Source organism: Nuphar pumila, chromosome 17, assembly GCF_984573655.1.
Source record: "Nuphar pumila chromosome 17, dmNupPumi1.hap1.1, whole genome shotgun sequence".
In the NCBI taxonomy this organism is placed as follows: Eukaryota; Viridiplantae; Streptophyta; class Magnoliopsida; order Nymphaeales; family Nymphaeaceae; genus Nuphar; species Nuphar pumila.
The window spans coordinates 72,764,062-72,836,150 of record NC_143265.1 but is presented as its reverse complement, the minus strand read 5'-3'; the positions used below and the strand labels follow the sequence as shown (position 1 = coordinate 72,836,150).

Here is a 72,089-nt window from a genome sequence, read left to right as displayed (position 1 = left end):
TCTTGCAACTCGAGCGGGTGTGGCATAAGCTTGTTTATACTCGATGGCCAATAAGTCCATTCTGATAACTAGCGAAATAGAACAAGTAGGGTGGAGAAGGAAATATATGTATTACCTGAAGTTGGGATTCAAGGAAGCTTAAGATGGTCCCTGGAATGATCCCTCTGACTCCACCTCCATCTATGCTTAGAATGGTGATCAAATTACCATAAGTTGGTGGCTGGATTTGAGGCACGGTTGATGCAGCTGCCATGTCTCTCTCTGCTCAAGAGGACGTCCTAGAGAGAGAGAGGGTATGGGTTTAAAGATTATATTGTATAGAAGAGAGAGAGAGAGAGAGAGAGAGAGAGAGAGAGAGAGAGGGTATGGGTAGAAGACCTTATGCTGTGAAAGGGGAATAGGTTCTGCGAATTGTATTAGAACTATGGCAGCCTTTGTGTGGGAAGTGATGATTTGTACACAAGCAATGTGATAGTATTTATAGAGAGCGCGCGAAGATGGGAGATCTTTTTTTTTTTTTTAATGAGTCCGCCACCTGCAAGGTAAACCCCGGTTGGAGTCACCGATACCCACCCAGTTAAAGGCATCTGCACACCCGGTGGGAGTCCAAGCATTTGGGATGACTTGCTCAGTGGGTCATCGAGACCCAATCAATTCAATTCAAGCATGCGCGGCTTGGTCAAAAAGTTACTTTGCTGATATTTTATGGCTAAGAACACAAGTCGTCTTCTTTGGAAACTTATCCCTTATTGCACTCCACCAACTCTTAGTTTCATAACGACAAAAAATTTTAATTCCTTTTTGTGATTGTAAAGAAACCATCCGGACTAGTTCCGAAAAATCCTATGGGTCCTATTACCTGTTCAAGTCCCTACAAGGCGTGTGTGTGTGAAGGTGGGGTAGCAGGGGCGGCTGCGCGTGTTACGAGGTCAATGGCATAAAATTTAAAGCAGATTTTATATCCCAAGTATGATATGCACGTCTTGTGGGAGCTAAGGGTGTCAACGGCCCTGGTTTATACGGAGACCCCAACTAAACTCGAGTTCAGACCTGAAAGTCTTATTAATACATGGACCCAGGTATAGTTTGTGAAATTTTATACTAAACCCAGACCCAACCCGAGTTTCGATTAAGACCCCACAATTTTTTAATGTAAAAATGATAAAAAATATGGTTTACCGGTTTTGGTTCGAGTCTGGTTCATGTAGTCCTTAGCAGGTCTGGTATGGTTTTTCTTATAGTGGACCCAATTAGACTCGGGTCTGGATGCCCGATACCATACCCAAAAACCGGGTCTAAGTTTGGTACCACCTAGGTCAGAACCAAACCCAACCCATTGACACCCATAGTTGGAGTCATCCATTGGCTTAATCATCAAAACCCCCTTTTGCCTAGGGATGGCAGTGGACCAGGGCTAGGGATAAGGTCTCCACCCCCACCCCGTCTAAAAATTTTGCCTTTCATTCTTGCATGGGTTTTGATTTTAACATCCATCCCTTGTCCATTCTCCATTTCATGTCTTTCATCCCTGGTTCAAACGAGCGAGGCAGGGCGGGACTCTGTTGTCTTGATCCTTTCATCGTGGCTGCCTTCAGTAATTAGAGGAATGAGAGAAGAAAAATGAGAGCTCGTGTAGCTTGTTGGAGGAATGATAGATGAGAGATTAGAGAAAGAGTTTTATGTTAGAGTTAAAGAATATATATATATATAGAGAGAGAGAGAGAGAGTTTTATAATATGCATAAAGGTATAATAGTAATTTTGTTAACAAGGCCTTCATCCTCACACAAGTTTTGATTTTAACATCCATCCTCAGTACATTATGCGTTTCATGTCCTCCATCCCCGGTACAAACGGGGCGGGGCGAGGCTAGGGCCCATTTTCCCCTGGTCCACTGTCATCCCTTCTCTTGCTCACCCAAGTATGATAGGACATGTACATCATGTTTCGAATTTGTGATGTCCCGTCTACTTCATAACATTAGGAGCTTCCTCTTGCCAAATGAACTAGGGGTAACCGGTCAAATCTGTTTTGGATCCAGTGGGACCAAACCCGGATATGATTTAAGATGCAGGCACTCGGTCCTATTTTGGGTTCAATCGAGCCTACTTTAAGAGAAACCATATCCGGGTCTTATAAGGATTACATGAACCAGTCCCGGACCATACTCCATGAAATAATGTATATATTTTATTCAATAAAAAATTATAGATCTTAATTGAAACTCTGGTTAATTAGGCCTTGGCCTCGTATAAAATTTCACAAACAATACCTGGATCCACATAGTAATCCGATCCTTTGAGTCCTAATTGAACCTCCTTCTTTATCACCAAACCCTAACTTTATAGGGTTTGGTAGGAGTTGGGTCTGGGTCAAACCTGACCCATTGACACCCCTAAAATGAGCAGACTTCATAATTAAAAGGAAAAGATTTTTTTTTTAAAGGCAAACTAGGGTTAGGCGGACCCCTACCAGAACAACAGCCACACCATGTGGCAGAGGGATTCATATATCCTTGGCCTTAAGCTTGAGACAGGACCCGCTTACCGCATGGGATACCACATCAATAGTAAAAAAGAAAAAAGAAATTGCATGTAATAAGTTCTAAAGTTCCTACACTTTGTTGAACAATGATTATCATAGATAACATTTTTTAAAGGCGAGCTGCATGGGTTTACCCCACTAGTTATTATTCACGTACCATTGGGGTTTTGAACCTGCAACGTCCAACCACAGGGAGACGTGCTCTGACAGCTCCAAACTTTTAAGAAAACCATGAGGTCGCCAATAACTCGACTTCTAATTTTGTGCACGTCCTTCATCCACTTACCTCTCTTTTACACATGTATTAATTTTATTTAATTTTAAAAAAAATATATAAATTAGGCATTAATTATTGTATGCTATGTCTCCCTATATTTTAAACTCTATATGCTCCTTGATACTTCAAATAATATTTGCTATCCTCACGGGGTAAAAGGAACCCTCTAGTTGGAACTCATAAGGGCAGGCTATTTTTTCCAAAATTTAACCCTATTAGATATGCCCATTTAGATATGACAGGTCCAAGTGACGTTGGACAAAAAAGCATCTAAGTCCCTTGTGAGGTGGTGTGTGTTCTCCCCCCAAGATGGACTCTTTGCTATAGTGCATGTTCGGGGTCTCAATGAGCACCACGTATGTAAGCACATGGGGATCGTATTTCTGTTTGTGTTGCATCACTTAGCATTGGAATCTGGTGCAGTTGCAAAGACTTAAGTATCATTTCTTGCTATTTTTGCCATGAAACGATGGTTCACGAAAATGACAAAAATATTCTCCATTCAAAAAAGGGGAAACAATGGTTTGAAAAAAGGACAAAAATATCTTTCATCCAGAAAGTCAAGGATGATGTTAACTCTTCAAAGTCCAAACATTGAAACAAACATGAAACGCTCTCTTTCTTTTTCGTTTGAACTTGTCGTTGTCATCTTCTTCGTCTTCCTTCTCTGTGAAACACTTTAAAACCCTCTCTCTCTCTAGAGAAGAAATTAAGGGATGCAAAGAGTTGGCGATACGATGGTGATCGTTGTCCTCTTTCTACTAGCAGTGGTCAGAATGCTGCCCTCGTCTAGCGAGCAACCGACTGCGGCAGCCCCTCTGCCGCCTTCGAGGGACACCTACAACGGAATCTTTCTCCAGTACACCTACAACGGAGTCTTTCAATGTACAATCCATCTACCCCTATGTCGGCAATACTTCTGATCAAGGCTATGCCTTCCCGACCACCCTGACGCTACTCAACACGGGCGTTCGCACCCTCAAGTCTTGGCTAGCATTCATCGGGTTTTGGCACCGCGAGGTCCTCATCTCGACCTCCGGAGTTGCGCTCTCCGACAGGACCCACCTCCCTACCAACATCAGGAATGGCATATTCCTCTCCGGCTTTCCCATCACGGACCTCAAGACTATTGTCGGGACGACTCGCGACTACAGCCTAATCACGGCGAAGATCATGCTCAAGGGGGCGATGTTCGGCATCGCAATTTACATACAGTAGCGATTTATGAAAATCACGTAGCGTAAAAAAATGGTAAATCGCAAAATCGAGTAGCGATTTATGAAAATCACATAGCAAAAAAAAATAATAAATGGCAAATCGCTATGCGATTTTTGTAAATCACTATATCGAGTAGCGATTTATATACGAAGATCGCGTAGCAAAAAAATGGCAAATTGGTAAATCGAGTAGTGATTTACGAAAATCGCATAGCAAAAAAAAATTGAAAAATTGCTAAATCGAGTAGCGATTTACGAAAATCGCGTAGCAAAAAAATAGAAAACCATAAAAAGGGTGTTACGAAAACCTCAAGCAAGAAACAACCGAAGGAAACATATGAGCGTCATGATTAAACAAAACACTTTATTGCGCCTTTTTGACAGTTAAAAGAAGAAAAGAAAAGAAAAAATTTATACAAGGACCCGCGCCTGGGGGAGCTCCCAGACCCCTCTTCTATAAGGGCAAAAACTATGAATCAGGCTCCACAACTCATCAAGTTAAACCATGCTACAGTCAGTGTGCAGGTCAGTCGGTGCTTGATAGAGCAGTGTAGGATCGTCTGCTAGATGTGCACAGAGACAGAAAGAGAAGAGAGAGAAAGAGAGAGAGGGTTGATGTTCATGGCCTTCTTTAGGGGGGATTCCTTTCTCAGATAATCCTGCAGTGCAGGGACTGGGTCTTAAATAACCATCTTCGAGGTGCTTAGGTCTTTGCAACTGCTTCTTTTCTAGAATCGTCATTTTATGGCACCAATGGAGGAAAGGGTACTTAAGTCTTTGCAATTGCACCAAACTCTGATGCTAACTGATGCTGACAAACATGGGGATACGAGACACACGTGCTTACATATGTGGCATTCGGGGGGGCATATAACCTGCTTCGAAGTCCCTTGCATGTAGTTGATCACCAAGATAAAGGGCAGCCAAAAATCCATCTAACAAAGAGCACTTGATCAAATATGAGAAATCCATTTGCAACCTTTGACGCCATTCAACTAGATGATGAACGGCACTGAAAAGTTTTGTGGGACCCACCTAGATGGAGACCTTTTATTTGTGGGGTTTTTTGGGGTTTCATTGATCTTGGCGATGAACGACATCCAAGGCTTGGACATTCTTCTGTCCAAGATCCAAACCTTTGGATCTATCCTCTCTTTTTTAATATACAGATATTCTTATCTCAACATATTATATAATTGATGGTTGTTGTCTAACTCATATTTTGGCTAACCTTTGGATTTGGTCTCTTCCTCCTTCATTCCATTCTTCTTTATCTTGTTTTTTTCCATGTTGACGCAGCCTGTCGAAAACCCCAAAATATCTGGGTCTAGGTCAAAAGACCCCTTTACGTTTGTTAAAAGTTTCAAAAGGTATCCTTACACTGACCATTTTAGCTTTAAAAAAAACTGTTGTTATAGCTATAATATCGTGATAATACCACGATATATATGCTGATATTTTATTTTTAATATCATTTTCTTATTTTATAGCTTTAATATCATGATATTTTAAAAAATATCGGCAATATCTGTGACTGGTTTAGATAAGCGCAGCACAGCTGATAAAGATTGTAGCAAAGCTGGAAACGATAATTTTCATGCACCATTTAGACACTTTTCTATATCAAATTGGTTCAAGTCATCCCCTAACTCGCACCCTTTCATCATAAAACGCTTGTGATCTCATTGTTACAAAATTGCTTTCATCAGATCTCACCCTGTAGATGTGATCTACATGATTCATTCACTGAAGATCAGAATTTGGTTCACCAGAATCCGATACACGTGCAAGATTTTCTGACGATTCTCTGTTTGGAAACTGGTAGTCGATGAGAGATTATGCATTTGGAAAAGTGGTAGCTGCCAAATCCACTCTTTAATAATGCAAATATAAAAAGGGGAGAGTCTCACTTCCTCTCCCAAAGCCATAAATTTCCATCCCAGATACCAGTTTCCAAACACCAATCACTAAGATAGTCTGACCATGTATCTACCAAATGCTTAAACTCCCATCCTAGTTTCCAAACAGAGTAGAATAATTTGAATTGTTGGAATCTGGCCTGGTGACTCGGAAAAAAAACAGCAGTAAAATCACCACTTTCCTCAAAAAAGCAGGATCAAAGAGTCAATTAATTCCTATCAAATCGACCAAAATGAATCCATCTCCAGAGATATTGTTGGTCATTTCTTAATGCACAAAAGAAAATTAATTAAATGACAAGATAGGAGATTTTGCTTAGGTACACCTTCACCTTATGAGCAGATTAGACCATGTTGCCAAGAGTATAAAGTAGCAAGAGTAAATCTAAATTGGGTTTTATCTTTAAAGGCTAGGGTCTAGGGCTCTACGACGTTCAGATTTTTGCAAAATGTATGTCCAAGTTAAACCTACTTGCTGGACAAGTTCCAAGTAGGAGGTAGGCCGGTGGAACATAGGTTTAAAACTACAAAATTTTCACGATCTAGACTCCACATCGGATGAATTTTAGTCAGTTGGACCCTCTTGATTCAAACACATGCGAGAAAGAAAGGTCATCCAATCGGGATCTAAATGGTTTGGATTCGGAACGGATGTGGCTAATACCATATTTGACTAATCAGATGGTGGTTAAACTGACTCGGATTCAGATGGGTGAAAAACTCATATCGGATCTACCTTTTTACATGTAAATGGATTCAAATATCGGTCAAATTCTGATATTCGTTGGATTTGGTAGCAAAAAATCAAAACATATCCGCATCCAATCATAATCTGATATAGTTTTGGCTTACCAAATGTAGGGGTGGCAAAACCTGACACGACCCGCCAACCCGCCTCTTAGGCGGGTTTGGGTTTGGCTTAACTAACCCGTTTAATAAACGGGTGGACCCACCTAACCCGTTTATTAAACGGGTCGGATTCGTGTTAGGGGTATGCCAACCCGCCAACCCGTTTAATAAACGGGTTAGGCGAGCGGGTCAACCCGTTTACCCGACCCGACCCGCCAACCCGCCCGCTAACCCGCCAACCTGTTTACCCGACCCAACTCGTTTATTAAACGGGTTGACGGGTTGTGTCGGGTTACCCGTTTAATAAATGGGTCGGGTTCGTGTTTGACACAGCCGACCCGTTTATTAAACGGATCGGGTTCGGGTTGAGGTATGCTGACCCACCAACCAGCCGGGTCGACCTGCCAACCCGACCCGATTGCCACCCCTAACCAAATGCAATTGAACATAATCAAATTATGTCATGAAACACTTTGTGTGTTTGATGATATATATATATATATATATATATATATATATATATATATATATATATAGAGAGAGAGAGAGAGAGAGAGAGAGAGAGAGAGAGAGAGAGAGAGATATGCTTGTGGATGTAAGGCTGACCTCTACACTGTAATCTATCTATTAATGATTCCTACTCAAACGACCTTTCTTTCACTTTTTTTGTTATTTCTTTTTCTCTACAGGGTGTTTGTTTTGTGCCATTTTCTACGAAGGAGGCCTAATGAGAAATATGTAGTGAGAGGTCCACATAATAAATGCGAAAAAAGCATCTTTCCTATTATAATAAGTTCACACCTTCACTTAAAATTACTTTCCCACCAGAGTGCTCCTTTCAAAGGAAGGTGGCCGCCTTTGGTTGAGGGTGTAACAAATGAGAGAATTAGGCAGGTGCATTCGTCCTTTCTTAGGAATACTTGACTGCAGTTTCAAAAAAAAAAAGAATTGTCAAAAGCATACTCATTCACATTTCAACAAACGGAAAACCTACTCTTGAGGATTTACGAGCTTGGACTGAAAAATCAAAGACACAACATTGGTCATAGCAACCCACTCCAATTAAGCTGATTTCTGTCTTGAGGCAAGCTTGAACACTTCAAGCTCATCTCATTCGGCTGGTTTAGCAGCTCTAGTCCCTAGCTATAGGTGGAGTAGGATCCTGTCTATTCATGGTAGATCTGATTTGAATTATAATCCGAACAATGAGCAGAAAGGCAGAATTGGAGCCCAAAGTCAAATCCAATCCAGATCAGATGTAGTAGAGTTGAAACCAGATCCAAAATGGATCTGATAAAAGGAGGTTAAAAACAAAGGTTTTAGGATAGTACCACCCAAGAAAAGGAGGTCGATAATCACAAGTGCAAGTAGGTTGGAATTTATCTCCAATTGGATGTAGATTCAACAGAAAGTGCTTATCTGAATCCTAAAAGGTCAAATGTGTTTTTTTATTCGAGTTTGACAAGTTAGCGTCATGCATTTATGGATGTTTTGGCCTTCGCGTAGATATTATGTGAACCTCTTTTAACTAAAAATCACATAAAGTTAGGATGTCTGCAGATGTATCGCACCACTTTCGCAAATATTGTATGTGAACCTCATGTTAATGCAATATCAATGTATTTTAACATGTGAATGGCATAATTTTAACTAGAGAATGTCATTTTGTGAATGTTATTACCTACACATACTTTCTTATTCATATAAAGTCATTCTGTTTTGACAATTCTTCTATCATTTTTTTGTTTTCCTTTAGAACTTTAACCATTTTTCATTTATAACCCTAACCCTTTTTTCTTTCTTCTTATAGTAATTTCTTTACATTTTAATAAGGTTGCGATAACTTTCTGGTCAACCTTTTCCATCTTCTGGCCCCAAAACTTAAGATAAAAAGTAAGTTTTATATGTTATCTTTCGTCCTTAATATTTTAAGTTATAGAGTAATGGGTTGGTGCTAAACCCATTTGGTGTTAAATGGCGTGCAAAATAGGTTTTTTTAGATTTTTTAATTTTATTTTTAAATTTTGACCGTACAGATGTGATCTATGTACTTGATTTTATAGGGATCAACTCTTGAAGCGTTTGCTTCCAACACATGGTTGGGTTTTTATAAAGTTCATAAAATCAACGATCCAAAATCTTTATAAATTTCCAACTCTCCAAACATCATTTTTTTCATCGAAAACACGTGATCTAGGTGTGAATTCTTAGTAAATCGACCATGCCCACATAAAAAGAACTGGAGAAGCTGAAAAACCCATTTAGCACCAAATGAGATGAACCACTTACTTGTACCGAGAAAGCTAAGACCTAGTATACCTTCAACATGGATCTAGTTCCAGCTCCAGAACCGTGTTCAAGATTGCAATCCTACTAATCAAAATACTATGGACTTGCCTACGAGGTCAAATGTCCAAAATCCTATGCACATAATATGGTTACCAATAAATCGAAACTGGTTGAACCTCTAATATGGATTTAAAACATTATGATAATATATATTAATCTTGAAATAAGATCCAGTCGGATTCAAGCTTTTGTATTTGACTTTTTAGGATTCAGATAGGCACTTTCTGTTTGATCTACATCCAATTCGAGAGAAATTCCAACCTACTTGCACTTGTAATTCTCGACCTCCTTTTCTTGGGTGGTACTATCCTAAAACCTTTGCTTCCAACCTCCTTCTATCATATCCATTTTGTATCTAGTTTAAACCCTGCTACATCTGATCTAGATTGGATTTGTCTTTGTACTCGGATTATGCCTTTCTCCGTATTGTTTGGATTATGATTCAGAACAGATCTACCATGAATAGACTGGATCCTACTCCACCTGTAGCTAGGGGTTAGGCTACTAAATGAGCTGAATGAGATGAACTTGAAGTGTTCAAGCTTGAAGGCAAGGCAACATCTCATCAATGTTGCTAAAATCGACTCACTAAGTGAATAGGGTTCTTAAAAAATGAAAAAATCAGCCCCTTGTACAATAAGATGACATGTGCTATTAAAAAATAAAAAATATTAAAAAATTTAATCCCTTTAAAATATTAATAAAATAAATTGAATACACTTTTAATCGGCACCTTTTGGCACTACAATGATGACAGTCAACAGTGATGACTCTTTTCTAGCGAGAAAAAATCTTGCCGCTATTGATAAAGCAATAACAACGAGATCTTTGTCCTCCACGCTATTAGCTTCATCAATAACGGTGAGTCATGAATCTCGTTGTTATTACTCTAATAAGGCCACGATTCTCGCCGCTATTAGCTTCATTAGTATCTATCGGCCAGAAAATCTCATTGTTATAGGTCAATAACGGCGAGATATGGCTCTCACCGTTATAGGGTTTTACTCTATAGCGACGATAGTTATGTTGTCGTTATAGAGTGGCATTTATAAAAAAAGGTTTGATGAACCATTTATCTCTCTCTCTCTCTCTCTCTCTCTCTCTCTCTCTCTCTCTCTCTCTCTAGGAATGGTTCCTTTCTTCACACGCTATCAGATTTTGCCAGCAAAGATCAGACGTTGAAAGTTCAAGTTTCTTCTTTTTCTCCTTCATGAACTTTGGTTCATCTATAATGGTACCTCTCTCTCTCTCTCTCTCTCTCTCTCTCTCTCTCTCTCTCTCTCTCTCTCTCTCTCTCTCTCTCTCCAGAGCAATCGATGTTACCTTATAGAATCATCATTCTTGTCTCACCAAATATGTCGCCTCTGCTCTAACCCTCTCGTTTCACCACTGGCACCTCTGCTCCACCTCTCTGAATGGCAAAAGCATTCAGGTGGTAACATCGATTGCATCTCTCGCTTTGTGTATGTGTGTGAAAGGTGCAGATTGAGGTAGATCTACATTTTGATGGGGTTTTCATGTAAAACGAGAATAACATGTTTTGAGGGTTTTTGTATTTTTTAGGGTGTTGATTTTTTATTTGCCTTTAGGATTTTTGATTTAGGCATGAGTGATAAGGCTTTATAACTATCAAATTATTTGTTTTGGGGTTTTTTGTATTTTTTAAGGTTTCTTTTTAACCTTAATTGAACCCTTTTTAAAGGGTATTATGGTAAATAAGCCATGTAAAAGGGAAAGTTGAAACCTAATTCGACTCTCTTTCTCCCTCGAGTTTTTGACGAGCTTCATCTTTTTTCAATGACGATGAGGCTATAATACCCGTGGTTTTTTTTTTAACATAAATAATCAAAATATTATGTATGATTGGATCTAGGAGCGATGCAGACCTAAGATTTTTGTCCAAATGAGTTTTGGACCAATACAAACACCAAAAAACTAATTTGAAGGGAATTGGGTCATATATGTATAAATGAGTTTGGATCTTAATCCAAGTAACTCATACTCAAATGACATTAAAAAATAATGAAAAAAGAAGGGTTTAAAAGAAATAAAAAAGAAAAAGCAAAAGAGAGAAGGGCAAAGGGTAAATCCCCCATGGAGGGGACACCTACCGAGCCTCTCTCTCTCTCTCTCTCTCTCTCTCTCTCTCTCTCTCTCTCTCTCTCTCTCTCTCTCTCTCTCATACATTACATACACATATGAAATAAAAAATAAGATCAAACAACCTCATTCTCTATTATATACACAATTCATTCTCCTTTTATATCAATAATTCATTCTACTCAAAAAACAAAAATCAAACAACTTTATTCCTATTATATATATACAATTCATTCTCTTCAAAAACAAAAATCTAACAACTTTATTTTTCATTGCCGCAAATGTAATGGTTGCCTTCATCAGCTTTCATCCACAAGCGCAAGTGCATCCTTTAGCTTAGACTCTTTATTGCCCCAAACTAGAATGAATCTGATCTGAATATGCATCTGGATCTTATTTCAAGATTAATATATATTATCATAATGTGTTGGATCCATATTAGAGGTTCAACCAGTTTTGATTTATTGGTAACCATATTATGTGCATAGGATTTTGGACATTTGACCTTGTAGGCAAGTCCAGTGTATTTTGATTAGTAGGATTGCAATCTTGAACACGATTCTGGAGTTGGATCCATGTTGAAGGTAAACCAGAAAAAGCCCTAGCTTAGCTTTTTAGGTACAAGTATAACCAGATTTGATTTAATCAAACTTTGTTATTCAGATCAGGTCCATATATGATAAGATCCAAACCAAAATAAATGGGTCAACCACAATGATTTTGGTGATTTGAAAAACAAAAAATGGTTGTATTGTCCTTAAAAAATGGTGTATTTTTTTAAATGCCTACTAATTTGCCAAAATCCTCTCCATGCCCAAAATTATTGATTCTCAATTTTTTAGGACAGTTTTACCTTTCGCACAAGTGAATATGACTATTTTAAATCTCAATGCAAGAGATTCACATATGAAACATGTGGATCTTTTGATATTCATAAGTCTGGTGCAAACATTTTTAGAATTCAAAAGTTTGAACTCGGCATATTCGTGTCATACATTTGAGGATGTCTTGACTTTTTCATAGATGACATGTGAACCTTCTTTAACTAAAAACTTACATAATGTTAAGATGTTTGCAAATGTATGTCGTGACCTTCACAAATGTATGTTGCAAATGTCCTACTCATGCACCAACTTGCCCTTGTGGCCATTCGCTAATGAACTAGACAAATAGTGTCTGAATTATGATTGAATATGAATGTACAATTGTTTATTAATGTTGTCATTGAAATAAGTGACATGTGCATGTTAATGTGAATGGTTGGATGCATCTAGTTGTTAAAATCATTGCTTCATGTCAAATGTATGCTCAAGTCAAAACAAAAGAAAAAAATTATGCAATGATACTTGAAATATGTGTTTAAAAATGTGCATCCATGGGCCCGAAAGAGGTTGAATCCCTGAGTTGGATTCATAAGTGAGTGTTGAATGGAGGTAATTAATTTAAAAAGTTTAACCATGTAATACTAAAAATCGATGCTTGTAAGAAGAGGGCAAACAATACTTTTGGCTTTGTGGGCATTATTTTGAACACAGAAGATTGCTCATCCTCAACCACAAAGATAGGATAAACCTTTGCACTATACTGTAGCATAGAGGATACAAACTCATAAGTGAAAAATTGATGCATCGGGATGACGATGTTGGTAGCGCTCTTTCAATACGCTTGTCCCTCACCTATAGATTGTTGAAAGGTGTCTGACTAGGTCAAAGCTACAATTGTATAAAAACACTGTATGTGTCATGTCCCGAATCCAGGTTTAAGCATGTGTTAGTATCCACATGACTAAGAACTAGAACCAAAAGTAAGCACATTCAGATAAGTTTGGCATGCATCATCTAGAAAGAAAACCTAAATAAAGATAAAAAGTCACTCATGCATATAGTTCAACTTCTGCAATGGTAAGTAAATGCATTTTTAACTGCTCATGCATATTTAATTATTTATAGTTAAGTGAATGCTTTTGATTGAGAGAATTTTGTAAATGTATGTTTGAATATCCTATAAAGAATTTTACTTGTATATTTTTTGGTGTGCTTAATCATGTTTGGGCGTACGAAAACCAGATTAATTATTGTTTACTTATTTTAATTTATATGTATTGAATAGCTCTGCCGTACTGAAAACTTAATTTTTTTATCCTATTATAATTAAATGTTTTCAAGTAGCGGATGAGGGGCCAAGTGATGGTGAGAGATTGCTATAGGATTTGACCCAAGCCTTTCCCAATTTTTGAACTTATTTTAGATTACGAGCATTTACAAGTGCTCAAGACTCGGATATTGATTTAATTTGAAAGACTATATTATTATTTAAATTCAAAGTGTTATGGACATTTAATTAATTATAGATGTTTAATTTTAAATTTGTAGTGTATTTGAAACGGATATGCGAGAACTATAATACGCCAAAAATTTTTTCTTGTTTTAATTTTTGCTACAAGAAGAATATAATGAATGCAATGTGTAAGCGACTTTACTTTGTGAAAAATAAAATGAATGTAATGTATGTGCGACTTTATATCAAACAAAATAACAACACAGCCCCCCTTGCCTCCTTTAAAAGGACCCTCTTTCTCTCTCTTCTATCATTTTTTCCTAACTCTCTCTCTCTCCTCTCACCCTCCCTCACCCGATGCCCTACCTCCCTTGGTTGACTGAGGGGAGGTCACCCTTTGACTCTTTATGAATATTGGCCTTATCTGGCCCGTTGGGGTGGAGTCTGTCCAGTTGCAGGCAAAATCTCATTATTGTAGTGCGAAATCCGTTGTTTACGACGAAGATCCGATGAATCCAGGTGCAACACTCTTCTAACTTCATTCATCGAGACTGGGAATAACAAGAGATCATTCTTCAATTCAGAGACCATCAGTCCTTCCATAATGTCAAACATGTTCTCATTCACCCCTTCTTTGAAAACTAATTTCCGATAGAATCTTAAACAAGCATCTTGAATTTTGTCAAATTCTTCAATTGTCATACCATCCACGAAAAGAGACTGAATCGAGTGATGAGTTGTGGAGCCTGATTCAGAGTTTTTGTCCTTGCAGTAGGGAGGGATTTGGGGGCTCCCCCCAGCACGGGTCCTAGTGTCTTATGGACCAGACCCAATTTGTTTAGGTTTAGGGTTGTCGCATTTGCCTTGTATAAATTCTTTCTTTTCTTTCTCTTTTGTATCTATCGAGAAAGAGAAATAAAGTTTTTTTCTCTGGGCACCATGTTTTTTTTTTACTCCCTCTCAGATTTGAGAAGAAGTTTTTCCACGTAAATTTGTGTGTTCTTGCTATGTTTTGTTTCCTTCGGTTGTTTCTTGCTTGTGGTTTTCGTAACAACTGATATCAGAGTAAGGTTCAATTTTTTTTTCTTATGAAAAACACTCCTCAACAGTAGAACATGATTTTCTGCCATTCTGTAGCTTTGAGTCGAAGTGGTCTGTGAGTACGTGAATATCGATTATGTTGTAATCTCACAAAAACAGAGAGAAATTCATTGAAGCAAGAATGGAAGAGGGAAAGATAAAGATCGATCAGTTCGACGGCAAGGATTGCAGTTTCTATAAGATGCAAATCAAGGATTTGCTGTATCAGAAAAAACTGTATCAGCCCTTATAAAAAAAGGAACAAAAAACGATGGGGGAAGATGAATGGGAGTTGTTGGATTGGCAAGCCCTAGGTGTGATTCACCTCACACTGTCTCGCAATGTTGCATTTAACATTGTAAATGAGAGAACGATGGCGGGTTTGATGGCAGCCCTATCAAACATGTATGGGAAGTCATCCGCCTCTAACAAAGTGTATCTGATGTGGTGGTTGTTCAATCTGAAGATGGCTGAGGGTGCTTCTGTGATCGATCATATCAATGAGTTTAACACCATCACAAGTCAGTTGAGTTTGGTGAGCATCGATTTTGATGATGACGTAAAAGCCCTCATTCTACTCTCCTTTTTACCCAAGAGTTGGGGTGCAACGATAACTGCGGTGAGCAGTTCATCTGGCAAGAAGAAGTTGAAACTTTTGAAAATCCGAGATACAATTCTCTGTGAGGATATTCGAAGAAAGGAGTTGGGAGAATCCTCCGGCACTGTTTTGAGTTTTGAAAGCAGAGGGAGGAACTTCTAACAGGACCAAAGTTCAAACCTCAGCAAGTCAAGGTCAAAGGGAAGTAGTAAGTCAAGATCTCGTGGTGACCTTGTGTGTTGGAACTGCGATAAGAAGGGCCATCTAAAGCGAGGTTGCAAAGCCCCTAAGAAGAAGAGGAACCAGGACAACGATCAGTCCATGAATACGATAGTTGAAAAAATCACATATTTTGAGGACACTCTGATCTTGAGCATGGATTATCTGATTGAGTCATGGATCCTAGACTCAGGCGCCTCTTTCCACTCTACTTCATGCAAAGAGCTTATGCATAATTTTATGGCCGAAAAGCTCGATAAGATTTATCTAGCTAATGATGAGCAGTTAGATATCATGGGGAGGGGTGACGTGCATATTAGGACTGCTAGTATGTCCAAATGGATGTTGCATAATGTTCGTTATATACCCTGCCTAAAGAGAAATCTAATTTCAATAGGTCAGTTAAATAGTACCAGGTATAAAACGATATTTGGACATGGTTCCTGAAAAATTATGGAAAAAAATCTTAGTTGTTGCACAGGGAAGAAAATTGGGAACCTTGTACATGACTGATAACAACCGAGATATTGTTGATTCGGTGAGATCGAAAGTAGATGCTAAGTTATGGCATTGTAGACTCGGGTACATAAGAGAGAAAGGGATGAAGGTGTTAGCATCAAAGGGACTATTGCCAGATTTGAAGTTTGTACACACTGGTTTATGTAAGGATTGCATGCTAGACAAATAAAAATGGGTCAGTTTCTCAAAGATCGAAAGAGAATTGAGGGCAGAAAAATTAGAATTGGTGCATATTGATGTTTGGGGACCAGTCTCTGTTTATTCTATTGGAGGCTCACGATACTATGTGACCTTCATTGATGATTCCACTAGAAAGGTATGGGTTTATTTTTTTAAGAATAAATCTGATGTTTTTGCCACTTTTAAGAAGTAGAAAATAGAGGTGGAAAATGAGATCAGGCTGAAAGTGAAAGGTCTACGGTCTAACAATGAAGGGGAGTATGATAGTGCAGAGTTCAAAGCATTTTGTGTGGAGAACAAAATTATAATGAGTCAGACTGTTCCAAATCGACCACAACAGAATGAAGTTGCTGAGAGGATGAATAGAACTCTCAATGAGCCTGCGAGAAGCATGAGACTCCACACGGGTTTGCCCAAGGCATTTTGGCCAGATGCTATCAATACTGCAACCTATCTGATCGACCGAGGTCCCTCAGTCCCGTTGGATCTAAAACTGCCAGAAGAAGAATGGACGAGAAAGAAGGTAAATCTATATCATTTAAGAATTTTTTGTTGCGTTTCTTATGTACACATTGATTCTGAGAATAGGGATAAGCTAGATGCTTAGGCCCAAAATGTTATTTCATTGGATATGGTTTTAATTACTTTGGTTATCGTTTCTGGGATGAACAAAACCAAAAAGTAATAAGAACTAATAATGTAATGTTTAATGAGAATGTGTTTTACAAAGATAGGTCTAGTGTAGAATCAGAGAGGATAGAAAAATAGGGAGATATGATGAGAGAGATTGACTTGGAGGAAATCTCAATAAATATCCCTGTTGAGAATTCTAAGACAATCGAGGTAGACTCTAACACAGAGTCAATCACTCCTGCACCTGAGTTGAGGAGATCTGTTAGACTACCTAAACCTTTGATTCAGTATTCTCTATCTTTACACTATTTACTGTTGACTGACTCTAGGGAGCCAGAACATTTTTCTGAGGCAATGCAGGTGAAAGATTCAGTTAAGTGGGAGTTAGTTTTGCAAGATGAAATCAAGTCTTTGCAAAAGAATGAGACTTAGGTGCTAACCAAATTATCGAAGGAGAAGAAAGCATTGTTGAACAAATGGGTGTACAGAGTGAAAGATGAGCCTGATGGCAGCAAAAGGTACAAGGTAAGATTGGTAGTTAAGGGATTCTTGCAAAAGAAGGAGATTGACTACACTGAGATATTCTCTCCCATGGTAAAGGTAACTACCATCAGGACAATTCTTGGTATTGTGGCTGCAGAAAACTTGTACCTAGAGCAGTTGGATGTGAAAATTGCTTTTCTTTATAGGGACTTGGAGGAGAAAATCTATATGGTACAGCCAGAAGGGTTCATGGCTCCGAAGAAAGAAGACTTGGTATGCAAACTAAAGAAGAATTTATATGGTCTAAAATAAGCTCCTAGGCAATGGTATAAGAATTTTGATACATTCATGTGTAACTGTGGGTTCACCAGATCCGAGTTGGACCATTGTTGTTACTACAAGAACTTTGGTGAGTCTTATATTATTTTGCTTTTGTATGTAGATGACATGTTTGTTGCAGGTACTAGCATGCAGAAAATAAACATACTTAAGCGGCAATTGTCAAAAGAGTTTGAGATAAAGGACTTGAGCCCATCGAACCAGATTCTTAAGATGTGGATCATTCGGGATAGACAGAAGGGAACTCTAAACCTATCATACGAAAAATACATTGAAAAGAAGGTTTAGAGTTCAAGATGCAAAGTCTAGAAGCATTCCGTTGGGAAGTCACTTCAAACTCTCGAATGAGCAGTCACCAAAGACAGACGAGGAGCGAGAAAAAATGGCTAAGGTCTCATATGCCTTAGTTGTTGGCAGTCTCATGTATGTCATGGTGTGCACCAGACTGGACATTGCTCATGCAGTGGGAGTTGTGAGCCGTTATATGACGGATCTCGGACCAGAGCATTGGGAAGCTGTGAAGTGGCTATTGAGATATCTGAAGGAGACATCAAGTATAACACTTTGTTTCAGTGGGAGAAGTGCAAACTTGCAAGGTTTTGTAGATGCAAACCTTGGTGGAGACGTGGATGAACGAAAGAGCACTTCTGAATATGTGTTTACACTTGGTAACACCGCAATCAACTGGATGTCAAGACTTCAGAAATGTGTTGCCCTTTCAACCACAAAAGTTGAATATATTGCTATTTCTGAGGTCACAGTCTCTTATGGATCAGACCTGATTTGTTTAGGTTTAGAGTTGTCACCCTTGCCTTGTATAAATTCTTTCTTTTCTTTCTTTCTTGTATCTGTCGAGAAAGAGCAATAAAGTTTTTTTCTTTGAGCGGTTGTGTTGTATCTCTCGGATTTGAGAGGTTTTTTCATGTAAATCTATGTGTTCTTGTTGTGTTTTGTTTCCTTCGGTTGTTTCTTGCTTGCGATTTTCATAACATCGAGTTCATATGAGAAAAAGCAATGTTAGAATCCCCCTCTTGAAGCCACTTGATCCTAGATATTTGCCTCCAAAAGAGTTCATCTTCTAGAGCTTGACAAAGTCAACTTTGAGGTTATGCTCCAATGCAAAAGCCAAATCACGTCCAACATCACCTTTTTATTGAACAATTTCAAGTTGGTTGTGAAGGACTGCAATGCACCCAGGTAACCTCCTCATCACATTTTGTTCCATAGTTTGAGATTAAATTGAAGAAGTTGTAACATAGGGCATCCTCAAAAAGTACACAATAGCCTCTAAAAGATAAAGGAAGGGAAGAAATGCCCTCTGTAATCATCATAGAATCAATGATAAACACAATTTCAGGCCTAGGAATCTGAATGAGATGGGTCAAGTTAAGTTTGTTCGCTCCACACGCTAGACCCCTCGTGTTCCAACAAAGAATCTTCATATCTGAGGAATGGGAGAGTTAGATCACAAGAGCACCAATTGCTCTTCCACACACTGATCACCATTCTTTTTAATCTCTATTGTACTAATCAATCCTTCCTTTCCCAAGGTAGAACCCACCAAAGATCCCAATGTCACAGGAAACTTCCTTTTGGTTCTCACATGCGCCTCCCTCAGAGTTAAGTGACTCTAACTTTCACCTTTTATGGTGGAAGGAGCAAAATCCATCTCCCTCCCATCTAACTGAGACAAAGCACTCTCATCCTTAAGGGTATGTTTGATGGCTTGTTCAGGGTTGGACGAAATGAACAAAAGAGACGAAACTGAACATTGGTTATGTTGGTTCCGTAACAACTGTCCCAAGTCCAACGTTTGTATGGACTGTACTCAGATGCTATGTTTCAAATCTCAGTTGTTTGATAATGATGTACTCAGATGTTATGTTACAAATTGCAACAAAAATTGCAAAAATTTACAGGCTCATGATCTAGCAATGTTTTGGCAGGAATGGGCACAAGTTTAGATGCAAAAGAGTAAACTTTTACCTTCAATTGATGAATATTTATGATACAGAAAACATATATAAAAAAAACTAACACAAAAATAAGTTCATAGAAACCACAAATCCCTGTATAAGTTCATAAAAATCACAAAAATAATATATTTATCAATGCAAGTCATCGAAAACTAACACAGAGTATTTGGCATATGCCTCTATCATAAATCATGTTATCAAACAACCAATAGAAGACAAAGTGCCACTTCTGTGGTTGCTGATAAACTCTGATTCTGAATGCCTCATAAAAAATCATGACCAAGAAATGAATAACAAACAATTTAGATGGGATAATTCCAAAAGCTTTCTAGATGGCGTAAACTCATGGTGCATCCCTTCCCTCGACAGAGTCGCCTTGCTTTGACACAAGAAAAAGGCATAATACCCCTTGCCTATTCTTATATTCAAAGGGTTGACGCTCATGAGAATGAAAGCTTGACCACCTGTTTATCCTCAAGGCCCCCGTCTCACTACGCCAAATCCCTTAAGGCTAAGGGAAGGTTTGGTTTGACTGACCAATTCTTCAAAGAAGCTCTCTGAGTCACATCGAGTTAGTGACTAAGTGGTCCATTAGGATGTCTTGATTTGATGGGTTGATTGTGGCTTGTGTGAGTTGCCAAATGTAAGAATACGACTTTAGGAAAGGCTGATGAGTCGAGCCATGGTCACTGATCTCGCTTATAGGAAATGTTCATAACTTATGATGTTTTTTATTTTTTTTAAATAAGTTTTTCAAAAAAAAGGTTGATATATAGATATTGTAGCCAGCATCGTCAAAGGTAAAACCATGTCACAAATTTTTTTCTTTTTAACACCATTAAGCGGTAGTCAAGAACTACTAAAAGCTCATTTTTTAAATTTTTTTGATGTATGGTGCGCAGTTGTGCGGCAGACCCTTGTTCGACGAACCCATTCGATGATATGGGATTTTGCATATATATATATATATATATATATATATATATATATATATATATATATATATATATATATATATATATATATATATAGTGAGGGGTAGATGCCTAACGATATAGGTGCTTAATTGAATGGACGCTCAATGCGTGTTTAGGTTTAAAAAAACTTTTAGTGATGCTTTTGAAGCACTGCTAAAAGTCTGTGCAGAAAATACACTTATCAGTGCTTCAAAACTGTTGCTAAAAAGTGATTTACACATGTTAAAGATCTTTAGTGGCACTTCAAAGTGTCGTTAAAGGTCTGGCAAAAAGTCTTTAGCAGCACTTCAAAAATGTTGCTGATGGCTATTTTTTAAACGTGAACGTGTGTTTAGCATCCCTTCGATTGGTCACCTATGTCGTTAGGCATCCCTTCGATTGGGCGTGCACACACACACACACACACACACACACATATATATATATATATATATATATATATATATATATATATATATATATATATATATATATATATATATATATATATATATATATATATATATAGAGAGAGAGAGAGAGAGAGAGAGAGAAGGAAGGGAGTAGCTGCCTATGCCTGTATGTGCCGAAAGAAGATCAACATTACCACTCATGAAGATCAACAAAATGTTGAACCCATGAACAGAACAATATAGAGAACAAAACAAAAAATAACTAAAGAAAAAGAAACTATGGACAGATAACAACCGACAACAAAGCCAAGCTCAACCAGGTTCCGTTGGATTAGAAGAAACCACCGATGAGTGAACGTTGTTAAGAGGGAATGAGAGGTCTCTACAACACACTAGTGCCACTCATCGCAATTGATGGGCAACATGCAAGCGATAAAAAAGGCTTTAGCCTAGTTCTTTAGTGGTGGATGTCACCGCTGCCAAAGGTCCTTTTAGCTTAAAAAATGCACGATGTTCATTGCATGCATGCATTGGTTATTGTATGCACCTAAGGGAGTATGCAACTACACCTCTCTCTCTCTCTCTCTCTCTCTCTCTCTCTCTCTCTCTCTCTCTATATATATATATATATATATATATATATATATATATATATATATATATATATATATATATAATCTAATATAAAAAGCTTCACATAAGTGTTTTTATATTGTTCGTTCTCTTAGAAAAAAGGTGTTTTTATCTTGTTAATATCATCTTATATTTTTTAAACCACTGTATCTTCAAAATAGGCAGCATTTTGAAATTCTCACATCATTTTTTATATTTATATGAAGAAACCAACCCCAGGATTAGAGACCTAGCTGCGCTGGCTATGCCTGCCATACTTAAGATAATTGTCCTAACAATGTAAAACTCTGTGGGCTTACCACTAGCTCCCAAGTAGTTGCCACATTTCTTTGAAAATATCTTAATAAGTCATAATATTTCAATGATAATATTCATGACTATGATGCCATTGTAAGTTTCTGGATAGTGGTGTGCGTGGGCAGAGAACCATAGAGGAGAGAGGCTAAAAGGATGGAAGATTTTCCGCAAAAGGCCTACCTCAAGGGACATATCGCACTTGAGAAAAGCAAGCAGTTAAATTAAAAATTCAAGAAAAACATGAGTGCAAATCAAAATGTACAACAATAGTGGTTCAACCTACTACTGCACAGTTGCTTTGGGTTCATTCCATCAAAACTCAACCTAAACAGTTCAAAAATCACATATAATCTATTATACTTATCGCATTATCCACTTAGGAGTCGACTCTTCTTAGCAAATGAGTTGACTCTGAGCTAAACATAACATAAACAATGCCCAGAAGTCGACCCTCTAGATAAACTATACTTAAAAAGCGTGTTTGAGTTAGCTAACCTAGTTCTATGAGTTGACTCTCTCACTAAAAGAGTCAACTCACAGCTCGATGAGTCGACTCTCAATGGTACAAGAGTCAACTCTTTCTCTCTCTACAACATTGTACAAAGCACAAGTTGGAAGAATCAACCCATGATTTGCTGGAGTCGACCCTCAAGTTAACAGAATATGCTGTTTTCACATGAGTCGACCTTGAGTTTGAGCTTTGGTATGGATGAAAATGTACACATATAGTTTAATGGGTTCAAATATGATTAGTTCAGGTTTTGGCTCAGGTCTTGATATGACTGATATATTTTAAACCTAATTACCTGTTAATAAAAAGTATGTAAATTGATTGAATTAGTTATTCTTTAAGAAGATTCTATGCTAATTAAATAAGAAGTTTTTTAATTATTCTAAATAATGCCAACGTCTAACTATAAAAAGAATATCAAGATACCAACCAATCAATAAACAGACATCAATGACATATGGTATTCAAATGTATAGGGTCCGTTCATGTACAAAAGGGGTTAGGGTACAAATAGGATTCGGTTTCTGTCTTTAAAGAATAGAACAGGTTCGGGTCAGTTCTATTTTGCATTATTGGGAATCATTTTGGTCGGATAAAAAAGCAGGTTGAGTCTTCATTTACAATATCCAAGATTCGACTTATTTTCATTATGGGTATATATTTTGGACTCGATTTGAACTCGATTTGAACTCATGGCTCCACTAATTAATGTCAGGCCGGGTCTGGTATATTTGACCCAGTTATACCCTTACTTGTAGCCAAGCTAAGAGAACCATGCTTGAGTTGTTCAAACATCCCCTTTTTTTTAGTCAAAGTTGAGCTGGAGCTATCATGTTTACAAAACAAATAAGAAAAAAACATTGTTATAAAGCTTGAAGTAATATAATTTTCCCTCTAGGCGTATTGAGCCGAGCTTCTCTCCTTTAGGAAAAAATACATCGTCTCAAAGTTCTTGAAAGCAATAAGATTTGAACTATATAGGCTATTGTTAAAAGCCAACGGCTTCAATTATTTATTCTATACAGTATTATATCATATGAAATATCTAAAATATATTTATAACTACTTCATGTTTGGCTTGTTGAGCCCATTTTTACAAGTTTGAATAACCTCTTTACAAGCCGAGTATGAGCAGAATATTAGTCTCAGTTTCTCAGCCTACTCATTTGTGTTTGATTAGAAAGCATAGAGAAATGTTGAAGGGCCTTTCGATTTAGATTTTAAGGCAATATGTTCAAAGTGGGAGGCTGGATGCTCGAACTCAGATAAGACTTGCTCCATTAGGATTCAAACCCAAGGTTCTTGGGTTAGGATAGTGAGACCTGACCAACTGGTTCAGTTAATTAATCTTGGGGGTGCTCTTATGTTTGATTGGAAAAAAAGAAGTCATACCAAACATAAGGCGTTCAAGTTTGGTTTATTCTTGTGGCGAGCCGAGCCGAGCCGAACCGAACTCGAGCTGACCCATTTATCAAAAACAAAATGCATTTAATAGAATTTGTACTCTAAAGAAACTAACCCAAGCTTAAACTAGCTCAACTACAAAACAAAAAAGCTGTAAGCAATAAAACAATTGCAAGCCAAAGACTTGCACCGTTTACATTATATAACATAAAACATATATAAGCCGTATCTATTATTATTAATGAGCTTATAATGTTCAGCTTGCTGAGCTAGTTTCGCGAGTTTGAGAGGGCGCTTTCTAAGCTAAAACAAAGGGGTGGACATCAGGCCGGATGCCTGACGAGCAGTCGAGTACCTGGCCTGTATCGGGTCAGGCTTGGTTTACATTTTGCAGCCTAGGTCCGAATCAAGTCGGGCCGGGCTCATATGCAAAATTGGCAGGGCCAGCCAAGCCTGACTCATACACAAAAAGGACAAGGCCTGATAGGCCTGGCCCTGGCCCAACCTGAACCCGAATATAATTGAATTGGGCTGGAGCTTGGGCCTGTCGGACCCTGAGCCACCCCTAGCTAAACATAACCAAAATTATGAGTGACCCATCTCTTTTCTCAGTTCTAGGAGTGATGACAAAGGGCTAAGTGGCAAAGATACGTGGACGCAAAAAACAAGAGACAGCTCTCTCACACGAAAATACAAAATAAGATACCAAGGTGGTATCCCATGTGGTAAGAGGGGTCCTCTGCCAATCTGAAGGCCCAGGTTCGAAGCCCTCTGCCACATGGTCTTAAGAGATATCTGGTAGTGGTCTCTGCCTAACCCAGGCTTGCCTTTAAAAAATATATATATATATATATATATATATATATATATATATATATAATAAGGCATGAGAATACAAAATTTTTTAATTTTTAATCACTAAAAATGATTTTTTAATATTTTATTACTTAAAATATATTTTTATTGAAATATTACCTTAAAATATTATAAAATACTAAAATATTATTCATACATGTTAGTGGTGTGTTGGATTTTAACTCTATCGAAAAATTAAAAAGATCGATATACATATTCACGCTAAATCGTTGAAAACTAAAACACAAACATAATCTTAATACGAAAGCATACATGAATTCATTGGTGCTCCGATAAATCGTTGACGAGTATGATCTTTCAGAACCTGTATATGTGGTCATTTTTTTATAAGAACTATTTTCTCTTATTGATGATAATGGGGAGCCTCAAAGAGAAGGTCGCTATATAAGGTTTGGGGACCATAACTTAATTTAAATTCAATTGAGAGTCTATCTCCAATTCAGCCCATCAAAGAGTTGGAAGCAGACAGAACATGTCTCTTCACATAATAATTAGACCATATCATATGAGATATTATATGGCCCAACCTAATCAGATCATATAAACTAAGCCTGAACCACAGACAACCTATAACGTGTGATTGCATATATATGTAGGCCCACATAATTTTTTTCAACAATCTCTCACTTAGGCCATATATGTAACCTTATAATCACACATTATAACCTTATGAGCTCAAAAACAATGTTTTATCAATTGATATCTTTACCAATCTGGTTCATTGATCATGTCAACATAGAACCAAAGTGCTTTTCATTACAAATAATGTAAGTATACTCATCAATGATCACATATATCGACATAATCAAATGACATGGATCAAGTATGGATGTGAAACATGAAAATTACATGCAATGTGAACAAACATGCCTATTTTCAACTGGTCTTTCATTAAACTTTAGTGAAATCACAACAAAATGAGTACATAATTAAATTAAAATATTAACTTTATTCTGAAAAACTTTATTATATTATAGAACATCCAAATATAAACTTCTATTAAATCAGCATATCATAAAATGATAAAATACTCATTCGAGCAGTATGCTCGTGAAAGACTTTGGGTAGCAAACTTTTAGTAAGCGAATCTGTAATCATGAAGTTTGTGCCAATATGTTCTATCGATATCTGACCATTCTACACTCTTTTTTTAACAACAAGGAACTTAATGTTAATATGTTTTGACTTCGAGGAACTCCTATTGTTATTGAAATATAGCATTGTTGGATTATTTTCACAAAATAACTTTAGCAGTCTTTTAACATTATCTAAAATCTCCAGCCCTATGACAAAATTATGTAGCCATATTATATGATTGAATTTCTCATAACAAGCTACAAATTTTGGTACCATAGTGAAAGAAGCAATGAGTGTCTGATTGACACTCTTTCAGAAAATAGCTCCTCCGGCCAACAGAAAAATATAACCTAATGTGGATTTGCGACTATCTTGGCATCCTTCAAAATCAAAATCAGAATACCCAATGATCACTAACTGATTTGACTTCTTGTATGTAAGCGTGTGACATTTTGTTTTCTGTAAATACCACATAATCCGTTGGCTGCTTTTCAATCATCAATACTTGGGTTACTAAGATATCTATCTAACATCCCAATAATGTACGCTAAATCTGGATGTGTGCATATCTGAGCATACATAAGACTCCCTACAACAGATGCATAAGAAATTTGCTTCATATCCTTAATTTCAGACTGGTGTTTGGGGCATTAAGCGAGACTAAACTTATCTCCCTTAGCAACAGAAGTATCACCTAGTTTGCAATCCTTCATGCCAAATTTATTCAAATTCTTTCGATATAGCTCTTTTTTGATAATCCAAGAATAGTTCGAGAATGGTCTCAATGTATTTGGATCCCTAATATAAAAAAAGGCATCTCCAAGATCTTTTATTTCAAATTTCTTTGTCAGAAATCTCTTAGTTTCTTGCATTATGCCTATATTATTACTGGTAAGCAATATGTCATCGACATATAAAACAAGAAAATATATTTACTCCCACTGAACTTATGTTATATGCATTCATCAACCACATTCATTTCAAAACCAAATGAGAGGATAATTTGATAAAATTTATGATATCACTAACGAAAAGCCTGATTAAGTTCATAAATAAATTTTTTTATTTTGCAAACAACTTTTTTGGCATCGCCTAAGACAAAATATTCTGATTGAATCATATATATTGTCCCATCAATGTCACCATTAAAGAATACAGTCCTAATATCCATCTGATGCAATTCTAAATCATAATGAGTCACAAGTGCCATCATAATCCTAAATGTCTTTCGTAAAAATTAGAGAAAAAGTTTATGTGTAGTCAATGTCTTTCCTTTGAGTAAATCCCTTTGCAACAAAATGTGCCTTATATCTTTCCACATTACTCTTTGAATCCTTTTTTGTTTTAAATATCCATTTGCAACCAATGAGTTTTACATCTTCAGGTAATGAGACAAGATCCCACATGTCATTGTCCATCATGGATTTAATCTCCTCATGCATTGCTTCAATCCACTTTTAAGAATTAAAACTTTGTGTGACTTGATGAAAATTGATTGGATCATCTTTTCTTAAGTCGGTATCACTCTCATGTTTTTGTAAAAAAATAATATAATCATCTGAAATTGCCCTTCTTCTCTCTCTAATGGATTTTCTTAATGACATAAATTCTTGAGATTCTTGAGGTTGTACTTTAGGAGTAAAAACATAATTTTGGATAAGGAGATCTAAAACATTGCTTTGATCCGGAATTGCGGGGACGATATCAAGAATGAAAATCTAATCATTGTCAACTATAACTGTAGAAAGGAAAATGAACTCTTCTTCAAAAGTAATGTTTTTTACTTTATCACTCCCCCCAAACTCATCACCCTCAAACAAACAAACATTTCTTGTATCGAAAAAGGACTTATTCACAAGATCATAAGACTTATAGCTCCTAGATCTTTTAGAATATCCAATAAAATACCAGCTAACCGTTCTGGAATCTAGTTTCTTTTTGCATGGCCTGTAGGGCCTAGCCTCAGCTGAATATCCTCAAATATGAAAATATTTTATATTAGGCTTTTTGTCTGTCCACAATTCATATGGGGCCTCTGTTACTGCTTTAGAGGATACCCTGTTCAAAACATAAGTTGTAATCTTTAATGCCCCTTCCTAGAGAAACTCAAGTAAAGTAGAATGAGAAATCATACCCCTTACCATATCCTTAAGGGTCCTGTTTTGTCTCTCAGCAACACTATTCATGCTAGAAGTGCCTAGCATGGTATACTGAGGGACGATCTCACATTCTTTTAAAAATTTAGCAAAGGTCTATGGATGTTGTCCACCTGATCCATCATATCTACCATAATATTCACCATCATAGTCAGATCTAACAGCCTTAATTCTTCTACCAAATTGGTTTTCAACTTCAACCTTAAAATATTTGAATACATATAGGGATTAAGACTTTTCATGAATTAAATATGCATACTCATAACGAAAATAGTCATCTATGAATATAATAAAATAATGTTGGCAATTCTAAGAAGTCGTAGTGAAGAGCCCACAAATATATGTATAAATTAGTTCTAATACGTCTGTTCTCCTTTCGGTACCTAATTTTCTTATGTTTGTCCATTTCCCTTTTATGCATTCAACACAAACCTGAAGGTCAGTGAAATCAAAAGAATCAAGAATCTTACACGACACAAGTCTTTTAATTCTTTGTTTAGAAATATGACCTAAGCGCTTATACCATAATAGAGCAAAATTCTCATTTATTAATTTTTATTTTGTACCACAAAAACTAGAATGCAAGGTTTCATTATATGAGACAACAATATTAAGTAAATAAAAGTTATCAACCAAAGATAAAGAATCAGTCTCAGACAATTTAAATTAAATATTTTTAAATAAACAAGAACAATCATAATTGTCTAAAGTGGAAATAGAAACCAAATTCTGCCTAAAAGATGACATAATAAGTGTTTTTTTCAAATCTAAATAATTCTTAGTCTTTAAAAGTAATCTAAATGTCTCTATTGCCTTAACTTGAACTGATTTGTCATCGTCCACATAGATGAAACTTTCAACATCAATTGATGGTTGATAACTTAAGCAACCCTGCATACACACACTTATGTGAGTGGTAGCACCAGAATTCATCCACCAAGTGTGTTTGGACACAGAAGTCAAATTAACCTTAGAACAAACCAAAGTAAGAAGTGTACCTTTCTTATCACGCCAGACATGATACTTGGTACAGTCCTTCTACATGTGACATTCTTCTTTGCAAAAGAAACAACTAGACTTTGGGTTTTGACATCTTTTCTATTTCTTCTGCAATTGAGGGTCACCTGCAACTTTTTTAGTTCTTTAATTTTTCTTAACTTATCCTTAGAGGTTACTGTCAAATGAACACTCTCAATCTTCTATTGCTTCATTCTATCCTCTTCTTGCATAATATAAAATGAGCTTATTAAGAGTCCATTGTTCATTCTGGCAGTTATAACTGACTTTAAACTGACAGTATTGTATAAGAAGGGATATCAAAACCAAGTGCACGAGTAAGTCCTCAGACAACTCTAACTTTAGTGTTTTTAGTTTCGAAGCATGATGGGACATTTCCATAATGTACTCCGTAATGTTCTATTTTCTTTTATAGTTCATTGAGACAAGACTTGAAAGAAGAGTAATTGTCTCAACCTTTTCATTTTTTGCAAAACACTTTTTGATTTCTTCAAAAAAACCTTTGTTATTAACCTCTTCGAACATAACGCTCCTGAAAGATTAAAAAATTACACATTTCATGATCATGAGACTCATGCGATTAGATCGATCTCACCGCTCAGAGTTCTTTTTATCCTCATCGAAACTCCTATCTGTAAGAGCAAGTGGTTGATCTTCTTGTAGTGTAAGATCCAAATTCATACATCAAAAAATCATGATGATATTCTCTTTCAATTTTTTAAATTGAAACTGCTCAAAACAAAGATAAAATTAATATTGGCAGATATCATAGAAGCAGAGGTATTAACTGAATCAAGAACAAAAAATAAACTCACAATTAACATATATTTTCATATGCATTATTATAAAAAATAACATATTTAAACAATGGTAAACCCTATCACAAGATACTCAGCACAACATTGACATTTAGTCTTTGGACACAAATGTCAACGTGTATGTGATACTCTAAAAATGGTAATCAAACATGGACAATTAGTCCTACCAAACAATGAGCCTTTCTTTAGATCGACTCGTTATTCACATAGAAAATTGTACAATTGTCTTATATTTATTACTGAATATATATATATATATATATATATATATATATATATATATATATATATATATATATATATTTGGGTTCGGCCAAATAGTAATCTTCCTTTGGGCCGATCATTATTCGCATGAACCATAAACATATAAACATCATAATAATCCAAAATGAGCTAATCTACACAATATAGGTTACTTTTGCAACATATTGATTCAATCAATTCAATTTAAAATATTAGACCCATAATCAAAAGAATACCAAGGTTCAAATATATTGATCTATGCACATGAACATAAAGAAAACATTATTATAATATACATGGGCCAAAAACTAATAAAAAATCACCCTCCAAAGTGACCTCACAATGCACGCCAAATAGCCTAATAATAAAATCCTCAAATTAAATTTTTTTATTACAAGGCTTGTGCACGGGTCCGGCCAATCGGATCTGGTCGAACCCACCCGCGGGTCCCAGAATTAGTTTGACCCAGATCAGGTCAAACCCAACAACAATAGGTGGCCAGGTGCTAGTCCATGATATTTGGGTCAAGTCTAACCAGGCCCAACCCACACTAAAGCATGGTGACTGAATTGGTCACTGGCCTCACCAGACTCGTTTCAGCTCCCTCAACTGAATGAGGCTAAACCGGGTCAGTAGGCCAGTGAGCCCTAAATGATACTCAGGCTTACTCTGCCCCAGACTGTGGGTCGAACCTGTTCTGAGTACAAAGGCACGTAGCAGGTAGAAAGCAAGACCGGACTGTCCTAAACAGAAAAGGTCAAATCGGTTCAACCGACAGAACTAGCCGCACGTCAAAATATCCCAGATAAGACGAATTGACTCAAGGTCGAATCGGTCATACACACAGTCGGGTTGCCGAATCATCCCAAAACTAATGGTCGAACCAGCGTGGAGACAATAAAGTAGTTGACTCCTGAATCAACCCTCGGTCACCGAGTCGACACTGACCCCTGAAGGTCGAACCGAACAATAAATCCCGCCAGTGGATGGCTGAGCAGAATGTCGATCCTCGCTAACCAAAAATCGAACTAGACCTTTGCAAGCGCCAATCCTCAAAGGATGACGGTGATAGCCGAAAAATGACTCTGAACCCCAGTGAGCAAAATCTTTCTGGCGATGGTTGAGTTTGATCCCTAATGCCGACGAAGATTAGTAACAAGTTGGAGTGGCCGTCAAACCCACCTGCGCTTGGACTAGAAGACAACTTGCCTCGGTCGTCTGGCGATCTGAGAAGGTGATTGCTCGACCGAAAAACTTAGAAGGCAATCCCTTGCCAGTGATCAGAAGTGGGGGAACCCCCTGCTGTCTGAAGATCTGAAGAGGGGAAAGCCCCTGCCGTACGTCGGCTGGTCGGACGAAGGTAAATCGGGAAAGGGCCGAACGACCCTTTTGTTCGATCACCAGAAACAAAGAAGGGCCTGACGACCCTTCCCGTCTGCCCAATCACAGGAAAAAAGAAAAAAGGGCCCGACGACCCTTATCGGTCCGGTGGTTTGAATAAGAGAAAGGCCCAACGACCCTTTCGATCTGTGCAATCCGGTATTCCTAAAGGAAAATGGCCGAACGACCCTTTCCACCCAACCAGGTGCCACAAAAACGCCCAACCACCGATTGCACTGGATCGACATCACCAATAAAAAAAATTATGCAATAAAATCATATTTTCAACGATTCAACGAGAACATGTGTTTTAATATCAATTGTTAGAATTTTAAATCTACCAAAAAACTAAAAGGATTGATATACATGTTTGAGCTAAATTGTTAAAAACTAAAATACAAACAGAATCTTAATGCGAAAGTGTACCTGAATCTATTGGTGCTCTGATAGATCATTGACGAGTATGATTTTACAGAACCTGTATATATGACCCTTTTCTTTTTCTTTAAACCTTATGAGAGAGACTGCTTTTTTTTGTTGATGATAATGAGAGTCTTAAGGAAAGGCCACTATATAAGGTTTGGAGACCATAACCTAATTTGAATCCAACTAAGAGTTTGTCTTCAATTTAACCCATCATAGAGTTGGAGGCTGACAAAACATGTCTATTCACATAATAAGACCATACCATATAAAATATCATATGACCCAACCTAATCAAATCATGTAAACTAGGCCTGAACTACAAACAACCTATAACGTATGAGTTCATACATATGTAGTCCCACACGATTTTTTCAACATGGTGATCTACTAAATCACTTTGAAAAAATGATTTGACATCCTCATGTTCATTAGAGTTGTCAATAATGATGTCATCATTAACTTGAATGGACGATGAGGATCTCATATTACTTTCTTAAAGTGATTTGACCTTTGACAAATCACCAGATTGGTAGGAGTGGGCCATCGCTCAGCCCGGTTCTTAACGGGCTGGGGTTTGAAGAGAAGCCCATGATCCAGTTCATTGGACCAATGGGCTAATGTAAAGCTGATCGGTTCAGCCTGGCCCAAACCCATAAATGCTTGACTATCCATTAATGAGAGAATAACAAGTTTTTATGCAATCAATTCCTAATTAATCTAACTAATTAGGTAAATAATAATAATTAACAAATAGCAAGTTTTCATGCGAAGTTACTATATAATAGTTAAATTTTAAATTTTTTATATTATTAAAAAAATTAAGAAATAACTTAAACCCATTGAACCGGCCCAATAACCCACAGGCTAGATCGAACTCGATAGCTCGCAGTTAAGCCGGTACCTAATGGGCCTGGTCCTAAAATAATGGCCCAAATCCGGCCCATGACCGGCCTGATAGGCTTGCTGCAGGGGCCGTTGTCCACCCCTAGCTCTCGGTGTTCGTGACCACCAAAATGGCGTGTCCTGTGACATAGCTAGCGTTTTTTTACTGGATTCTATTTTATTTTGCAATTTTTTTTGTGAAAAGAAGAGACTAGATTTCTAACTTGCAAGGCAAGACTTTGTGTACGGAGGGAGCTCAATGTCCACAAAATAAGCCTTCAAAATCAACGACTCAAAATGGAGATCCTTGGAAAACCAATAGCTCCTTGAGCTTTTTAAGGTTTGAGATGGAGGGGGTCCAAATTCTTGTTTCAAGCGCTGGGGAGAGAGGCAGGCCAATATGGAGAGGGTGATGCTACTGCGCTCCTTTTCCTGCACTACAGCTTGCCGGAGGGTCTTCTCCTCCCGGCCAAAGCGCTGTTCCAGGAGTTTCTCTTCGCTAAACAAACACCTCTACAGGAGGACCAACAAGAGCTTTGCTCTCAGAATCAGAAGCTCCCCACGTTTTATTCCGACCCCTCCTTTTCTGCTCATGAGGAACTTCTCACTCACTCCTCATGCCGTTGCCACCCCTTCTGCTAAGCCTCCACCTCAAGGTACCATTTTGGGAGCTCTTCTTCTCCCAACAGAAAAATGAAAATATGGGTCTTTTCTTCTAATGGGTGTTCAGTTCTTCCAGTAAATGATGTTTGGTTTATTATTTTTTTTGCTGGGGGCTTCTTCTCTCAATTAAGGAAAAAGTGGGTCTTTTTCTCATATAGGTGTTCGATTTACTAAAATTATGATGTTGTGTGTCTTCCTTTTCTCTGAGAACTTCTTCTGTCAATGAAAGAAAAAGTGGGTTTTTTCTCGAATGGTTATTCTATTCGTTCGGTATACGATGTTGGGTTTCATCTTTCTATTTCCTTTTTTTTTTTTTCTTTTTTAATTTTCTGGGTTTTTGTTAGAGAGAGGTTGTGCCAGTGAGGTTGCTGAGAAGCTGGGATTCGAGAAGGTTTCAGAACAATGGATTCCGGAGTGCAAGGCAAATGCAGTTCTTTATAAGCACAAGAAAACCGGTGCGCAAGTTATGTCTGTATCCAATGACGACGAGAACAAGGTCTTCGGCGTCGTCTTCCGGACTCCTCCGTGAGTATTTCCCTCAATTCATTATTTTTTAGCTCTTTTTTTTTGTTTCCTTTAAATCGGATGCGTCTTTCGCACAAATGAATGGTTAGAAGTTCAGCTGAAAAAGAGAACAGTTTAATTCTTATTCGCTAGTATACATTGGCTTTCATTCTCGAAAAGAGATTCAGACTGTTTTTCTAGTGAGCATAGTAACCTTCCTTGCAGGGCGGGCCCAGGGCTTGTAACTTGAGATTTTTTTGGGACCTTTGATGTTATCCTTGCTGATTCTTTTAATAGGTGGAGTTACGAAGTTTACATAAACCTAGCGAGTGCCTACAGACCTTTGATAGCCCACTTGTCCAGAAAGGCGGTATGAATTAGATACTTTGTTTTGTTCTCTAATCCAATGTCCGAGTTTTAACTTTTTTCTGGATAAGTGAGGTTCATCCACATACTCCTTTGGCATATAAACCTCTTGTTGAGATTTATCTTATGCTATGGGAAAATGTCAAGTTCAAACTTTGCAAAAATCGGCCTAACTTCTGTGTTCAGCCAATGCTTTTGAAACTTCTTCTTGTGCAAAATGATACGTTTATACATGTGATCTAACGTTTTTTCAAATGAAGATCTATGCAATGCTTGAAATTTCTGTTAATTCACTACTACTGGGGCAAGTGAGTATGTTGTTCTTAGTAATTTCTATTGATTGTACTTGTAGAAATGTTCCTTAAAAGATCATGACTATTTGAATTGCAGAAAGGACTCAACTGGGATACCTCACATACTAGAGCACAGTGTATTGTGTGGATCCCGAAAGTATCCAGTGAAAGAACCTTTTGTAGAGCTCTTAAAAGGTAGTTTGCATACATTCCTCAATGCATTCACCTATCCAGACAGGACGTGCTATCCAGTTGCATCTACAAATAACAAGGTGATACAGCACAAATTCCTTATTATGCAGTGTTCAATCTTTGAATTGAATAGTGGATTTTCTGATGGGGGTTCGTCGGCTTAGGACCTAGGCCAGATATTCTTTCCTGACTAAGAGTTCCGATTCTGATTAACAAAGTCCTCCATTCACTTGGCTAGTTGATCAGAATCCTAATATGAACTTTGCAACATTGACTCAGTCATCAAATTAATCTTTTAAACTTATGTTTGACATGAATAAACCATTGTTTCTTTTTCCTTTATAGGACTTCTATAATTTGATCGATGTATATCTGGATGCTGTCTTCTTTCCTAAATGTGTCGAGGATTTTCAAACATTCCAACAAGAGGGCTGGCATTATGAGCTCAATGATCCTGCAGAAGAAATATCCTTTAAAGGTAGTGTGGTTGTGTCATCCCCTTCCTGGCAGTATTAAAGTCCTTCTCACATCATTAATCTGGTGGACTTCTCTTGACCCAGGTTTCCACTTGTGAGATGAAGATCTGTTCCCCTTCATGCTTTACTATTACTAGGTTAAATGTGATGTTAAACATGAATTATCTGTAATCTGAGAACCAGATGTGGACTTCAAAGTTCTTAATAACCATATGTGTTTCTAACTGTTACAATTTTTTGTATCACTTTGTATAAAAGTAACACATGAAAGGGCATTTCCACAACCATGATTGAGCTGTTGTTTACATTGACAATCAAATATTTTAGCAGCATGTCTGCCTTAAGTTTCAACATCTAAAAAAAAATGATTTTTTTTTTTGTTTTGAAGAACTCTAGTACATATCATATTGAAACCTCTAAAACTGTTAGAAAGTTTGGTGATAGAGATTATCATCAACCCAAACAAGAAGTACTCTTCACCCATTAACAATGAGACGTTTTGTATTCTTGTCTTCAATAATGCTGTATTTAACTCCAGCAAGTCTGTAAAATCTACTAATAAGCAATAGTTAAGTAGGAATACAATCAACTATTCATCAAGAGCCACTGATAGTCTACAAATTTCTCTTGTTCTTTACAATTTTAAGGCTAATATTTTTCTATTTTAATACATTCTTTGGTATCAACAAAGGAGAACTATTTTACAGAAGTGTACATGTGTGCACGCTCACACATACAAACACACTCACTATCACAGTGACATGCCAAAATGGCTGCCTGTCACTGAAGGATGACACACTCTAACACAAGTTCAGAGACATTTTGCCGCCCGACACGCTTGGGACACAATCAAAGTTGCGTTGGATTCTTTGACTGTCTCAAGCCATTTTGGCCCTTTTTTTTTTTTGAAAAAGTTTGAACTTTTTTGTTTTGGATATGATTCAAAGTTACTTTTTTCTTCTGTTTCACATTTATTATTTGGCAACTCCCAATGATAACTATCCTTTCTTTATTTTTTTACTTTTTATTATGGTTAGAGAATCCCAATACTAAGCTGACCTCTCTCTCTCTTTCTCTCTTTTGTACCATACCTACCCTCAACTTTCAAAATATCACCAGAATACCTTCACTTACATGAACTTTTAAGTATAATGTATTAAAAAATTTACATAGTACACACACACAGATATATATACACACACACGTTTCGCTGTATCTTAATTTTTAAAAAGTTGACGAATTTCTGTTGCATACGTGAGTCACGTAGCGTATGTACCCATATCATTGTGACACACACACACACACACACACACACATATATATATATATACATATATATATATATATATAAATATATATATAAGTCCTTGGCCATGTCCATGTTTGTGTGATAGATGCTCATGCACACTTACACACACATGCGTACCCACCATTGTGGCTTAGGTAGCCATGCAATGACATACATGTGAGATTAATTAATGTGACATAATGAAACTTTACAAAAGGAATTGATGGTCATATTACACTAAGATTTCTGTCCTCTTTTTTACAGGTGTAGTTTTTAATGAAATGAAAGGTGTATATTCTCAACCTGATAACATTTTGGCTCGAATATCTCAACAGGCAAGCATCTCTCTTTCTCTCTCTGATACAAATGTGAACACAAACAAACAGACATACACATAAACATGTATATACACAGGAACAACAAGGATGCTGGATATGCACTATAGTGGTTTTTGGTCTCACTGGAAGATTCACTAGCAGATTTTTGCAATTGGGCAATTTAAACTTCTGGTTGTAATCCTATTGCCTGTATATTGTGAGGTTCATTAAACTTTGTTCGACATTTGGTTTAGGGCATATAAGTCTTTTGCACGTGCAATGACAACAGATCATCTTATGTGAAACAGAGACTAGTTACAAGTTCAGAACTTGGATTGCTAAGGGAGTTGAAGAGGCTTCTTTAACATCTGTCTGTGCTTAGCCTCATAAGAAGATTGGTTATTGCATTGTGCCATTTGTGGCATGAATGGTGCTGAAGATTGGATATTTTGCTCTTGTTTGGCTTCTAGGCCATCATATGTGATGGTTTTTCTATAACTTACATTACATAGGGATTTCCTTTTGCCTTTCTACCCATAACAGATGCATTATGTTAGATGTGGTGATGAAATTTGTGTAAAAAACATGTGGGTAGTTTCTTCACATGTGCACACCATATACCGACTAGACTCACATTTTACCAATGACCAATTGACATGATCTAGCACCATATAGATTTGGTTGATCTAATAATGAATCAAAGTGGAGTAATAATTAATATGTTCAAGCTTGGAATTTATGTCCAACTGTGTTTTATCACTTTAATATGTAAATAACTAATAAATTTTTTTTGGCTGGCATTTGGTCCCTTATTTTCTTTGTTTCTGTGGTCAGATTTAGGGCAAAGATTCTTTTTACTGATTTTATTTTTTTGAAAAACAATGCCTTTTCAAAATATCTCAGGAGAAAGGTATACTTTTTGAATGTGAAAAAAAAATGTAGGCACTATTTCCACCACAGATATATATGATTGAGCCACCACAGATGATATCACTTCAATGCAGGCCCTATTTCCAGACAATACATATGGTGTGGACAGTGGAGGAGATCCACGGGTTATTCCGAAACTTACTTTTGAAGAATTCAAGGTTTGATATTTTCTACTGATACCTGTCATATTTATTTACATAGTAACCAAATCTGTAAACATATTGAGAATTCCCATTGTTGATGCGCTCTTTTCCCTTAAAATATACTGTTGTTTGAAAGCTATGTAAAAGCTCTTACATGTTTCTATCCCAGTAATATAGATTTTTCTTACAGTAATTGGTTTGCCTTAGTGTATGGTTTGTGATTGTTTCAGGAATTCCATCGTAAATATTACCATCCTAGCAATGCAAAGATATGGTTCTATGGGGATGATGACCCCGGAGAGCGTCTCCGCATCCTGACTGGTAGGTGCTTATACCCCATGCCCTTCTTTACTTGCTTCATCTCATAATGTAACCAGTAGACTTCAATTCATGCATTGTTTTTTACATGTTAGATGCAATATCAGATTTTATTCATGACAAACTTAAGGCCATGAAAATATCACGTACAATAAGTGGCAGTAATTGGTTTGTCTTATTTATTGTTTTTTCTGTACGAGGATAGTTTTTCATAACTTGGTTAGTTGAACTTTTAATTTTCTATTCTTGTCTAAAGCATCCTTATAATATTATCCAAAACTTGGTAAAATGAAATAATCAGTCTGTTCCTATAATTTAGTCACTGTTGAGAATCAGCTCATACTGCATTACAAGGCAGCAGGTTAATCAGAAAATTGGAAGGATGAAGTATGATTAATTATGAAGTGAATTATTATATATTTGAAATTGTCAAGAATTAACTGGCTTTGGATTATAGAACAGAATACTTAAACTCTTGATGTTCTACATGGTGGTCTGGGAGTGTATTCTTCACTATAGCTTGCATTCAGCAACACAGGCCCATATTGCTGGGGACTTACTTAAAAGCAACAAGAAAATGACTACCCACTAGAAAATCAGGTTGGAAAATGGTTGCCAAAATTTTGTGGTGACATCTCCAAAGTTTTAGGCTCGGGGCTATTCTTTGCCCAAAATTAACTTCTTCCAATCATAATTCTTGAATAATTTTAATATTTTTTTATGAAATATGATGACAATGCACTGAAGATATTTTGTGACTTTTGATTTCTTCCAAGTTGCGATGCTGTGATGAACTATTTGACATTTTCATGCACATAGTAGGATACCATTTGGGCAATTTCTCTGGGAAGCAAATATATTACCTTTTGATACATTTTATCTGTTGGAAACAGGGTACTTGGATCTGTTTGATGCGAGTTCTGCCGCAGATGAATCAAAGGTTGAACCCCAAAAGCTGTTTTCAGATCCTGTCAAGGTTGTTGAGAAATATCCTGCTGGTGATACTGGTGATCTGAAAAAGAAACACATGGTTTGCCTGAATTGGCTTCTATCTGATGAACCGTTTGATTTGGAAACTGAATTAGCATTTGGCTTCTTGGATCATCTTATGCTGGGAACTCCTGCCTCTCCTATGAGAAGAATTCTCCTTGAAAGTGGCCTTGGAGATGCGATTGTTGGGGGTGGAATTGATGATGAACTCCTTCAACCCCAATTTAGTATTGGTCTGAAAGGAGTTTCTGAAGATGATGTCCAAAAGGTGGAAGAATTGATAATGAACACCCTAAATAAATTAGCAGATGAAGGTTTTGACTCCGAAGCTGTAGAAGCATCCATGAACACAATTGAGTTTTCTCTCCGGGAGAACAATACTGGTTCATTTCCTAGAGGCCTGTCCTTGATGCTTCGTTCCATGGTTTGTATAGATTTTTATAGCTAAACTTGAATATATTCAACTCTCACTGGGAATTCAGGCCATTTTCCTTGTGTCCTATACCCTCAGGGAAAATGGATATATGATATGGACCCATTTGAGCCTTTGAAATATGAGAAGCCCGTACAAGCTTTAAAAGCAAGGATTTCTGAGGAAGGATCAAAGGCTGTTTTCTCACCGCTACTAAAAAAGTATATTTTGGAAAATCTTCATCTTGTGACAATTGAGATGCAGGTAATCCTCTAAATTGTTTCATGAATCAAGGATGCTGCCCCTCAATGACCATTTGATGTAGTTTTATTGACTATCAACTACTCACTGTTGGTTATCTTTTCCTTGATTTACATAAAGCCTGACCCAGAAAAAGCTTCAAAAGATGAAGCTGAAGAGAGGAAAATTCTGGAGAAAGTTAAAGCAAGTATGACAGAAGAAGATCTCGCAGAGCTGGCACGTGCAACTCAGGAGCTTCGCATAAAGCAGGAAACTCCTGACCCACCAGAAGCCCTCAAAAGTGTACCAAGCCTTTCATTGCAAGATATTCCCAAAAAACCTATACATGTGCCCACAGAGGTAACACTTATGATTTATGTCATTAATCTTTTTGGTGCTTTTTTTTGGCAATGCAACCTATAATTTTGAAAGTTTAATCTACCCAATTATCACACTTTACATTTCTGTTCATTTTTGTTTTACTCTCACTGCTTTTTTTGTTTGGATGAGTTTTCTGAGAGTGTTGATCGTCTTTGCTTTCATATGTGTTGAAACCATCATTTGTCGTAAACATTTGGTTTATGAGTTTTGGGCCTTTTGGCTCTATGAGATGTTGCAGATTGGTGAGATTGATGGTGTAAAGATCTTGCAACATGACCTTTTCACAAATGATGTACTCTATGCAGAGGTAGTGTTTGATATGAGTTCGTTGAAGCCAGAGCTTGTTTCCCTTGTGCCACTGTTTTGGTGAGAGAGCCTTTCTTTTATTTGTTAATTGTAGTGTGTGTTACTAGATTCTTTTATGTCTTTTCCCTTTTTGTTTAAAAGAGAAATTAGAGATATTTCTAATACACATCTTTGGCAGTCAATCATTGCTTGAGATGGGCACCAAAGACATGGATTTTGTTCAACTTAATCAATTAATTGGACGAAAGACTGGAGGAATATCAGTTTATCCCTTCACATCATCAATAAGAGGGAAAGATGCACCATGTAGCCATATCATTGTTCGAGGTAAAGCCATGGCAGGACGAGTTGAAGACCTATTCAGTCTGGTACTAATTGCTTCCATCAATCAAAGTTACATTAATATGTTACTATATCTTCTTTCTGTCAAAGCTAGGTTATTTTATGTTCCTGTTTCTTTTCATTATCAAAGGATTCTCATTTTTTATCTATGGATGGAAAAGTTGAAGTGGTGTTCAACCTAGTATTACTTCTGTACTATGTTAATGGATACTTCACTTAGGCGGAAGTGTCGGTGTCGGACACTTCCCGACACCAACACCGACACTCCTGGACACAACATCAACACAACGTTTTAAAACTTAGGAGTTCCCAGAATTTTGTACACGCATGCCAAGTGCCCAACACCATAAAGGTATCTCAACACACCATGTCTAGCGAGTGTCATACCTGTGTCTAATGTTGGGCATCATAGACATAGGTGTCAAGCTTTGTGTACACTACCTTGTTAAACAAGGAAGTGTCGAGTATTTTAGAGTTATAACATACTTGGGAAGTATTAGAGCTCACACATGGGGGCATATGCTTATTCAAGAAGAAGAAAGAAGAAAAGAGGAACTTGAAGTTTCATATATCATGACTAACTAGGGGTTACAACATTAAAAGAGGGGTTGTCCCCCATAAGGCATACTAAAAGACAAAAACTACCAAAGTAGTGTAAAAGTATCTCCAAGCAAGATACTAAGATCAAGACCTTAATATTCTTGATAATAAACCCGGCACACAAGCACAATAAGAACACTTTAGAACACTTGTGCACAAAAGCACAACTCACAAAAACTCACAAATGCACAAAGGCATAAAAATATTGGAATCACTTTATTGAGCACTTGGGCTTTGACTCAAAGCCATAGAAAAATACAAAGGGGAGAGCCCCTATTTATAACAACCAAAAAGGGGCCTTGGAGGGGCTCCACTCATAGACGTTGGAGCCCCTCCAACGGTCACAAATGTGACCGTTGGAGGGGCCCAACGTCTATTTGAGTGGGCCCCCAAGGTACCTTTTGGTACTTAAAAGAGAAGAAATAAAAAAATAAAAAGAAAGAAAAATAAAATTAATTTACAATCACATTCATAAAAGTGAATGTGCGTAAAACAGTGGAAAAGACTAAACTACCCCTACGGCTAGACAAATAGAAATATATTATATATATAATAATAAATAGATACATATACATATATATTAATATATGTATATGTATTACCTTATATATATAAAAAATATATATTACATTACATGATTAATTACATAATTTAACAAGTAGTGTATAAACTAATTTACAGATATACCCCTATACTAGAATGTATGTACACAATACTTAATAAAGGGGTATTACACAAAATGATAGTATGACATTTCCTTAACACTCCCCCCTCAAGCTTTAGGTGATGAGAACACAATCAACCCAAGCTTGAAAAGAAATGATTGAAAAGCCTTGAAAGACAAATTTTTCGTAAAACAATCAACAATCTGACTTGAGTCCCAATATGTGCCAAAGATATGATTCCATCTTAATATGCTTGACGAGTAAAGTGACAATCTATCTCCATATGCTTAGTCCTCTTATAAATTTTTGGATTTTTAACTATATGAGTAGCACTTTGATTGTCACGATGCAAAGTAGTTGCAGCTGCTATGTTCACTCCCATATCTTGCAACAACTACTTCAACCAAATAACTTATGCAGTCACCCGAGCCATAGCATGATGTTCTGCTTCAGTAGTGGATAGAGCAATCCTTTGTTGTTTCTTGCTTTTCCATGATATCAAAGATTCACCTAGGAATATACAGAATCCAAAGTTGGAATGTCTATCCCAAGAAGCTTCCCTAAAATCTGCATCATAGTATGCCTTCAACTCCAATGATGAGGTAGCAAAAAAGAACAGGGCATAATTCATAGTGCCCCTAATATATTTGATAATCCTCAGGACGCTGCTAAGTGGGATGACCTAGGTGTACTCATGAACTGACTTACTATGTCAACTGTAAAGGTAATGTGTCAAATAAATCAAACTCCCAACCAGCTGCCTATAAACCGTAGGATCACTAAGTAGTTCACCATCAATGTGCTTTAATTTACGATTGGCTTCCGTAGGAGTGTCTACTTATTTTCTATCATCAACCAGTCTTGCTTTACTAATCAAATCTGTTGCATATTTGTGCTGAGTCAACAAATATCCTCGTTTGGAGTATGCAACTTCTAGGCCTAGGAAATATTTCAATTTTCTCGTCTTTAATCTCAAATTTTTGGGCCAGTTATGTCTTTACTTTGGCAATCATTGTTGTGTCATCTCCAACAATGATCATATCATCCACATAAAGCAAAAGAAGACACTGACTCCTATGTCACATGGGTGCTGGTGCGGGGGTGCAGCAAAAAAAAAAAAAAAAAAATATATATATATATATATATATATATATATATATATATATATATATATATATATATATATATATATATATATATATGAAGAGTCTAACATGCAATCAAGTTTTCAACTAACTTGATACTTCAAACATTCATAAGCATATGCTAGCACAAAGTAGCATTCAAGTATTCACACCACACACTACCACACACGTGAGCAAAGTGCTTATGACATAAGGGAGTAAAAACCCTTTTCATAAGATACATTTTACAATGGGCTGAAAGCCCTTATTTATAGAGGTAAGCTAAAGATCCAAAGAGAGATAGCCGTTGGCTACAGTCCCAACGTCTCTAATTTAAATAGCAGACTGTGCAGCTGCACAATCTGTCCTTACCTAATTTAAACAGCAGATTGTGCTGCACAGTCTGAAATAGCAGAATGTGCAGCTGCACACTCTGTCATTACCTAATTTAAATAGCAGACTGTTTGTACAAACTGTGCGGCTGCACAGTCTGTCATTACCTGACAGAAAACATAAAGTAAAAGAAACAAAAAATAAAGAAAAAGATTACAAATATATACATATGTACTATTTTCTAATAATAAAGTCCAAAAGTTGGACATAAATGACCCTGGGTGCGGTCAACACACCCAAGGTTAGGTTGACCGCACCGGGTGCCGCACCTGCACGTACACCCGCATCGCGTCGCATCGACGCGGGTGCGGCACCCAGTTGGTCGAGCCCCTTTGTCTAAATCACATGCTCACCACTGGTAAACTAAATTTTTTAAACCAAGCCCTTGGGGCCTGTTTCACCCCATACAAAATCCTATTCAATCTGCGCACTCTACCCTCCTCATCAATAACCACTTGAGGTAACTCAATATACACCTCTTCCTCAAGTCCCCATTCAAAAAGGCATTTTTAACATTTATCTGCCACAAGTCCCATCTTCCGACTGTAACCACTACCATAAGAGTTCTAATGGTAGTCATGTGAGCCACTGGTGCAAAGGTCTCAACAAAATCTATTTGATACAACTGACCGTAACCTTTTGCTACAAGATGGGCCTTATATCTTTCGATCGATTCATTTTCCTTTGTCTTGATTTTATACACCCACTTGCACAAAACTACATTTTTCTCGTCTGGTAGTTTAACTAGCTCTCACACATTCAGCCTTTCCAAAGCCTTCAATTCCTCTATTATTGCCTTTTGTCACTCTAGATCTAATGCAGCCTCAACATAGGATTTTGGCTCATAATAAGATTGAATCATGGTTAAGAAAACTTGATGGGTGGCAGAAAAAGAATCATAGGAAACAAATCTAGGAGGAATAAAGGGTCTAGAACTTCTACACACCTGAGGAATAAGAAAAGACGAAGGTGTTGACTCATTATGATCTGTTTGACGGACATTGGGTCTTGGTTCTAGCAAAGACTTCCTCTTGATCATACTGATCAAAGAATGATCATGTAAGAACCTCCAATGGTTTCCTGCTATATGTAACCCATTCCTTGTCTTTACCTTTATCTGAAGTCTCTGGAAAAGGTACCAACAAGGACAAAGTAGACTCCATGTTCTCCCTTAGGTCATTCTAATTGTAAAATGACACATCTTGATGTCCATACTTTCCTGCTCCAGGGTTAAATCATTTATAATTTTTCTCTTCTTCCAGGTATCCTATAAAGCAACTTTAAAGCCTTAGGGGACAATTTATCTCTGAACTATAGAGGAACCAAAACAAAACATGTACTTCCAAATACTATTAGTATGTCATAATCTTGTTATTTTCCAAACAATCTTTTATAGGGAGAGACTTTCCCAACCACCTTGGAGGGCATTTGATTTATCAAGTGCACAACTGTTCTCATTGCTTATGCCGAAAATTACTTAGGCATTCCACTGTTGAATAACAATGCTCTAGTGGTTTCTAATGTGTCTATTCTTCCTTTATGCTACCTCATTTTGGTCTGGAGTGTAAGGACAAAACCTCTGATGCACAATCCCTTTTTCAAATATGAATTCATTCCGCACATTATGTATTCTCCCTCTAAGTCAAAACACAGGGTTTTTATTTTAGTTGCAAACTGGGTCTTAACATGCACAAAATCTTTTAAGAATATCAAACAATTCACTTTGATTTCTCATAAAATGTATCCATGTATACCTGGTATGATCATCAATAAATGTTACAAAATACATAGACCTTCCTACCCTCTTTTGGACACTATAGGGGAAGGGCCCCATACATTAGAATGAACTATCTCAAAGGGACGCACATACTCAATTTCCTTATAAGTGAATGAGGGCATGACTTTTAGACAACCTATAACTCTCACAACCAAGGTTGTAAGTATTGTATCATAACCCGTATCGCTCGGCCCCAAAATAAGATACGTATCATATCATATCGTAAAAAATTTAAAATTTTTTAAAAAATCATAAAAAAATAAGAAAAATATAAAAAATTATCACACTAAACAATGATGAAATGCACAAAATGCAACCATAAAATCACATATGAAGCATTTATGTCTTTATGAGCTGCATAAGACATCAAACATCAACTATCTCACAAGAACAATGCAAAATATTAAATATCTTGCAATTAAGAACATGCCACAAGACTCATACTTTCATATTACATAGACAAAAATATTATGGCAGTAGTTGCACTCGATTTTCAATCGGTTTCCGCTCATTACTTGAGTGCCTCATTGTCATGCCAGATCATTCGATGCCATCTTTGTTGAACTGTAGAACCTGATTTCTACCTTGATATAAATATTTAATTTTCGCGAAACTAATTTCGCGGTAAGTTGGTGGAGAGTTGTAGGGGGCAGTGCCCCTTGAAACAAATTTTTTTTTGGAGAGTAGCTTTTTAATTTTACTCATAATAAAGATTTTTTACCTTAACCCATTTTTTTGAGTGGAAAAATGGTAGAAATACACTTTTTTTTACCTTAATCCACTTTTTTGGGCGAAAACAATGGTGGAAATGTATTATTGACGAAATCACAAAAGCCTTCTCTTCGACATAAAGATTGGCCCCCAAAACGGTCTCACGACTCCTAAGGTGCATGGGAAGCTCTTGAGTATGTTCTATATGAATGAGAGTTTTGACCCTTGAAAGCTCTTTAAAACCCCAAAACATAAAAGCACGGTTTTGCCCATTTGTAAGTCCATAGGCACTTTATCGTATGATATAGGTCGTATCGTATGATATGATACTGTATCGTACGATACATGCGATGCATCTAGGATACATACCCGTATCAAGATACAAGTGTGTATGGTATCGATCTCTTGCACTGATACGATACATATCGTATCGAATCGTACGATACAATACAATACAAACAACATTGCTCACAACACTTGACATCACTAAAAACACCTATGCTTACTAATGCTTCCAAATAATCCAGAGGCTTACAACTAGACACATAACCCAACCGCCGATGCCATAAAACTAAAGAATCCAAAACTGCAACACTAGCTCTACATCCTTCAACAACTCTCGAACTCTGATCCAACTGATCCGGAAAGTAAAGATGGCCACGCCTATGCCCAGTCTCAATCCTCCTCCCTAACGACCAATCCTGTAGATAACAACCATCACGGGTGAATATTACATCACAGTTATAATAGGTAATTTTGCCAATAGAAAGTCAGTTCATGACGAGAGAAACAAAAAATACTTCGGAGACATTAAGTTTTTCACACGGATTGGACTTAAAGGTAACATAACCAACTTTTGAAATAGTCATTAGAGAGCCATTTGCGCTGCTAAAGGCACCACAACATGGTTTACAATTGGTTAATATAGACTCATTTGCAGTAATATGACATGACGCTTTTGAGTCTATCAACCAGCTCGAAGCCAAGTTAGAAATACCTATATAGGCACAACTAGATGTACCAATAGTTATAGACAAGCTAAAGGAGGTAGATAAGGAGAGAAGGTGCGGGACTTGCTGAGCTAACTAATCAAGTCTAGAGATAACAGAGGCCTGAGCATTAGAAGAGTTAATGGAGGTGGAAGCAACAACTAAGACATGATTTTCTTCCTTCACTACATTTTTTTTCTCCTCCTACACTCCTTGACATTGACACTCTTGCACTCCCTCCCTTCTTCATCCCCTTCTTCCTACGGGACTTGAATTTTTCACGTGTCCCATCTCCTTGTAGTGGTGACAATGTAGACTACTCATATCATACTTTGGAGCTCTCATCTTTGTCCCACCATATTTGTTGAATTGATTGGCTGCAACCATGACTGACTTACTAGAATTGGACTGAAGTGATTTCATCTTAGTCTCTTCAACAATGATCTTAGAAAGAGCCTGTGTAACCTGCGAGAGAGATGCCCTATGAATGATAGCACTCCTAACATTATCAAATTCAACACATAAACCCATAAAAAACTCAATCACTTACTGTCTCCCTAGATTACACTTCTGCTTCCATACATGCCATGCAATCCTTGTACTTTTCACATTTCTTATTACTATCTATCAAAGCTAAGGAATCCTAAACCAACTGAATTTTAGAGTGATATTCTTCTATTGATTTGCTTCCTTGCCTTAGAGCTCGTAGGTCTTGCATCAACTGATACTGCCTTCCCAATTCTCTGGCATATAGACCTGCTCGAGGAAGCCCCAAACATCTTTGGCCTCCACAAACTTCGAGATATTCATAGCATTTCTTGGTTCTACATAGGGGTGGCAATCGGGTCGGGTTGGTGGGTTGGCAGGTCAGCATACCTCAACCCGAACCCGACCCGTTTATTAAACGGGTCGGCTGTGGCAAACACGAACCCGACCCGTTTATTAAACGGGTAACCCGACACGACCCGCCAACCTGTTTATAAACGGGTTGGGTCGGGTAAATGGGTTGGTGGGTCAACCCGCCCGCCTAACCTGTTTATTAAACGAGTTAGCCGGGTTGGCGGGTTGGCATACCCCTAATACGAACCCGACCCGTTTAATAAACGGGTTAGTTTAAGCCCAACCTGAACCCGCCTAAGAGGCGGGTTGGCGGGTCGTGTCAGGTTTTGCCACCCCTAGTTCTACAGTGCCTAGAATCCATAACTTAACCTTGACATTATTCATTTTTTATTCTCCGACTGCATTCTCATAGTTTTAGTCTCTAGGTTTAAGCTTCATTATAGTCCCATCAAGAAAGCCCCCTAGCCCTTTGTCATCAGCAATGGCCACCATGAAGTTAACCCAAATGAATAATTGGTCCCATCCAATTTTACTGGAGTCAGCTGGATAATGTCTTCTTTCTCCATTCACACCAACCTCCAAAGTACAATTCAAAACTGCACAAAACCATCAAAAGTAGCCAATAGAAACACAAAAAATGCTTGATACACAATAGAGTACCCAGACTAATAAGTTGCACAAGTTGATATTCAGCAACAACACCAACAAAACCAAAATACCAAGTTGTCAACACAAAATCAAGCCAAAATCATCATGCAAAACACAACCCAGCCACCAAGTGCACATTAGTTACACAAATACATTAATCGCCAAAAGAGTGAGTGCACTAACAAATATGGGCAACCAGACAGTCAACACACATCAAGACAGTCAACACACATCAACAGGCCAAAAAAACTGGTTAGAACCCTAGAACACGTGGTTAATCTTGCAAAATACCACAATATCAGCAAATCACCCATATTCAGAAGCTTGTAGGGCAAAAATGACCCAAACTAAACTGATTTAGGCCCTTAAAACCAGTTGATTTCTTCAAATCTGGACACTGTTTGCATCAAATCCAAAAAATACAAGAAAAATCCCCAACAAATCTAAATCTGACCTAATCAACACATAATAAGATTCAAAAATATTCTAAATTTACCCTCTACCAGATTCTGGACTTGGTTTGCTCAAATCTGAAACTTCACTTCAACGTCCCCTCTAGATGACGTCCCTTGCAGTGCGTGCCCCGATGCACCAGAATCTGCTTCTTCCTTCTTCAGCGCAGCGGACAACCTCCTCTTGAGCATCTATTGATCTGATACCATATTAGAGCTCACACATGGAGGCATATGCATATTCAAGAAGAAGAAGAAAGAAGAAAAGAGGAAGAACATGAAGTTTTATATATCATGACTAACTAGGGTTACAACATTAAAAGAGGGGTCGACCCCAATAAGGAATACTAAAAGACAAAAACTAACAAAGTAGTGTACAAGCTAATTTATAGATATGCCCAATATTAGAATGTATGTACACTACTTAATAAAGGGGTATTACACAAGACGATAATATGGCATTTCCTCACCAAGCAATATCCATCATGCATCGGGTATCTGACACTTCCAGTAGTCTTGATGATTTGTTTTGACTTTTTGTACTTAAAATCTTACATGGTCATATTACATAATTGACATTTGTATAAATCATCAAGGATCATGTTGCAAATGAGAAAGGAATGTGCATTTTATATTTTGTGATTTTGTTTGCATAATACTTTAAATCTCTTTTTTTCTCTCTCTCTCTCTATATGGGTTAATAGTTGCTACCAAGGTTGTAAGTATCGTATCGTTACTTGCATCGGTCAGGTCCAAAGTAACACCATATCGTAAATGTATCATAAATTTTTAATAAAATTTTTAAAAATTTCAAAAAAATCTAAAAAATTAGTAAAAATTCTAAAAAAATCATCACATAAAACAATGATGAATTGCACAAAACACAATTATAAAATCACATATGAAACATTTATGCCTCTATGAGCTACATAAGACTCCTGTAATTAAGAACATGCCACAAGACTCATACTTTCATATTACATAAACAAAAACAAAATATTATATAAAACCTCAATAATCATAATCATCATCTTCTTCTCCTCCTCCTCGTCCTGTCGAAATTAATAACAAACCATGCAACTCATAAATGACAATATAAATAAAACACACTTACATAATTTAAATTTTAAACACAATTAAAGCCTTAACTAACAATATTAAATTCACATCCAAATCATGCTAAAATGTCATAAGTCATAACTAAACTGCCAAGAGTTCATGATAACTAAAAACATTACATTTAACCAACGTCTTATATGCCAATCTTCATCTCTAAAGTTCTAAACTATAAAGATTCTAAAACTAAACTATCTTCTAGAGACTATTTTCCAAACACTAGGACAATATTTCCTCAGTGTTGCATCAAACTGCCGCACAATGATCTCTTTATCTTCGGCCATTTTTTTAAAATTGGGTCATCATTATCATCTTTAGAATCTGGAACAATGGCTGAAAGTCTTTCATCTTTCATTTTTGCAAAATTCTTCAAATTTCTTCTAGCTCAACGATAACATCAACACGAAAAGTGGTAGGAATAGATGGAGAATCACATGGATGTACATTTTGATCTTGACTTGCAATATGTTGCTTAAATCTATGAAGTTCAACTCTAATAATTGTATCATAAAACATACATCTCAATAATAATCCTGGTCATGATGTATCATCCATGCTTCTGTAGTATTGCCATGTAGGATCATTTCTATGACATGAACGTGAAGACGACATCGAAAGATTTAAAATAAAATATAACCAATTAACCACCAAATAAAAATATAGGCATACAAAATTACAAATATTCGACAAGCTTACACACATAACAAACCGAAGTCCAAGCAGTTTCCTAAAAAAATCTCAATAAGAAGCAATGAATAGGATTTTTTTACCTTAACCCACTTCCTTGAGTGGAAAAGGGATGAAAATGTACTTTTGAGAAAATCACAAAAGCCCTCTCCCTTGCAGACGGATCGACTCCCAAATTGCTCTCACGGCTTCTATAATGACCTCTAGACAAATGAGGGAATCAAACCTTAAGAGGTATTTAAAACCAAAAAAGTAAAAAAGTAACCAACTTTTTAAAAGTGCGTCGAAGGTGTATCGTACAATACGCCTTGTATCATACGATACGGGTTGATACAAGTGTGTATCAGACACTACACCTGATATAGATACGATACACACTCATATCACAATACAACTGTGTATCGTATTGATTTCTCTAAAAGTAACGATACTTATCATACGATACAGTATGATACGTACAACACTGGTTGCTACAATCGTTTGTATGTGCAAACGACTTAGCATCTTCCATTATTTATTTATTTTTTATATATTTTTTGGTCCAAGTGACTCCATGGATGTGATCTACACGTTTTTAGTGGGAGCCAACTTTTGAATCGCCAAAATCCGACCTCTGTACAGGATTTTCCAGTGATGAAAAAATCAATAGTTGTAAATGCATTGATTTTTCTCGGCTCAAGAAAACATGTTTTTTCAATATGTAAGGGCCGTTTCCCACTAATTCAAGCATTCTGAACACATCTATGTGGTTAGATTGAGTCAAAACAACTTGCATTATGAGATTCCAACTAGATTGTACTTACAATCAACTGTATTAAATATAAACCTATATATATATATATATAGCTATGTCCAAGCGTCTAGTTTTTTATGACCCGCCATGCCTGACGACACTGACACCGTGTTAGTGTTCAAGTAACATAGCTTCCATATATCTCAGTTCTATGTGATTTTCAAGTTGCATCATCTTATCCTTATCAAAGCTTTTGGTTGTTTTAGTTGGATGTTTCTTATGTATGGTCCTTTTCTCATTTTCTTTTTGTATATGCACGCACACATGCACAAATACACTAATCTTGAAATTAATGTCACTAGTCTTTGTGATGAAACAAAAAAGAGTACAAAAGAGTGCCTCTAATGGCTACAACAACGCATAAGAATACACATAGTGACACATGTCTTTAGCCGTACAATCTTTGATGTTGTAGTAGCCATCACACGATACACAACTTCAAGAGATGCTAACGACACTTTATGCTGATTTTTGCACTTTAAAGATACTAGAGTCACCTAAAAAGATACAAAAACCAATAGTTGAGCTCTATCATTTGGATCTCCTCTCCGATTTGAGTCAGAGTAAGCAATTAACTCAAGAGAAGAAGATGAAGACAATAAAAGACCCCTAGTGATAAAATTTTGTAAATATCTAATGATCCTCATCACAACACTCGTATGAACTTTGGTGGGAGGGTGTTGGAACTAGCTTGCAGTATGAACTGCATGAATAATATCAAGTCAGGTGATAGTCAAGTAAGTCAATGCGCCAATCATCTAGCGATACATAGTAGGATCTTTCAGAGGTGATCTATCATCTTCATTTTGACATTGATAACTTCTGGAATATCTACCCTCTTCTCATCAGTGATCCAGTCATGTTAATAATATCATTAGCAAACTTGTTTTGAGTTAACAAATATCCTCGAGGAGAATAAACTACTTCAATTCTTAGAAAAAATCTAAGACCCTCAATAGTTTTGATATGATTAACTCCCTATTTATCTCCACTCGTGATAATCATATCATCAGCATAAAGAAGTATAATGACTATTCATGTATCATATTTCTTAATAAACATAACAATGTCAGTATAACAAGATTTAAATTGAACTGTAAGCATAACATAACTAAATCTATCATACCAAGCCTTAGGTGCATGTTTTGAACAATATAAGGCTTTTCTCAAACGAAGTACCTTTACAAGAGGAATCTCATATTCAGGAGGTGAATCCATATAAACTTCTTCCTTTAATTCCTTATTTAAAAATGCATTATTTACATCTATTTGGTATATAGACCAACCCTTAATGGCAACTACAACCCTTAATGGCACACCTTGATAAAAATGCTTTCTTTTTCTACAGAATAAACATTTATAGAAACATAAAGCTTGTCTTTTTCAAAATCATAACATCTATTCTTTTTGGTTTTCTCCGTACCCAAGAAATACACGAGGTATGACTTGCGATGAAAGTGTCATTTTTGTTGGTAAGAACAAAGCATTTACATCCAAAAGTCCTTAGTCTAAAATAATCGGGAGAGATTTTAAAGAGTTTTTCAAAAAAAGAAATGTTTTAAAGTTTGGTGGAAGGAATTTTATTAATAAGGTATAAAACAATTAGTGAAGCTTCAACCCAAAACTCTTTTGGAACATGTTTTGAGATTAGGAGTGTCCTAGTGATTTCAACTATGTGGCTATGTTTTCTTTCGACCAAACCATTTTGTTGAGGTGTGTATGCACAAGATCTTTGATGTAAAATCCCATTTGATTCAAGATATTCTTTGAAATCTTTTGACATAAATCCTCTCTTTGAATCAGAGCAAAAAATGGATATGTGGGTTTTAAATTGATTTTTGACAATGTTATGAAAATTTTTGAATATTCAAAAAACTTCATGTTGTGCTTAAGAAAATAAATTCAAGTGAATCTAATATCACATAGTAAGCATAACCACCTTTAGAATGAACGAGAACGGGACCCCATACATCTGAGTGCACTAATTCAAAAGATTTAGATGAGAAGGTCCTATTGAGAAATGAAAGAACTTTCATTTTGTCAAGAATGCAATCAGTGCAATGAAATTCTTTATTGCAAAAAATTTTCAAATGTGGTACATAAGATAATTTTGATATGCTAAGATGTCCTAGCCTTTGATGCCACAAAACAATGTCCACATTTTGTATTTTGCAACAAAAAGTTTCTTTTGAAAAAACTAGTCGATCCATGTAGTAGAGATCTCCTTCTCTATGGCCTTCTCCAATTCGCTTTCCGGATTGAGATCCTGCACTAAACATTAGTTTGATGAGGACACCACTTATGATCAACAATTTGAGATATAGAAACTAGGTTTAAGTTAAGTTTTGGAACAAATCTAATTTTTAGAATAAAAAAGTTTGATTTTTTTTTTTAATTTTCAATGCTTTTTATATCAAGGGAGGACCCATCGGGAGTAAAAACATGTGTTTTTTTTGAATCAGTGCCATAATAAAAAAGTAAAGATTTATTTGGGGTCATATGGACGGAGGTTACGAAATCCAAAAACCAAGAAACCTTATTGGAAGGAGATGATGTATAGACCCCGATTCTTGAAATAGAGGAAGAGGAATTTTTGAAAAGTGTTTGTAGGGTCTCCACGAGTTGAGTCATTGTCATGGTTCCAACGGATTTGGAATCTCTATCAGTTCCACTTTTGTCATCTAGAGAAGTTCCATGCCACATTCCTTTCTTCACTTCCTTTCTATGTCACATGGGTGCGGGTGCGGGGATTCGGCACTTCCAAAAAACCCGGGTGCGGGGGTGCGGCAGAGGCAAAATTGTAATATATATATATATATATATATATATATATATATATATATATATATATATATATATAAGGGGGGTCCGGGGGTTCCCTCCGGCGTGGGTCCAGCTGCGCGGTCAGCGATCATAAGAAAAACCATATACTCAAACTCGATAAAAACTACATGAACCAGACTCAGGCCATACAGGATAAACTACTATTTTTTATCATATTTACATTGAGAAATTGCGAGTCTTAATAGAAACACAGGTCGGGTCTGACATAAAATTTCACAAACTATACTGGGATTAATCGAATCTTCGGGTCTGAACCTGAATCTTAATCAAGTCTTCTTATTTATCACCATACCTGACCTTATAAGGCTTGGTACGGGTCGGGTCCGGGTAAACCCGACCCGTTGATACCCTTGACACTCAAAAGCTTCAAACAGTGTGCGCAATAAATGAATAAGATACAAAAGCTAAATCGACAGCTTCGTCTTTTAATAATTCAACCCTCGGCACACTTCAAACCATGGTTGCCAGTTGAGGAAGCGGGAGCGGGAAGCGATACGGGAAGCGGGAGCGGGAAGCGAGGCACTTTCAAAATTTTAGGAAGCGGGGAAGCGTGGGACCACTTAGGAGCGATTCGGGAAGTGTCTCGGAAGCGACCTAGGAAGCGTCTCGGAAGCGACCTAGGAAGCGTCTCGGAAGCGAGGGGGAAGCGAAAAAAATAAAAATAAAAAATAAAAAATACAAAAAAATTGAAAAAAATAGGGGAAGCGAGGGGGAAGCGTGGGGGAAGCGTGATGGGAAGCGCGCTTCCCATTAAAGGGAAGCGCGTCCCCCATTAAAGGGAAACGCGCTTCCCAAAAAAGGGGGACGCTTCCCCCCACGCTTCGGAAGCGCGACGTTTCGCGCTTCCAAGCGCGCTTCGGGGAAGCGCGCTTCCCCTTTTAGCTAGGCGCTTTCGGTAACTCTGCTTCAAACAGTGTGCACAATAAATGAAATAGTAGACGCCTCTCTCTCTCTCTGTCCATTTCGTCTGTGCGTTCAGAAGAAAAATCAGGTTAACAGTAGATGCCTCTCTCTCTCTGCCCATTTCGTCTGTGCGTTCAGAAGAAAAATCAGGTTAACAGAGGGAGCAAATGTTAAATGGAGGCTCCTCAAAGCCATCATGAGCAGCAGCAGCACCCGCAATGGAAATCCCACATCGAAGAAGACCAGAGCTTTCTATCCCCTGCAAAAGCCCCTCGACTCACATCGCCACGAGATGCGGTTCGCCTCTCTGCAGGTATTTCTTCTTCCCTTCTACCTACCTAACAATAACAAAGAAGGATAAGAAAGACATCACTCGTTGGTCCAGAACTTTTCTTCATCCTTTTTGTGTTTTTGTTTCGGATTTTTTTTGTTTTAAAACCCAAAAAAAATGAACCAAAATGACCCTGGGTGCGGTCAACGCACCCAGGGTCTGGTTGATTGCACCCGCGTTGAGTCGCGTCGATGCGGGTGAAGCACTTTGCTAGCCGAATCCCTGTGACATAGCTTCCTTTGAATTTTAGGCAATAGGGCTTAATGTGTCCCACTTCTTCACAATTGTGACATGATCTTTCTCCCATCATCATTACGAGGTTTCTCATAATAAAGCTTGAAAAAATGAGGTGGCTTGTAAGTATCTTTGGATTGGGACATGAATTTTAACCTTGTCTCCTCCATACAAACTTCGACCAACACCTCATTTCAGGGATAATATTTTTCTTTATGAATGATATTTAACCGAACTTGTTCAAATTCGAGTCTAAGGCCTCTCATAAATTGAAAGAGTTGCTCCTCAGAAATTTGCTTCTTTCTTTGAAGAGCATCATTTGGAGTCTCTCATGTTGGCTGAAGTTTGACCATTTGATCCCAATGCCTTTTGAGAGTACTACAATACTCTCTAACGGTCTTGTTACCTTGCTTACAATTATGAATTCGATCTTGTAAATCCCATTTGTGAGCGACATCTTTTTGGGTATAAGTTTGTTTAACAAACTCCCATGCTTCATCCACCCTCTCAAATTTAAGTATGTTGAGCATGGTTTTTCATGCATGCTTTCCATAAAAAGGGAGAGAACCTTGGCATGACCCACCTCCTATTCTTTATAGTTTTTCTTGTAATCCAACAAAGCCATTTTTCTTTCATTTTCCTTTTCTTCTTTAAGTTCTTCATCTTCCCCTATAGTAGTTTTTGTGAGAATATGTTGAGGTTTCGGAGTGGAACCATTAACATATTGCCACAAGCCCATTAAGATCCTATTTAGTACTGTCGCCCACATGTTATAGTTGCTCCCATCGAACTTGATAGGAACAATGGTGACAACCTATTTATCGGTCGTGTGTGTGTGTGAGAGAGAGAGGTTTATGAAGATTCCACCAAGAGGCTTTTACACGAGCACTTGAATCTTCAACACAAACACAATCTTGCTCCAAATACCATGTAATTAAACAAAAAAGAGTGCCTCTAAGGGCTATAATAACACATAAGAATGCACAAATACAAAGGGCCACTTATAGGCCAAATACAAGCTCACAAGGAAATATAGAAACACAAGCCACTAGAGGGAAACAAGATATAAAAAATATATATTATTTATCACCGATATGCTTGGGACAACCTTAACAAAATACATAGGGGTGATCCCCTTTTATAGAGCAAAGAAGGGAGCTAAGGGGCTAGTCCAACTAGCCGTTGAACTAGCCAAACGGCTAGTTGGGCTAGTCCCAACAGCTATAAAACAGAAAAAAAAAACAGAAAATGATTTTTACAAATATGCCCCTAATAGGCAGTCCCTATTACAATATTAAAAATGACAAAAGTGCTCCTATACATATGTATATATATATCAATACACATACACTAACATGTATAACCTGAATATATATATATATATATATATATATATATATATATATATATATATATATATATATAGTAATTGCTCCTTAGGTCCCCTTTTTCATTAGGTCTCGTTAGGCCCATTCAAAAGTTGTAGTTTTAAGTATTTTTTTCTCACATCTAACACCATAGATGTAATCTCTAGGTTTTGTTTAGTGGGAACCAGCTTTTGGATTGCCGGAATCTGACCTGTATATAGTTTTTTCCAGTGATCCAAAATCAATGGCTATGAAGGCATCAATTTTCTTAGCTCATAAAAATACATTTTTTTGTCCAAAAAACATGATCCAAGAGTCGATTTTTACTAAATCGAGCATGCTAAACACATCTAATGGTTCAGATCTATCATGAAACACTTTAAACTATGAGGCCTAACGAGACCTAACAAAAAAATGGGGCCTAATATGTTCAGTTCTCATATATATACATACATACAAAAGATGTACTATATATGTATATATATATATATACACACAAAAGATGTACTATATGTACATTAACAGTCTTGTCCTTGTTTAACCTGCATTATGTTTCATTCTGGCCTTTCAGTCTCTGCGTGTGTGAACTGAAAGGTTACAAGATTATTTCATTTGTAGAACTCTAATTAATGAAAGGTGCTAATACTTGTAATTATTTCTTAGAATCAAATTATTAAGTTAATACCACATTTTCGTGGAATATTTACAAAGAATGTTGCATTTAGGTTTAAAAGTGTTCACACTTGCTTATAGGATCATAACATGGAAAAGACTGCTGAATAAACTCAACATTTCCTAGGTCCTTGGCTCAGTCCCTTTAACTGCTAGCTTGGCTCATGAAATAGGCTTGTTAGACGTGCTCAGGATCAATAAGCAAACAAGCTAAACTCAAGCACCCTTACAATTGACTTGCTTCAAGCATAAAAACATATATACACATGAAAGCTTTTCATCACCTTAATAGTGGTTCAGTGGATAAAGATTCTTGTTTTATAAGAAATAGACATTACCTAATGCATAGTTATACCTTATTTTTTTTATTTTCCATGATTAAATGAAATATCTTTTCTCATGTCAACATGCTATAATTTCCTGCCAACCCTTCTACATATCAGATGGTTGGTAGGAATCATGGTGCCCTCATTCTTTAAGTCACACCCCAAAACAAGAAGGATCTTGCTAAGATTGATCTGGTGTTGGCAAAATTAGCTAAGCTCAGAGATCCTTCCATGCACATAAACTGAACTCAAGTATTTATGACCAGGTTTGTGCAGCCTAGTATTTTGCTTGTTTCAGCTCTTTGACACCCCTGCACATGGCTCAGTATGTACCAGTGGCTGCTCTGCACATACTAGTACATTGTTAGAGATCATCCAGGCTGATTACGTGTGTTTGCATTCTATCTTGTTTTCAGATCAATACTGTCCTTCAGCAAGTTCAGTTCACTGACCAGCAACGTTTCAAGCAATTTGTTTCTCAAAGCAAAGCAGGAATGGAGGTATTAATGAGCAATCATTTGTATTATTCAGACATATTTCAACAACACTATTCTCATGTTATTTAGATTTTATGCAGAGCCGGTTGAGAGGCAGCGGTCATGGCATAACTGCTTCAAGGATGGATGCAAAGTTAAATGTTGCAGGATGGATTTCTGAACAAATGGGTGGTATTAGGTAGGAGTATGTGGCCATTTCAGTCATAAACACAGAATAATCATCAGTAAATGCTAACTGACCAATTGCTTGTGTGTGTGTGTGTGTGTGTGTGTGTGTGTGTGTGTGTGTGTGTCCAGAACTTGGCACAGAATTTCTAGACAAATCACCTAAATGTAAATACTTCAGCATCGGTTAGGGGCATGTTAATTGTTATGCTTAAAAACATGGGTATTGCTTTTATCAAGATTGAACTTCACCTCCTTGTCAGTTTCCTGCTTCACACTGTCTAGATACTTTCTGTGGATGCCAAGACCAGCAGGAGTTATGTGGATGGGCATTTAGGCCTTTGACATCTTTTAGAGGGTTACCTTGATGGCTTCATGCAAGTGTGGAAGGTTAGACTTGTTGGGGTTTTATTGCGTTTTCTGTGCATGGACATGATCCAAGCACCTGCAAAGGCATAAGCTGGTGGTGGGCTGTTGTAGTCTTATTTTTCCCAAAAGTTAAATGCTATTGTGTGATGAATCTGAAATATTAGGTTAGGTGTGGATAGACTTGATCCCAACAGACCAATCGATTGCTCAGTATAAGTATTAAGAACAAAGGAGTTTGATGTATGTGTTTTTCTATCTTATGGTTGCGATTGGGCACTACCAAACCCAATTTTTCATACCTGGTGGGCCAGTGGGTCGCTCATGAACCTGGCTTTATGCTTGAACAGTTGAACTTAATAAGCCTTGGCCTTTGGGCCTTAACTAGGCCTCATGGCTGAACCTTGTCAGTTTTGGGCTGGACCTGGCCACACGGACACTCCATTTTTTCCTCTGTACCCCTGTTGACACACGTCGACACCTGAACACAGCATTTTTCCCTCTGTACATACAAGTTTGTATTCAATTTATAATTATATTTTCAGTATATAATATATATTTTAGATATAGCATATATATTTAGATTATGTTCAGTTTATTTTGAATTTATTTTTTATTTTTGTGATATTATATATATATATATATATATATATATATATATATATATATATAGATAGATAGATAGATAGCCATGTCCTTGTACCCACAATTTTTGGAATTGCTGTGTCGTACCCTTCGTATCTGTACCCGTACCTAGGTGATATATATATATATATATATATATATATATATATATATATATATATATATAGCGAGAGAGAGTATTGTTCTTGGGGAGTTTTTTCTCGAGCGTTTTTTTTTCAAAATAGTCTTCCTTACAAAAGTGTTTGAAGTTTTTAAAATTGAATAAAATATAAAGAATAAAAAAAAGACAACAAATAATGATTTTATGTTAATTTTCTTGCCAAAGAAACAAGTAGAAAAGTCTTTAAAACATAAAATATAGAATAGAATATATGAAATAAAGATTTTTTTTTTAAATCTCATGGTAATATGATTCTTAGAGATATTTTTTAGAATACCACTATATTTTCACATTTTTTTGGCAATGAAACAATGATATTGCTATATTTTCAAAATATCGGTGATACTAGTCTCTCTGTCTCTCTCTCTCTCTCTCTCTATATATATATATATATATATTACATGTGGAAAATATGGGCTACACAGACAAATATTGGCTACACGTCAGTTTGTAACCCATGAGTGGAAAACACTGTTTATTTTATTTTATTTGTTTGGTAGATCTGACTGTTTATTTTATTTTATTTGTTTGGTAGATCTGACCATTCAGATGTGAATGTTTTGGTTTAGTAGGGACAGGTCCCTGGATCATTTTTTTCCTATTTGTACGTAGGATTTTTTAAGGGTTGAAAAATCAATGGCCTACAATATACCAAATTTTCACCCCTCAAAAAATTGTATTTTTACGTTGCAAAAATGTGATCCAAGTGTCAGTTCCTACTATTTCGCTCATGCCAATAATTTCCCATATATATATATATATATACAGAGAGAGATTTTTGGTGTAGAGTGTAGAATGTAGAAACTGCCTTTATTTTCTGTTCTGGAGCTGCAGACTTTATGCTGATTTAGGGTATGATTTGGTTTTCTGGGCCCCCATGTGACTCCAAATCATTGGAGTCATGTGAATCAGAATCACAAGAGGCCCGTTGTGATTCTGATTCTCACGAAAATGAGAACTCTCAAATGAGAGTGTTTTACCATGCTCATTTTCTGATATTTCATTAGCTGTGCCAATGAGATTCATTCTCTCATTTGCACGAGTCTGAATCTCATGAGACATTACCAAACATGCCCTTAGTGTTTCTTTTTAAAGCCAATCAATGAAACAGTGGAGTCATGAGTGGATAAAATTTGAATTTTTGTTTGATGTCTGCATTTTTTTTAGGTTGTGATCAGTCTGCTCTTATTATGATGAACATCAGCCATAATTATGAATGAACCCATTGTGTATGCAATTGAGGACTTGGTATTCTTCCCGAACTGCACATGTGTAAAAGGAATTATAATCAATTATCCATTCTTGTGTAGTGGTTGCAATGTGTGGTATTTCCTCATTTAACATTTTTCTTATCCTGGCATGTGAGTGGAAAACTGGGGTTCTTTGTCAGCAAAAAGATGTACTATCTAATTTCATTGCTTACTTTTTGACATTTCTATATAGTATGAAAAGATTCTTAATTACTCTTGCCCCTTTTTCATATATCAATAATCAGTCTCTTTTACTTGCATTTTTGTTATACTTTTACATGTTCCTAGTATGCATCTTTAGTATAACAGCCTAAACCTGTTGATATTTCCAGCTATCTAGAATTCTTACAAGGCCTTGAGAAGCAAGTAGACCAAGAATGGGATTCGATTTCCTCCTCACTTGAGGAGATACGTAGATTGCTGCTCTCAAGAGAAGGTTGCCTGGTCAATTTAACTGCTGATGGAAAGAACCTTTCTAACACAGAGAAATACGTGGCCAAGTTTATTGATTTACTTCCAACGGCAAGGGCTGCTCAAAATGTCTCTTGGAGTTCTCGCCTTCCTCTTGGTCATGAGTGCATAGTTATTCCTACTCAGGTATGGAGGCATTACCTACCTATTTTGCTTTTGTAGAATGGTCAACATAGATTATCTTGGGCTTCTGGTTTTTAGTTCTTTTCCCTGGTATCTGATCAACTGTATCTGATCAACTGTTTACCTTTTACATGTCATCTGCTGTGTTGTCGCTTTTTGACAGGTGAATTATGTTGGTAAGGCTGCTAATATATATGATACTGGCTATCAGCTAAGTGGCAGTGCCTATGTTATTTCAAAATATATAGGAAATACATGGCTGTGGGACCGAGTCAGAGTAAGTGGTGGTGCATATGGAGGGTTCTGTGACTTTGACACTCACTCAGGTACCTTCTTTGATAAGACTGGTTGTTTCACTATAACATGCAGATGTGAGGCTGCTTCCTAATTCTCACTATCTCAACTGTTACTTCCTGATTTTAGGTGTATTCTCTTATCTGTCGTATCGAGATCCCAACTTATTGAAGACAATCGATATATATGATGGAACGGCAGATTTCCTCCGTGAACTAGAGTTAGATGAAGATGCCCTTACAAAAGCAATTATTGGAACGATTGGAGATGTTGATGCATATCAACTGCCAGATGCCAAAGGCTACAGTAGGTATGAAAGCACCTATATTACTGATAATTTATTTTTCATGTAGTGACTTTATGAAGCACTCTTATGCAGAATGATTAGCGTAATTTAATTAATGAAGCACACCAGTACTTGTGCTTATTAGTGATGAACCAGGCAAATGCAATTTTCTTAACCTCTATGACAGCTGTTCCTCAATTATTTCACGCAGTGGAAATATGTGCTTATCTTTATGCATCATCTACAAACTTCTTTTTAAGCTTATTGGGAACCAAAAACATATTGAATATATATGTAAGGAACATAAGGGCACAAACAGTGAGTGATGATAAAGGTAGCTTTCTTTTCTTTTCATCAGCATAGGTTAAAGGTTGCCTAGAAGATGAGTTTCCAGGCCTATGTGGCGATAGGGCACATCCTAGTAGTGGTTGATTCTTGCTTGAAATCATTGTGCAATGCAGTGAAAATATAATTAGCATTCTGTATCAATGTTGTAAGCACTTAAATGCTGCACAATCATGAGCGTGCTTATGTTAATCTGTTTGCTACCTATATTTTCTACTGAAGAATTTCAATTTTTTAAGAACTGACTCATCATACTTGTATATGTTACACGGACACTTCACTTAGCTTGTGTATCCTGTACTGATATGACATGACACTCGGACACTTTGCGGACATGATACGACACTTTATCAACATAGTCAAACCAGTTTCACACAGTCAACATTGTGTCGTTAAATTTATCTGTTTTCTTTTATGATCCTATTTACTTATTTCATACACTTGAGTTATTTTTCTTTTAAAATTTGTCATCAATTGCATTACATTTCAATTTCAACTTAAGTTTCATTATTTGATGTTTCTAATTGTAGTGAGCTAAAATTGTTGTTTTCGACACTCACACACACACATACATCTTGTGTAGAGACGTGTCCGTGTCCTAATTTTTGAAAATCATCGTATCGTGCTAAGCATATCCACATCATGTCCTGCTTCCACATCGGTATACATGTGACGATGCAAAGTTAAAAGGATAAATTGCGTAAACTTAATTACCTGGTGCTGTCTCTTGATTCTTTAGTTTAGTATTTACCATATGGAAACCATATCATAAGTATAATTATTTTTTTATTTGTATTTCCAGTTTGTTGCGACACTTACTAGGTGTTACGGAAGAGGAAAGACAGAAGCGGCGTGACGAAATCCTCTCAACAAGGTTGGAAACTGTTCTCTCTTTCTTGCTCAAATTGTTACTCTGCTGTGGCGCTTTAGGCATGTTAGGCTCTGTTTCCTCACTCTTCCTCTTTGCCCAGTGTTAAGGACTTCCGCAAGTTTGCCGAGGCCGTAGATGCAGTTAAACACAAAGGAGTGGTTGTTGCAGTTGCTTCTGAAGATGACGTTACGTCAGCACACAACGAGCGATCTGGATTTTTCGAAGTGAAAAAGGTCCTGTAACACGAACTTGCCAATTGGCAGGTCATTTTTTTTCTCAAATAACTTTTCATGGCAAAATTTTCTCCAGTCTCATTTCAAAGTCATATTTCTTTATGCCCCTAAACAGGGTTGAGTTATATAGGGCACCATCAACCTTAGCATTGTTTTAGCCCGGGAGTTAAAGAGGTCTGAACTACATGGTTATATTTATAAAATAAATATTAAGTTTTACAGCATTGATTTCTATGGACTTCTTATGTTCAAGTTTGTGCTTAGCTGCCAAACCTTTGCGGTTAAGGTTGCATTTGACCTCCTGGTATTAGCACAACCATGGATAGCCTCCTATGTTGATTTTTAGGGTGGGCTTTGCATAACCAACGGATCAATCATTTATGTTTCGGACAAGTCGTATCCATTCGCAGAAGCTGCCTGTCAGCAGAAAATTGGATTCATGCAAGAACAGTTAATGGCTTGTGAACATAATAAGTATATAATCAAGGGAAAATATTGGCTATCGTCGTGGGTTTCAAAAACACTTCGAAACTCATAGGAGGTCATTTGACCAAATCTGACCATATGGATGTGTGCCAAAACAATAGGAAACGGCCTTTGGATCGTATTTTTTTGATGTAAATATGCAATTTCTTGATGGTTGAAATTTCGGTATATAACCCTTGGAAAATTTGCATACACGATGAAAAAAGCTCTTATTTATTTAATTTTTGCACATCTAACCCTCCGATGGGTTTTACATGTTTGGTTTAGTAGAAGCCGATCCTTAGATCATGTTCTTTCCAAGTGATCTTAGGTTATCCACGAGAAAGTAAATCAACATTTTTAACCTAAGTATGACGCTTGATTTAGTAAAGCACTTTTTACTAGATTTTTTTTTGCTTCTATACTTCTATCCAATGTAACTGAAGGAGCAAGTTCCTAAGTTACTAAAGTAAAATCATGAACGTCCTTTCTCGTTCTGGTTATAGGACTAAAGAGAACTACATCCACGCTTGCCAAACACGACAATTAAACTTCAATGGGTCCACACAATGATCAAGTGAAGCAAGGAGGCCTTGCTGTGGAAAATAGCATAAACTGCCATCTCATATCACAAAACAGTTTCACTCATTCTAGGTTTCTATATTTCTAAATAGTTAATACGTCAAGCAAAATCCCTTTCTTTTTTTGTGGAGTTTTTGTTGTGCATTACAGAAATTTCTAATTTGCAGTTTTATGGATCTTGAAAGAAACTTTGATTTTACTCTTGTATTTCTAGATTTTTAGAAATGATCAATGGTCTATAATTTGCAACCATGAACAAAGATATTTACAAAATCTAAAAAAAATGGAAAATGATTGTACTGTCATTAAAAAATGATGCATTTTCGAAAATAAAAAAAATAAAAAATGATTGTAGTGTCCTTGCAAAAATGATGTGTTTCCTTAAATACCTAGAAATTTGACAAAATTTCCTACATATCCAAAACTGCGGATGCCCAACTTTTTTAAGACTTTTTTGCCCTTCGTGCATGCAAACCTTCGTGCCATATATAGGTACATTGTAGGAAGTTCACAACCTTTCAATAAAATAAAAATTATGCAAACATCAATACAACATTAACAACTACAATACGACCTTCGCAAATATAACCTGCAGACCTCGTATAAGTAAATACTTCTCAAGAAGTTCCCCTAATGTGTGTGGCATTTGTAGTCACTTGTTGTGAATGTCTCTGACATTCACACTCTGATAAGACCTCTGCAAATACAGTACGACATTCACAAATACTGTACAACCTTTGTTAATATAACCTACAAACCTCCTTTAAGTAAATACTCCTCCAAAAGGTCTGCAAATGTCTATTGACATTCAAAAATACTGTTGTGAATGTCTCTGACATTCTTACTCTGATGAGACCTCCACAAATATAGTATGACCTTCGCAAATATAGTACGACCTTCACTAATATAACATGCATACCTCCTTTAAGTAAATACTTCTTGAGGACATCCACAAATGACTGCTGACATTCACAAATACTTGTGAATATCCCTGACTTTCACATGCTTGCCGATTCATATACAAAGTCATTGACATGTTTTTTTTTGTTTATTTCTCGTTAGAACTCTAAGTCTTTTCCCTCTCCCACTACAATAAAAATGTTAATTAGCAATGGAAATTTGTGACAGAAATAATTTGTCACAAATTTACGACGGATTAGCTAGAGAAAACTAGTCATCTCTAAAATTGGAATTAGTTACAGAATTAGCGATGGAAAAATTCTGTCTCAAGATTCGTCGCTAATTAGCGACGAAAACATTTTGTCTCAAACTCCGTCGCAACTTTTGGATGGATGAGCGACAGAATGTTTTCATCGCTACTCCGTCGCTAATTTGCGGTGGTGTTTGAGGTGAAATATTTCTGTCGCTACTTTTCGATATAAAAGAGCCCATCTAGGGCGCAAAATTCTTTCCTCCCACTGCTTTCTCTCTCTCTCCCCTCTTCCGCCGATCCCCCCTGCGCTGCTTACCTTCTACGCCCCCGCTCTCCGGTGACCCACCATCGGACAACTCCCTCCCCCTCTCGTGCAGCTCTCCGTCTCCTGCCACCACCGAGCCCTAGACCCTATCCCTCTCTGGCTCTTTTTTTGTCTCTCAGCCTTTTCCTTTGCCGTAGCATATTTGAAGGAGTTTTCCCAACTAAAGGAGGTTGTGCGCGAGGGCCGATTGCAGTGACCATCTTCCTTATCATCGTCCTCTTCTTCTTCTTCCTCCCCCTCTTCTTCTTCCTTCCCTTCTTATTCTTCTTTTTCTTCCTTGTCCTCCTCTTTCCTTTCTTCACCTTGTTTTTTGTCTTATGTTTTATGTTAATTTTCACGGCTTTCACCCTTTACTTATTTCCCTTTTTTCTGTCTAAAATATGTAGATACATTTTCCTATTCTTCTTCTTCTATCTTATGTTGTAGGTTAACTTTTAGGGTTTTCTCTCTTTCTTATTTTCCTTTTTTTGGGTCTAAAATCATACATTCGAAGTTTGAACCTGAAGATGAGCCCTCATTATGTGGAACAAATATGGTATATAAGTTGTTTCAGTAAGGTGCCTAAGTGGGCATTGTGACATTCTTTCCAATTGGCGCATGTGTTGAAGATTCGTCTTGTTATGAAAAGAAATATGTCCTCTGCTTTTATTGATTCTAGTTGCATGTTGCATCTTTAAATTGTTGGCAATATGTTCAGTTCATCCAATTTCCATATCAAAACACCTTTTTTCATGAGGTCTTCAAACGTGCTAACATAAATGTGCTACCCAAAAGGCTTATGATTTGTATCGTCACAATGTCATATTTTGTTTAGCTTTTGACTTGTGAATGTTGGACCATTTCCTTGCTGCAAATAATACAACTCTGCTGAAGCCACTGAAAGAGACTTTGTTGACAATGCAAATATCAGGTTGAGTATCATGTTTTCTTTTCTTCATCTGTTAAATGATCGGTCATCTAATATCTCCATTTGGTCTCTTCTCTGTTATTCTTTGCAGGTTCATCCTTATGTTGCTAATGGGAGCAAGAATTCTAAATTTGAAATCATAACATTTTTATTTGTTAGAATATGGTTCGTGGAGGTCGCAGTGGTCGAGCACCTAGTGGTCGAGGATTAAGTAGAGGTCATGGGACAACATTGGGTAGATGTCTTTGTATTATATTTAAATATAGGCATTCATTGTGTTTTTGCTTATATGTTGATATAAAAATTGTTACTTGTTAATCGTCTTTATAGGATCCCAGCTTAGTGATCGCTAGTCTCAGCCTTTGTCTTCATGTACAACTTCGATAGGTATGTCATTTAAATAATTATATAATTGATTAGTTTAAATATGCATTGTATAAATTTTTAACTCATTGCTCTATAGATAATGTTTTGCTTGCACATGACCCACCTACACCAGTTACTCATACACATCATGAGTCAACGTCGGTTGGTATATATAGTTCCATAATTGTTAAAGTTATTTGCTCAACATCTAGATAGAATGCGTACATGGATTTTCTTATTTTTGTACAACAGTCAAAGCGAGTCGTACGGATGCTGGGTCTTCTCAGTCTGACACACAATGACTCATTGAAATAGTGTATATCGATAGTCGACCATAAGTATTTCATTGTCACTTGTCCAATACTTATCTTATAAATAGTGTATATCAATAGTCAATTGTTAATGTGTACCAATTCATATGCAGTGCGAGGTTCGAGCCACAAAAAGTGATTCGAGAAATTAGAAAGTCACTAGTTCAACATATTTCATGTCTGATCACTCAATGAAAAGAGTACCCAAAGGAGGTGTTGGACAAATTATGGTCTTCATTCATGGTATACAATCGTTTATCATAGCTAATGTGTTTCATATTTAATTTTTTTGTTATAGTCATGCGTACTAACTTTATGAAATTATTTGTATGCTTCGAATCGTTTCACGACTGCGAAGGAGGAGCAGGATGTGAGGCTAGTGTGGCGGAAGGTGGTTGCCAGTCGATTTACCAACATGCTTCACAATATGAAGACTGCAACAATAAAAGCAGTTGGTGGGATAGATGATCCACTACAGTGGAAGAACCATGACCCTTCTACTATCAAGACAAATTATTAGGATGCAATGTGCCATAAGTGGGTGAGCCATGAATTTTGAAACCGTTCAGCAAAGCCTGCACAGAACTGAGCGAAGATGCCCAATGTCTATCTACACACAGGTGGTTCTAAGACTTTTGGGAGCCACCAGAAGAAAATGCTAACTCATCAATATATATATATATATATATATATATATATAAAAAAAAAATCAAATTTATAAGTATTTTTGCATACTTTCTAATTGATTTTTTATCATTTAATCTTTCAGAAAGCTGAAAAAGAGGCCCTGTGCCTTACAAGGATATGTTTGTTGAAACACATAAACGTAAGAGCATGAAAGAGTTTATATCAAAGAAGGTAAGCGTGATAATAGTATGTATTTATTATATTAATAAACATCATAATATATAAGTTAACATGAATTACATTATTATAAATATTGTAATTCCTAATTATTAATTCATACTGTAATCATTACTTTGTAGGAGTCATACAAGCAACAGATGGTAGAGTGATATGATGGTGACTCCACTCAGCATCCGCCTTTTGATCCTGCAACATGGGTGACTGCAATCGGTGAACCCCAAAAAGGTCATGTGTTCGGGTTTGGGAGTAATATGAACACTACAAAAGTTGTTGCCTCTTCCAGCCAGGCCTCTTAGAGTTCTCCCGCCAGCATCAACTCTCAACGTCCGATTGACCTTGCTATTTCTTAGGATGGTGTTTGCCAACTTCTTCATGATACAATGCGTGACTTTTTACATGAAGCCATTCCCAACCTTATCCATAATGAGTTATGCAACTTTTTTCAGGACAGGAGAACTTCGTCTGCCTTCAACATGAGCTCCGGTGCCCGTCAGGTACGTATAATGTTTTTTTTAATACATATCTAAAGTTTCATGTCGTTAGATTTCAATACGTATATGCCTATAATATTTCATTATGTCATTAGTTTTTAGGGACTCTACATGTACTGTTTGTTGGTTTCTCAATTCTGTTAATGTCCTTCACTTTATTGCTAGTCTATGTGTCATTCAACCATGTTAATTTGATTGCCTTAGATTAGGTGCATTGCATATAATTTATTTCATTATATTTTGTTTATCAATACTAACATTTCGGTTCTCTTGTAGGATATTGGAGATGATCAACGTAGAGGGTGTGATGGAGGCATAGATGGAGGGGCAGCTCAAGACAATGAAGAGGATGATGCTCCGAATCTTGGCAAAGAGTAGCTTCATGTGTTGAATTTGTTTCACGTACTTGTTATTTCAAACGAAACTCTTTGTATATGTTCATCTACTTGTTAAATTTGTTTTACTTATAACTTGTGTTAAATTTGTTTCACCTACTTTGTATATGTACTTTTTCTTTTATACACAGGTTATATAAATTGTATAACGAGATTTTTTTTCTCGATATTTATATTTCAAACAAAATTATTTTATTTTTTTTCAATTTTCGTGATGGATTAACGAAGGATATGTATCTGTCGTAAAACCAAATCAGTCTTATTTAGCGACGGACTCGTGACAGATTATGGCATTCACTAATCCATCATAAATTAGTGACAAAAGTAGCAACATATCAGTTCTATTGCTAATTAGCGACCAAGGAATTACGACAGACACTATCCATCGCTAAACCACCACCAATTCGTTGCTAAACAGTTCAACAATGGATTTGTGATGGATTAGCATTGGATAACGTCCGTCGCTAATTCACAAAATTCTTGTAGTGTCCCCCTCTTCCCTTTGCAGTGATTCCTGTGAAATCATCTTGCAACATTCCAATGAGGTTGTGACATCCTTTTAATCAACTTACTTGTCTTTCAGTTAGGACTTAAAGTGAGTTATATATATATAGGATTTTGAAAACCTCTCTGATGAAAACCCTCTCAAACCTTCCAAATAGACATTTTATTGTTTTTTTATTAAATTTTGACCATACAAATGTGATTTATATGCTTGTTTATATAAGAATTAGTTTTGGAGCATTTGATTCAGATACATGGATAAATTTTTATAAGTTTCAAAATTCAATGGCGTATAAATTTTATAAAATTTTGAGGCTCTAAATACCATATTTTATTCAAAATTCATGATCCAAGTGTCAATTTCTAGTAAATCAATCATGCTGAACACACCTGTATAGTCAAAATTTTGAAAAAGATATAAATTTTTTTATATTTGGTAGGTTTGGGACCATTTTAATTGGGGAGGTTTTCATTCCCCATATATATATAAATATATTGTTTTCATACATGCTTAAGTTAATTATATATATATATATATATATATATATATATATATATATATATATATATATATATATGTGTGTGTGTGTGTGTGTGTGTGTGTGTGTGTGTGTGTGTGTGTGTGTGTGTGTGTGTGTGTGTTTGGTTGTTGCCATAGAAGATTTATGTATGTTTTTTGTGTTTTATTTAATATTTGATACTAGAAATTTTGTTTAAGGTTTACTATTTTTAGGGGTTTTTTCATAGATATATATCTCTATTTATTGGTGTTATAAAAGATTTATGTTTGTTTTATTATCTTTTATTTAATATTTGATGGTTTTGTCTTGGTGTATTGGGGTTAGGGTTGATTGTGCACAAGTATTCAATGTGTTAAGATTTTTGTAAGTAGTTAGTTTTCAAAGTAGTTATTGTAGGTAGTTTTGTTAATTGAATGTATGAAGGATGACCTTTTGGTTACCTGCTATTTTCATTAGATGAATGATATGTTTTGTGGTTGGTGTAGGCAGTTAATGATAACCTCTGAAAATTTTAAAGTATACTACCACATCACTAGTCCATCGCTAAAGTATACTACAAAAGTAGCAACATATCAGTTCTATTGCTAATTAGCGACCAAGGAATTACGACAAACACTATCCATCACTAAACCACCACCAATCCGTCGCTAAACAGTTCAACAATGGATTTGTGATGGATTAGCATTGGATAACGTCCGTCGTTAATTCACAGAATTCTTGTAGTGTCCCCCTCTTCCCTTTGCAGTGATTCCTGTGAAATCATCTTGCAACATTCCAATGAGGTTGCGACATCCTTTTAATCAACTTACTTGTCTTTCAGTTAGGACTTAAAGTGAGTTATATATATATAGGATTTTGAAAACCTCTCTGATGAAAACCCTCTCAAACCTTCCAAATAGACATTTTATTGTTTTTTTATTAAATTTTGACCATACAAATGTGATTTATATGCTTGTTTATATAAGAATTAGTTCTTGGAGCATTTGATTCTGATACATGGATAAGTTTTTATAAGTTTCAAAATTCAATGGCGTATAAATTTTATAAAATTTTGAGGCTCTAAATACCATATTTTATTCAAAATTCATGATCCAAGTGTCAATTTCTAGTAAATCAATCATGCTGAACACACCTGTATAGTCAAAATTTTGAAAAAGATAATTTTTTTTTATATTTGGTAGGTTTGGGACCATTTTAATTGGGGAGGTTTTCATTC

At 36.6% G+C, this 72,089-nt stretch overlaps 2 protein-coding genes across 2 annotated transcripts in view; one reads left to right on the top strand and one right to left on the bottom strand.

Moving 5' to 3' along the window:
* Window positions 1–268, bottom strand: part of LOC149812203 (patatin-like protein 2) — a 3,663-nt gene extending 3,395 nt beyond the window's left edge. The window contains exon 1 of the mRNA XM_089993159.1: window positions 116–268. Within this exon, the coding sequence (XP_089849285.1) occupies window positions 116–253 (138 nt within the window). The 5' untranslated portion in view covers window positions 254–268. The remainder of the gene's footprint in view (window positions 1–115) is intronic.
* Window positions 269–32,955: 32,687 nt separating this feature from the next.
* Window positions 32,956–64,210, top strand: LOC149812202 (presequence protease 2, chloroplastic/mitochondrial-like). Its single transcript, XM_089992737.1, has 19 exons — window positions 32,956–33,303; window positions 33,655–33,835; window positions 34,571–34,745; window positions 35,011–35,143; window positions 36,694–36,764; window positions 37,751–37,834; window positions 38,050–38,140; window positions 39,031–39,551; window positions 39,639–39,803; window positions 39,921–40,139; window positions 40,399–40,526; window positions 40,645–40,834; window positions 58,697–58,780; window positions 58,858–58,955; window positions 61,696–61,960; window positions 62,121–62,283; window positions 62,381–62,561; window positions 63,685–63,756; window positions 63,854–64,210. Exons 1-19 carry the CDS (start codon window positions 33,048–33,050, stop codon window positions 63,993–63,995), a joined length of 3,219 nt encoding a protein of 1,072 aa, XP_089848863.1. The 5' UTR covers window positions 32,956–33,047; the 3' UTR covers window positions 63,996–64,210.
* Window positions 64,211–72,089: the final 7,879 nt, after the last annotated feature.

Coding starts and splice junctions, on each gene's coding strand:
- LOC149812202 (XM_089992737.1), top strand. CDS start 33,048: ATGGAGAGGGTGATGCTACTGCGCTCCTTTTCCTGCACTACAGCTTGC. Junction 58,956..61,695: donor GAACAAATGGGTGGTATTAG/GTAGGAGTATGT, acceptor TGATATTTCCAG/CTATCTAGAATTCTTACAAG. Junction 63,757..63,853: donor GACGAAATCCTCTCAACAAG/GTTGGAAACTGT, acceptor CTCTTTGCCCAG/TGTTAAGGACTTCCGCAAGT.